This window comes from Bacillus rossius, chromosome 3, assembly GCF_032445375.1.
Source record: "Bacillus rossius redtenbacheri isolate Brsri chromosome 3, Brsri_v3, whole genome shotgun sequence".
Classification (NCBI taxonomy): domain Eukaryota; kingdom Metazoa; phylum Arthropoda; class Insecta; order Phasmatodea; family Bacillidae; genus Bacillus; species Bacillus rossius.
Genome location: NC_086332.1, coordinates 20,899,088 through 20,960,965, shown reverse-complemented (window position 1 = coordinate 20,960,965; position 61,878 = coordinate 20,899,088). Strand labels below are relative to the sequence as shown.

Sequence of the window (61,878 nt, the reverse complement as noted above, 5' to 3'; positions counted from 1 at the left end):
TAATTCATTAATAATAACGCTCCTCGCGATAAACAAAGGAAAATATGTATTAACGAGTGCCTGGTTACCGCGGAAGCGGGCAGATAGCACGATTAGTTCGGTTCGCGTCCGTCACCGTAGATGACAGCACCGTAGGGGAATAATATTATTTCGTTTTTATAATACGATTTTATAACAAATACGCATCCCAAATACACCAAACGTATTTATAATGTATCACAATATTTTTTAAAACATTGTGCAAAATATCCCGGGTTTAGTTTGAATTATTATGTGTAACTGTAAAACACCATTGTTCGTACAAAAGAGGATAGATAGCGCGATTCGTTCTGTTCGCGTCCGTCACCGTAGATGACAGCACCGTAGGGGAATAATTTAATTTCTTTTTTATAATACGATTTTATAACAAATACGCATCCCAAATACACCAAACTTATTTATAATGTGTTACAATATTTTTTAAACCTTGTGCAAAAGATCCCGGGTGTGATTTGAATTATTATGTGTAACTGTAAAACACCATTATTCGTACAAAAACGTATTTGAAAATTCAATATTACTTTTAAATAACCGTACCGATTGTGCTGAAAATCGGTGGACGATCGTTAAATTATATAATAATAATAATTCAAACGACGAAAACATGATTGAAAAGTCAAATCGATGGTTGTTTCAATCGAGTGGAAGAGAGATGCGGCGCAAGCGTACAATGAGCGTAACGGGACACATAGTAGTGGGACAATGTGCGTTACGGGACACTTTTTCGTGCGTGCAACCGGCGTTCATCGATTTATTAGACGTTTTCACGTCAAAAATTAATCTTACACAGGAGTTCTGGAGATTCTGAAGTCGTTTTGCTAATTTATCAGTCAAATCAGGAAACAAAACATCGCAGTAATCAAATTGCGACATAATTAAGAATTGAATAAGGATGGTTTTAATGCTGGGAGGGGGGGGGGGGAGAAAAAATTTATAAGCATCATAAGCAATGCACGGAGATCTCGATTTTCTTGCTAATTTGCATTACCTGATCCTTCCAGGTTAAAGTTGAATTTTTCATAACTCCCAGGTTTCTCACAACCTTAGAGAACTGAATATGTATTCCTCCAAGCGTCAAGTTATTACGTTTAAAAGAAGTTACTTTGGATATCATGAGAGCAGAGTCGATTATTATGGCCTGTGTTTTGTCAATATTCAACATGAGTTTATTGGCACTTACCCATCTCAAAATAGAAGCAATATCATAATATACAAAACTAATCGACTGATTAATATCAGTTGCTTTGGTATGAAGATAAATCTGAACATCTAAACATCATCTGTGTACATGTGATATTGGCAAGTAATGAGGCATTTAGGTAAGTCATTAATAAAAATTGCAAATAAAAGTGGACCAAGAATCGAACCCTGAGGAACTCCCGCTTTTACAAGGAGCCAGCAGGACAATTCACTATCAAGGACGACACATCGGCAACGAACGTTAAGATGGGATTCGAACCAAGCCAAACTCTATGAGAGAAGTTGTAGAGAACTGAAATTTTACTTAGTAATAGGGCATGGTCTGCCGAATCAAAAGCTTTACTGAGGTCAAGCAGCGTTAAAATCGTTAGTACCCGCTTATCAATAACACGACATATATTATCCATAGCATTAATTAGGGCAGTAGTGGTACTGTGACCAGGTCTGAAACCTGACTGGAAAGTATCTAAAAGATTTCCTTTTCATAGGTATGTACATGTTTGCTGATGCACCAGGTGTTCAAGAGCTTTGGAAACAGCAAGTAGGATGCTTATAGGGTGGAAGTCTTTGGATTCTTCTGGAGATTTAATTTTTGGAATTGGTTTTATAAACGAGTACTTACATATAGTCGGATATTGACCTGTAGTAAGTGTTGCATTAAAAATGTGCTCCATAACAGATACAACAAATGGTGACATTATATCCAGCATTTTAATGGATATTTTGTCATTACAAACCGCATCACTTTTAATGCGACGCAGGGCCTTCGCAACATCTAAGCACGACATAACCGCACGTTTTCTGTGTGATGCACAAGGTTTGCAGCAGAAAACTTTTGATATGTTACAAAAAAATGTTGATTCTACCACTGTTGAAAAAGACAGCTTTTATATATATATATATATATTCTTACATTAAAAACCTTAGTTTCCTAAGACCGAAATTTGCCCCAACCCGAGCAACTTTAGGTTCCCGCAGTACAATACACACTACGTCGCTCGGAACCTTTCACTGGTCAGATCAATTGAGTCAGAGCAATATACCATTTTAATGCTTAAGAATCATGCAACAATCTTTTCTAACGTCTTTTAAGTCGGTCCATTCAGGTTTATGTTATCTGTATTTTCATTCATTTGATAATTATATTTCATAATATGAAACATTTTTCAATTATATCACGTTGAATAATATATTTAGATAAATTTTGTTTGGTTCACTACAGTAATAACGTTTACGGAATGCAATATTGTGGAGCACTCAAGAAGCTATTATTCAAAGTTTCACTTTACGTTTTTGGTGTAAAGCACAAGGTTTGCGGAGGTTAATTTAACATGTAACTAGAAAAAGATGATATTACAACGGTACCAAATCTCAGTTTGGGGTGAATATTTCATAGGTTACAAAACCTCGATTTCATGGGAGCGAAAGTCACCCCAGCCTTTGCAGCTGTAGCACTGTCGCAATACGTAGGTACTCAACACTGCTACACTCGGATCGTTCTAGCGATTTAATCAATTACTCAAGCCTCTTCAGATATATGTCACATTTTAGCTTACGAAATATGCACGAACATTTTTCAAGGTAATTATTACATCGGACCCTTTATTTTAATGTGATTCATATTTTTATGTCATTGACTGAGATAAAGAAAAAAACACTTTTTTTATTACTTTATCGATTTCTATCATACCTTTTATACTAATATTTGGCACATGTTTTAACATAAATGTGTGAAATAGTGTTTCTAGATTATTTTGATGCATTTATGGAGAGGCTATGTTAAAAACTGCGTAAATAAGAAACATTTTAATGGACTGTTGTGAGTCGCTGTCATCTAGGACGTAACTGCACGTTTTCGGTGATACTCTAAATGACTACAGCGGTAAACATTCGGTATATATTTAGCATAGTTGACTCTACCACTGTGCAAAAATTCATCTTTGGGCAAAGTTTTCAAAAAATTTTGTTTCCAGGGATATAGCTTTCCTGTAGCCTAGTCTAACTAGCAGTTAACTAGCCCCGGGGGAAGGTCAGTGGTGGCCCTGAGTGAATAGGCGACCGTCGCACGAACAATGAGTGACGCGACTACAATGACGGACTGCCAGGCCCCTTCAGGGCTGAGCACGAGCAAGCAGCCGGTTACCATGGTCGGGAGGTCTCTACGACCGACAGCCCCCCTCCCTCCCTAGTGACGAGGGGCACCAGTACCCACGGGGATTTCATGCGCTCAAAGAAGCACACGTGCCAAAACCGCGGCCGTCACGGCTCCATCGCCGAGTATCACCGCGCGGTCAAGGCGCCCAACACTCGGGCCCCCTTCAGAGGGATTCGTGCTGCACAAACCCCGACCGACTTCCTCCAGGAGGAATTCACAGCCCTACGACTGTCTGTCTATAAATTGTGGTTTCTGGCAAACCGCGGGACCAGGCAGAAGAGCGAGGGCGCCTCAGGCCTGCGATCCTGAGCGCATCCGCACCCCACGCGAGCTCGCAGGCGGCTCATAAGAGTGGACGACTACAGGCGTCCGGTGCCACACGCAGTGCAGCAAGTGCCAGCGCTTCGGCCACTCACAACAGAATGGACTCGAGCTAGTTATTATTTCAACCATGACAATACAAACAATTTAAACATAATTTCCAACATGGCCTGCATTCCCTTTCAGTAGGTGTATTTGGTATGTATGGGGACACCGGTGGGTGGTGGGGGATCCGGGGATCCGCAACGGCCATCTTGGATTACGTCACTTCCGGCGGCCATCTTGGATTACGTCACTTCCGTCCGCCATCTTGGATTACGTCACTTCCGGCGGCCATCTTGGATTACGTCACTTCCGGCCACCATCTTGGGTTACGTCACTTCCGGCCGCCATCTTGGATTTGACTTTAACCTTTGACCCCGACGACCATTTTGTTTTCTAGAACATTCCACCTTATTATGACGTCATGTCCGCCATCTTGAAAATCCTTATTTATTATCCGATTTTAATTAAAAAAAATAAAAATAAATAATTTAATTTTAATTAAATGTTATAATTATCTAGCACCACACTCCTATACATTACGTTTACATCATCGAGCGCCCCACTCTTCTACATTACGATTACATCATCGAACACCCCACTCATCCCTGTCGCAATTTTTCGTAACACCAACATCTTTTAAAATAAATTTATTATAAAAACAATAATCTAAACCATTATCGTCTGCTGGAGGCAGCCATCCTGGATTCCGCCATATTGATTTCATCCGATGATGTCATCACCATCCTAAAGCACCTTAGTGTATGTAAGGCCGACTTTCTATCCCGTACCAATGTTGTTATGATCCTTATAGACCATAAAATACTCAGTCATTTTGTTGTTGTGACAACCATTTATTCTTAAAGGCATAATCATTTACAGGTTTTAACTAACATATATGTTATTATTTCATTGCTGCGGATGCGATAGTTAAAGTAATTATAATTTTAAAAAAATATACATTTATTACTCCATCTTAGCGGACCAGAAAATTTTCAGAGTCCGTGTTTGCGTACTCGTGTTTAAAAAGCTGCATGGAAGCAGATATTTAGGTGTTTATGTATAATTACATGACCATTTTACGATATCAAATTAAGTATAAGTACCTTGAGGAATAAAGGTTCTATATTTAAAATAATAAGCAGTATGTAGGTATTATCATATTTATTTAAATAACCTCGAACGCTACAAAAACAAATTCTGGATTAAAGAAAAATACATACACATCAAACGAATCTATACAACAAAAAATGAAACCATATAGCAAAAATGGAAACTATACAACGAAAATGGAAAATATAAAACAAAAAATGGAAACTATAAAACAAAAAATGGAAACTATAAAACAAAAAATGGAAACTATAAAACAAAAAAACGGAAAATATACAACAGAAATGGAAGCAATACAACAAAAATTGAGACTATACAAAAGATTGAAACTATACAACAAAAAAAACTGAAACTATACAACAAATTGAAACAGCAACACCCAAACTATTTGCAGAAAAAAATTATTCGTCGTCTCCTATATAGCCGTGGGGGATTGTGCGGATACCATCCTCGCAGATACGTCGCTTATCGTCCTCCCACGTGATGGCCAGCTTATTACTGTATTCACTATACAGCACATGCTGCCTCGACCGTATGGCTCTAACGCCTGCCCTCCTTGTGCGGTGGTCTTACAGGGCATCCAGGTAGTCACCGAATGTGATGCGGTTTTTGACCACACAACGCTGGATGCCCTTGGCCTTTTTCTCGACCTTGCCACCGCACTTGTAGGCATAGAGTTTGGCCCGTAGACTGACAAACTCGCTCATTACTTCTCCTCCACACTCGTCCTTGAATTTTCCAACAACCTTTTTGTTGACTGGGGAGAAGCAAGGGTGGTCGGAAGGGTAGCAGCTTGTGTCGAACTTCGCCATTAATGTGAAGTCGGCTTTGAGGTCATGGTAGAAGTCCTGTGTATGGATCTCGTAGACAAAACTGTCGGTGTCCATGTATGCTAGATGAATATTATCATTGTATCGGGGTTTCATAGTATTGTAGTGGAAGTCGTACATGAGTGTTTTGGAAAGGTCGAGTACTGCTAGTCCGGCATAGATCGGTTTGTCAAAAATGATGGTCTCATGGTTCAGGTGGACAAGCGTTAAATTCGGTTCATACATCGTGCGGTCCTTGAAGGATGGGCGACACACCAGTTTCTTAAATCTCTTCTCGGAGCACACCAGCTCCATTTTGAGCCTCCGCCTCTTGTTCTCCATAAGTTTCCCGAACGTGGAGTTCACAGCCAACTTAAAGAACTCCTTCTCGAACTCGTTGGCTGCTGCTTTGCGTTTGTTGGTGTTGAGCTGAATATACGGCTCCAACCATGCCGACTGCTCAAACTGAAGGACTCTGTGTATCTTAGTAACCATCAACCCATGTGATACTGCTTGCTGGAGGTTTCTGTAGTGTACAATGTAATGTTCCTTATTTTCCAGCGTTGTCATGAGTTTCGATTGCTTTGAGCCAGGCGGACATTGATTCACGGGAAGAAACGGCAGGTCTTTGTGACTTTCATGGAGCTCGGGAGGGTACTCCACATCACACTCGATAATGTACCCGATAGGAGAATCATCCGGTACAGACATAACATCAATGGATGTGTCTGACCATTTGAAATGACGAATGGGGAGCGGCAGAGACATTGCCCACCCATACAAATTATTGGCATCAATGTACTCCAGATAGGTGGATGGCTTGGATGCATCATATGTCTCAGGCACGTAGGTGTTATTAGCCACACAATGCCTCTTGATGCTTTGCGCTACACCACCGCGAATACCTGCTTCCACAAACATGTACATGTCATAATCTGTCAGAAGCTCGAGTTTTACACCTGTGGTACGAAGCATCGCGTCGAAAGCGAATCCTGGACAAGAAATGTAGTGCGAGGGGTCTAGACTGTACGTGTCCAAGCAAAGACTGCGAAAATTCTCGAACACATCCGTCAGGATCAGGACATCTGTCTTTAGGTACAAGTCAGCGTACTCCCCCAAAGTAGCACACTGAAACTTGTCCCAGACTTTCCCTGCATGAGCATACTCCATCTCTGAAATCCCTGAATCAGTCAGACTATTGTAGAAATCATCGATAGGTGGAAGACAAGTATCGTCTAGTCGAACAAAAGAATCTACAAAATCGTATGGGAATACTCCTTTGCGGGTAACCAATTCCAGCTCATCAGGAGCGAAAAACTCAGCAGTACTGACAAACTTGTCTGCAGGCAAGAACTCAGCGAGCGAAGCGAGACCACGACTCATGAAGCGGAACGTATCTACAAACTGAATGCTGAACTTATCATGTAACTTCTTAGAAAAAGTTATCAGCTTCTCCTCTGAATTCGGAATTATGAAAATTTCTTTAGTGTCGTACCCTAACTTCCTGATAATGAAGTTCTGGTCGTAGGCCAGGTTGTGGAAGAACACAATCAACTTTTTTGGTCTGCGCCTGAGAAGGTTGCAGTCATTACATGCAGGCCCAATAAATTCGCCGGTGAAGTGATTATGATCACGGACTTTCTTTGAATTTCCCCCGAACTTTCCTCCACAGTAGCAACAACATCTTGCTTGCAGAAAAGCGGTGTTTTGAGCATGCGTGAGCGGAGTCATTGGAACAGATGTGGAAAAGATTTTCTGGACATCATGTCCAATTTCCACAATGCGAGAAATGAACTTATCTTCTGCGTCACAACCCCTATACACTTCAGGCTGTGAAGGAAGTGAAGAAGTGAGGTGTGCAGGGATGATGGTGTTATCCACTTTCATGTAAATGCAGTAGCTATATGCCTTATGCTTTTGATACTGCAGCGTGTATGGCTCATCAGGATTCGGGTGACATGTATGGATTTTCTCTAGAATAGCCTCAAAGTCGCAATATACCACGATAGGCATCTTATCGGCATGGTGGAAGTTTTTGAACTTCAGAACAGGAGGCTGACCATTTTCATCAACTTGAGGCATTTCCATCCTAACAGCAGCATGCTGTTTGCAGAGCTCACTGTGTTTTTCCAAACACCGAAGACCCGTGAGTCCTGTAACCCTATCCCGATCATCGTAATGCTTAAAGCATCTTTTGCAAACATGAATAGCCTCAGTGTGTGTAGTGAGTTGGGAGCGAACCAGGGCAGAAAAATTTTTAATGAATGTGAAATGGGACAAATTGTCATTGACCAAGAGCAGCAGATCGAAATGATGTTCTTTCTCTTCAGGAGCGACTCGTGCAGGAACAACATTCAGGTTCTCGTCGATACTGTAAATGTTGATGGAGACTCCGGGGTTCTGTTTTTCAAACAGCGGTATTTGCTTGATTGGAGTAGGGAAGTCAATGTTGCTGAAGTTGAACTTCCCCTCCAGGTCACGGTAGCGCTGGTTGACACGTTCAGGATGCTCACCTTCCACGTACTTAACAAGAATTGACCACTTGAAGCACATGTGATCTTCGAGGTTTTGCGGATTGATCACAGCGTATTTGTCTTTGATGGAAGTAGGTAATTCTATGTAGGAACTGGCACGGAGTGGATCAAGCTTGTTTATTCGGAGTTGAAGTCGCTTAACGGTCGACAAAGTCCATCCGGATCCCTTTCCCATGTAGTCTTCCTCCTCCTTGCAGATCTTGGAGATGGACTCGGTAACTGCCTCCTCCACCTCATGAACTGCGTAGAGGGGAACATTCATGGTTTTGAAGGCCCTCTTGTCTTCACAGGCATCTACTGGTTTTTCGTAGTCGCACTCAAGAACGACATTAAACTTCAGCGGTCCATTCTCTTCAATCTCCTCCTCAAGTTGGCTTATTATTTTTGCCTTGATGGATTCCAGGTACGTACAAATGTCCTTGGCAGAACTTGACGTATTTACAGCAACGTAAGTCTTCAAGTTGCCCTTGAATCCCACTTCGGCGGTGATGAAGCCATGGGTATTGGCCAAACCCGCGCCGGTCACCACCTTTGTTCGGCTGGTCGATGGTTTAGGCAGTACTGCTGGCTTAACTGCTGCCATCCTCTGCTTCTTTGTTGGAGGCGGAGCAGGCCCCTTGCACACCTTAATGTGGTTGCGAAGAGTGTCAGCCCTGACGAACTCTTTAGCACAGTTCGTGCAGGAATGTGCTATGCGGTTAGGGTTTAGTCCGCAAGCCGACTTCTCATGTAGTCTGGCGACATCAGCACGGGCGAAGGCCTTATAGCAGAAGCTACACCGGGTGCCTGATGTCGTGGCGACAGCACCAGTACATGTTGAAAGGTGCTGCTGCATCTTGTCGCTGCGTGCGACCATCTTCCCACACAGGTGGCACTGCTGGAAGTCACGAAGCTGATTCTCAGCACACTGACGCTCGTGCCGGTAGCGGTTGTTGCCTGCCGTGAAGGTAGCAGGACAGAAACGGCATTTCTGCATGGTTGATGCCATCACAGCTATCTGTAGTCCGGTCTCGACGTACGGAACACGCGAAGGAAGCTCGACGTACGGAGAACTGTAACAAAATAATTAAGAATACAATCTTGCTAGATGTTAACACGAAAACAAACATAACCTCAAAAACTCTAGCCCTCAAGCTTACTAACCTAAACTGATAGCGATGTTACTAAATAAAAAAAGTTTCAAACATAACCTCAAAACTCTAGCCGTCAAGCTTACTAACCTAAACTGATAGCAATGTAACTAAATAAAAAAAGTTGCAAACATACCCTCAAAACTCTAGTCCTCAAGCTTACTAGCCTAAACTGTTAGCAATTTTACTAAATAAAAAAGTTACAAACATAACCTCAAAGCTACTCCTTCATGTACAATCCTAAAAAATGGTAGAATATTTAAAGTACTGATTAAAGTTAAAGCTGAAAAATTATTCAATGTTAACTAAACATGTTCAAAACTAGTCTAATGCACAACCTAACAATGCTAGAATATTTAAAGTGCTGTTAAAAGTTTAAGCTAAACAATTCCTGGTTACCCACACATAAGTTTAAGTCCAAGTCCTGCTGACATACACTAAAGTTCAAGTACAGAGAAGTAGTTAGCTGAAAAATATTACTGATAGCTTATACAAAAGTTCAAGTACAGAGAAGTAGTTAGCTGAAAAATATTCCTGCTAGCTTATACAAAAGTTTAAGTACAGAGAAACAGTTAGTCGAAAATCCAAAGCTGAAAAAAATATTCCTGCTAGCATACATAAAAGTTAAAGTATACAGAAAAAATTAGCTAATAACCTAAAAGAAGTTTAAGCTGATAACCTACAAAAAAGTTTAAGCTGAGAAACATATCGAAACATGTAGCATACCTCAGAAAATGGTGCAGTGGAGCTGTAGAAGGCGATGTAGCGTTGGCGGTAGGAATCGTGGTAGCAGCGAAACTCACACACGAACTAACTCACTCAAACTCCAAACTCACAATGAAGCTCCGACCCTCTAATCCTGTCCTTTTATAGTCGCGGACCTCCCAATACAGCCAATAGGAACAGAGTATTTTTACCGAACCTACCAATAGGAATGTAGTATGTGGAGGGGAAGTACCTTTGTCTTCGGAAAAACCCAGCATGACTCATGCGCAGGTCGTGGCAGGTCTATGAGAGGTGTGGAGCAGATACCCTACCACTGGTGAGTCGGGTAAAACCACTAATGACCTAGGTGATAAGGCGGCGAGGCACTGCATGCATCGTGACTCATCACTCAGGAATGTCGTCTCGCAGTGCTGAGGGGGGCCCGAACAATATACGTGACCGTGCATGTCGTAGCAGGTCCATTAGTCCGCGACTTTGTGGCGCCATGAGGTGCTCAGGAATGTCTGAGCCTGCCACAAACAGCTCGTCAACAGTCCAAGCACTCGAGCTGCAGTCATGACGCACATGCTACAAAAGGTCTGCGACTTTGTGGCGCCAGCTGACACTCGAGCAGCTAAATAGTCATTATAGATATGTAAGGAAATAAATAAATCAGGTAAGTTTAATACATTTATTAAAAGTAAGAACACATTACAAAACTAAAACATTAAAAATTTATTCTACATTTATTATCTCCGACATACTTTTTAAAATCTTTTGCATTTCATTGCGTACAATCCGTTGAACATCCGCAGTATGCAGGGCTGCTGGTTCGAGACCGAAGAAAGTACTTGTAGTTTTCAAATTGTTTTTAGCAGGCTTGCGAGGATTTTTTTCTTTCTGGTACACTTTTCGCACGTTGGAAATTTGTTCTTTCGTGGTTTGAATACCAATTTCACTCGTAGTAATACAGTTTGCTGCAGGATTGTAGAATTGTATAGTAGCACATTCAGGTGAATGAAGAGGTAGTCTTTCTTGATTCTTGGCGAACTCAATTACTTGATCGATAGAACTCGGTAGTACAGTTTTTTCCCTCATGTAAAACACGGGGCACTGTCCGTAAATTTGACAGCTAACAATATTTTGACAATGTTCGTATGAATTCAAGTCATCGGAAACTATAGTATGAAATAGTCCGTCACATGTCTCCGTATAGCTTTTTAAGTCCCCGCCATTCCAGTAAGAGTAGCTTACCTGGGATAAAGCTTGTTTCACACTGACGTACGGATTAGCAGGATGAAACGTCTGCATTCTGAGGCTTCCAAACTCGTACTGACCGGCTTTTTACATATACTACCGATCGGCTTTTACATATAACCGGTTAAAACCTGTCTGTATGACTCATCGCTTAAAAATATATGCAAACAGTCGGCGAATGCATTCACAGAAACCATGATAGTGGTGATGACAGTTACAATCACAATTAATTTCTGTAGAACTTGTTTCTGTATTAGGTACATTATCTAAAGTATTAATATTAAAAACAGGACATTTTGAAGAATCACACGTTTTAGTTTCAAATATTTTTATTACCAATTTCTCTCCATGTAAATAACCAACATGACAACCATCTTTACACTGTTCGGAGAACACAACATATCCGTCCGAACTATAAGTAATGGTTTTATGACCCTTTAATAAAATCAGATAATCCATGTCCTCACTGTAGCGCAACATTTTACGTACTGAGACATTATTATGTAATACACATTATTTTAAATAATTTCATGTAGTTTCTTGCACCATCCACGACTGTGCGGTGTTGAAGGTGTGTCTTGTTCAGGCCTGTCATTGTCGAAACACTCGGTGCACGGCAGGCAATCAACTATGTCCGGATCATTTTTCAAATTTGTAGACAAGTAGTCGAATACCCACTTTATTTGATTGGCTGCATACACCAGCAAAAATTCTTTAGGTAAGTAGGGTAGTTCTTCTGTCTTGTCGAGTTCAGTAAGCATACCACACTTTCCAAATGCTAGAATGGCAGACATTGTTTTTTCGTAGCACATTTTTTGTCGTTGCACAATCAGGTTAGTCTGACACATCCATGGAATTGTCGGAACTGGAATCGTCCTCGTTGTCAGAAACAGCCCAAGTCGGCTTATCGGTCAGCCATTAGTCCAAAGCTTTCGAGTTACACTCTGCACACTGCAACCTCTTTTTACGCCGTTGACATTCATGTAATTTATCGGCATATTTCACAACAAGGTATGCAAGTGGCGGGCAGCAAAACTCGCTTTGTAGGTCGACAATATTAACACTATTTACAGTACCTTGACAAATTTTCTGCAGCCAGAACTTCTGTTGACGGTCAGCCGCGTAGATCGTACCACTTAGTAGATTTCTTACAGTGTTACCGATCTTGCGGAATGGAAGTTCACCTTGACACCAGCGAAGCCCATGTTGAGTGCAGGATAGTCGAATGTTGGTTTTCTTGCATCGCTGATGAAGGTAGTTCCAGTCGTATGGTGGCTTAAATGTTTTTACTGTAGTCACACCATCTTTACCCGTAAATGCAAGTTCTTTAAGAACGAACCCGTTCTGTGAGTTCAGTCCTTGCTCGTTACACGTCATTCTGATACTGACTCATCCGTTTTGAATTCGCTCTCTTATATAACCACGGAACTATTTTTTTTTTGGCACCATTTCCACAGAACCCATGTATTCATCCGCGAGCTTGTTTCAACCTGCCCACAGTATTATTTTCGAAGTTGTGCAAGCGAGGGACAGTCATACTCCTTCTGAATATCTATTATGTTAATTTCCGGTTTACAGTACTTATTTAACAGGCGTTTTTGTTCGATCCCCGCCACATGTACATCACCAAATAAAATCTTATTGAAATAGTTTTTAATTTCTTCATGTGGAATATCGCCATCGTCCCATCTGAGGCCATGAAAATTTTTCGTAAGCCATTGGTTTGTAGACTTTGATTTTTTGTCCAAGTCGTTCCATTAAAATGGAGGTTTGAATACACAGGTAATTGAACTTCCGTTGCTGTAAGTTACACTAAGTTCTTTCACTACAATACCAAACTGGGACTGGAAGGCTTGTATGTTACAGTACATGCTCGCTCGGGTGTTTAGACACGACTGATGTAATCACACTAATATTTTAACCATTTTATCCCTCGAGTTATTTGTGGCTAAACGATCGTGGATTATGAGAGCATAAGCTTTCGTGTCTCTAGGAATATTTTCAGAGGCTGTAATTTCGATCCTACAGTCAATTATATTTGAGTTAATACGATCGTCTTGTGCGGAAACATCAAAAACTAGAAGGGGTGCCATGTTCTTATATTTTTCCGGGTCAAGTGTAGCAGATGCTTGTCTACCAAAATATGCTTGTTGAAATCTTGAATACATTTGATACGCCATTAGGAACAAACCATTATTTAAATGCTAATTTAAATAATGGTTTGTTCCTAATGGCGTATCAAATGTATTCAAGATTTCAACAAGCATATTTTGGTAGACAAGCATCTGCTACACTTGACCCGGAAAAATATAAGAACATGGCACCCCTTCTAGTTTTTGATGTTTCCGCACAAGACGATCGTATTAACTCAAATATAATTGACTGTAGGATCGAAATTACAGCCTCTGAAAATATTCCTAGAGACACGAAAGCTTATGCTCTCATAATCCACGATCGTTTAGCCACAAATAACTCGAGGGATAAAATGGTTAAAATATTAGTGTGATTACATCAGTCGTGTCTAAACACCCGAGCGAGCATGTACTGTAACATACAAGCCTTCCAGTCCAAGTTTGGTATTGTAGTGAAAGAACTTAGTGTAACTTACAGCAACGGAAGTTCAATTACCTGTGTATTCAAACCTCCATTTTAATGGAACGACTTGGACAAAAAATCAAAGTCTACAAACCAATGGCTTACGAAAAATTTTCATGGCCTCAGATGGGACGATGGCGATATTCCACATGAAGAAATTAAAAACTATTTCAATAAGATTTTATTTGGTGATGTACATGTGGCGGGGATCGAACAAAAACGCCTGTTAAATAAGTACTGTAAACCGGAAATTAACATAATAGATATTCAGAAGGAGTATGACTGTCCCTCGCTTGCACAACTTCGAAAATAATACTGTGGGCAGGTTGAAACAAGCTCGCGGATGAATACATGGGTTCTGTGGAAATGGTGCCAAAAAAAAAATAGTTCCGTGGTTATATAAGAGAGCGAATTCAAAACGGATGAGTCAGTATCAGAATGACGTGTAACGAGCAAGGACTGAACTCACAGAACGGGTTCGTTCTTAAAGAACTTGCATTTACGGGTAAAGATGGTGTGACTACAGTAAAAACATTTAAGCCACCATACGACTGGAACTACCTTCATCAGCGATGCAAGAAAACCAACATTCGACCATCCTGCACTCAACATGGGCTTCGCTGGTGTCAAGGTGAACTTCCATTCCGCAAGATCGGTAACACTGTAAGAAATCTACTAAGTGGTACGATCTACGCGGCTGACCGTCAACAGAAGTTCTGGCTGCAGAAAATTTGTCAAGGTACTGTAAATAGTGTTAATATTGTCGACCTACAAAGCGAGTTTTGCTGCCCGCCACTTGCATACCTTGTTGTGAAATATGCCGATAAATTACATGAATGTCAACGGCGTAAAAAGAGGTTGCAGTGTGCAGAGTGTAACTCGAAAGCTTTGGACTAATGGCTGACCGATAAGCCGACTTGGGCTGTTTCTGACAACGAGGACGATTCCAGTTCCGACAATTCCATGGATGTGTCAGACTAACCTGATTGTGCAACGACAAAAAATGTGCTACGAAAAAACAATGTCTGCCATTCTAGCATTTGGAAAGTGTGGTATGCTTACTGAACTCGACAAGACAGAAGAACTACCCTACTTACCTAAAGAATTTTTGCTGGTGTATGCAGCCAATCAAATAAAGTGGGTATTCGACTACTTGTCTACAAATTTGAAAAATGATCCGGACATAGTTGATTGCCTGCCGTGCACCGAGTGTTTCGACAATGACAGGCCTGAACAAGACACACCTTCAACACCGCACAGTCGTGGATGGTGCAAGAAACTACATGAAATTATTTAAAATAATGTGTATTACATAATAATGTCTCAGTACGTAAAATGTTGCGCTACAGTGAGGACATGGATTATCTGATTTTATTAAAGGGTCATAAAACCATTACTTATAGTTCGGACGGATATGTTGTGTTCTCCGAACAGTGTAAAGATGGTTGTCATGTTGGTTATTTACATGGAGAGAAATTGGTAATAAAAATATTTGAAACTAAAACGTGTGATTCTTCAAAATGTCCTGTTTTTAATATTAATACTTTAGATAATGTACCTAATACAGAAACAAGTTCTACAGAAATTAATTGTGATTGTAACTGTCATCACCACTATCATGGTTTCTGTGAATGCATTCGCCGACTGTTTGCATATATTTTTAAGCGATGAGTCATACAGACAGGTTTTAACCGGTTATATGTAAAAGCCGATCGGTAGTATATGTAAAAAGCCGGTCAGTACGAGTTTGGAAGCCTCAGAATGCAGACGTTTCATCCTGCTAATCCGTACGTCAGTGTGAAACAAGCTTTATCCCAGGTAAGCTACTCTTACTGGAATGGCGGGGACTTAAAAAGCTATACGGAGACATGTGACGGACTATTTCATACTATAGTTTCCGATGACTTGAATTCATACGAACATTGTCAAAATATTGTTAGCTGTCAAATTTACGGACAGTGCCCCGTGTTTTACATGAGGGAAAAAACTGTACTACCGAGTTCTATCGATCAAGTAATTGAGTTCGCCAAGAATCAAGAAAGACTACCTCTTCATTCACCTGAATGTGCTACTATACAATTCTACAATCCTGCAGCAAACTGTATTACTACGAGTGAAATTGGTATTCAAACCACGAAAGAACAAATTTCCAACGTGCGAAAAGTGTACCAGAAAGAAAAAAATCCTCGCAAGCCTGCTAAAAACAATTTGAAAACTACAAGTACTTTCTTCGGTCTCGAACCAGCAGCCCTGCATACTGCGGATGTTCAACGGATTGTACGCAATGAAATGCAAAAGATTTTAAAAAGTATGTCGGAGATAATAAATGTAGAATAAATTTTTAATGTTTTAGTTTTGTAATGTGTTCTTACTTTTAATAAATGTATTAAACTTACCTGATTTATTTATTTCCTTACATATCTATAATGACTATTTAGCTGCTCGAGTGTCAGCTGGCGCCACAAAGTCGCAGACCTTTTGTAGCATGTGCGTCATGACTGCAGCTCGAGTGCTTGGACTGTTGACGAGCTGTTTGTGGCAGGCTCAGACATTCCTGAGCACCTCATGGCGCCACAAAGTCGCGGACTAATGGACCTGCTACGACATGCACGGTCACGTATATTGTTCGGGCCCCCCTCAGCACTGCGAGACGACATTCCTGAGTGATGAGTCACGATGCATGCAGTGCCTCGCCGCCTTATCACCTAGGTCATTAGTGGTTTTACCCGACTCACCAGTGGTAGGGTATCTGCTCCACACCTCTCATAGACCTGCCACGACCTGCGCATGAGTCATGCTGGGTTTTTCCGAAGAAAAAGGTACTTCCCCTCCACATACTACATTCCTATTGGTAGGTTCGGTAAAAATACTCTGTTCCTATTGGCTGTATTGGGAGGTCCGCGACTATAAAAGGACAGGATTAGAGGGTCGGAGCTTCATTGAGAGTTTGGAGTTTGAGTGAGTTAGTTCGTGTGTGAGTTTCGCTGCTACCACGATTCCTACCGCCAACGCTACATCGCCTTCTACAGCTCCACTGCACCATTTTCTGAGGTATGCTACATGTTTCGATATGTTTCTCAGCTTAAACTTTTTTGTAGGTTATCAGCTTAAACTTCTTTTAGGTTATTAGCTAATTTTTTCTGTATACTTTAACTTTTATGTATGCTAGCAGGAATATTTTTTTCAGCTTTGGATTTTCGACTAACTGTTTCTCTGTACTTAAACTTTTGTATAAGCTAGCAGGAATATTTTTCAGCTAACTACTTCTCTGTACTTGAACTTTTGTATAAGCTATCAGTAATATTTTTCAGCTAACTACTTCTCTGTACTTGAACTTTAGTGTATGTCAGCAGGACTTGGACTTAAACTTATGTGTGGGTAACCAGGAATTGTTTAGCTTAAACTTTTAACAGCACTTTAAATATTCTAGCATTGTTAGGTTGTGCATTAGACTAGTTTTGAACATGTTTAGTTAACATTGAATAATTTTTCAGCTTTAACTTTAATCAGTACTTTAAATATTCTACCATTTTTTAGGATTGTACATGAAGGAGTAGCTTTGAGGTTATGTTTGTAACTTTTTTATTTAGTAAAATTGCTAACAGTCTAGGCTAGTAAGCTTGAGGACTAGAGTTTTGAGGGTATGTTTGCAACTTTTTTTATTTAGTTACATTGCTATCAGTTTAGGTTAGTAAGCTTGACGGCTAGAGTTTTGAGGTTATGTTTGAAACTTTTTTTATTTAGTAACATCGCTATCAGTTTAGGTTAGTAAGCTTGAGGGCTAGAGTTTTTGAGGTTATGTTTGTTTTCGTGTTAACATCTAGCAAGATTGTATTCTTAATTATTTTGTTACAGTTCTCCGTACGTCGAGCTTCCTTCGCGTGTTCCGTACGTCGAGACCGGACTACAGATAGCTGTGATGGCATCAACCATGCAGAAATGCCGTTTCTGTCCTGCTACCTTCACGGCAGGCAACAACCGCTACCGGCACGAGCGTCAGTGTGCTGAGAATCAGCTTCGTGACTTCCAGCAGTGCCACCTGTGTGGGAAGATGGTCGCACGCAGCGACAAGATGCAGCAGCACCTTTCAACATGTACTGGTGCTGTCGCCACGACATCAGGCACCCGGTGTAGCTTCTGCTATAAGGCCTTCGCCCGTGCTGATGTCGCCAGACTACATGAGAAGTCGGCTTGCGGACTAAACCCTAACCGCATAGCACATTCCTGCACGAACTGTGCTAAAGAGTTCGTCAGGGCTGACACTCTTCGCAACCACATTAAGGTGTGCAAGGGGCCTGCTCCGCCTCCAACAAAGAAGCAGAGGATGGCAGCAGTTAAGCCAGCAGTACTGCCTAAACCATCGACCAGCCGAACAAAGGTGGTGACCGGCGCGGGTTTGGCCAATACCCATGGCTTCATCACCGCCGAAGTGGGATTCAAGGGCAACTTGAAGACTTACGTTGCTGTAAATACGTCAAGTTCTGCCAAGGACATTTGTACGTACCTGGACTCCATCAAGGCAAAAATAATAAGCCAACTTGAGGAGGAGATTGAAGAGAATGGACCGCTGAAGTTTAATGTCGTTCTTGAGTGCGACTACGAAAAACCAGTAGATGCCTGTGAAGACAAGAGGGCCTTCAAAACCATGAATGTTCCCCTCTACGCAGTTCATGAGGTGGAGGAGGCAGTTACCGAGTCCATCTCCAAGATCTGCAAGGAGGAGGAAGACTACATGGGAAAGGGATCCGGATGGACTTTGTCGGCCGTTAAGCGACTTCAACTCCGAATAAACAAGCTTGATCCACTCCGTGCCAGTTCCTACATAGAATTACCTACTTCCATCAAAGACAAATACGCTGTGATCAATCCGCAAAACCTCGAAGATCACATGTGCTTCAAGTGGTCAATTCTTGTTAAGTACGTGGAAGGTGAGCATCCTGAACGTGTCAACCAGCGCTACCGTGACCTGGAGGGGAAGTTCAACTTCAGCAACATTGACTTCCCTACTCCAATCAAGCAAATACCGCTGTTTGAAAAACAGAACCCCGGAGTCTCCATCAACATTTACAGTATCGACGAGAACCTGAATGTTGTTCCTGCACGAGTCGCTCCTGAAGAGAAAGAACATCATTTCGATCTGCTGCTCTTGGTCAATGACAATTTGTCCCATTTCACATTCATTAAAAATTTTTCTGCCCTGGTTCGCTCCCAACTCACTACACACACTGAGGCTATTCATGTTTGCAAAAGATGCTTTAAGCATTACGATGATCGGGATAGGGTTACAGGACTCACGGGTCTTCGGTGTTTGGAAAAACACAGTGAGCTCTGCAAACAGCATGCTGCTGTTAGGATGGAAATGCCTCAAGTTGATGAAAATGGTCAGCCTCCTGTTCTGAAGTTCAAAAACTTCCACCATGCCGATAAGATGCCTATCGTGGTATATTGCGACTTTGAGGCTATTCTAGAGAAAATCCATACATGTCACCCGAATCCTGATGAGCCATACACGCTGTAGTATCAAAAGCATAAGGCATATAGCTACTGCATTTACATGAAAGTGGATAACACCATCATCCCTGCACACCTCACTTCTTCACTTCCTTCACAGCCTGAAGTGTATAGGGGTTGTGACGCAGAAGATAAGTTCATTTCTCGCATTGTGGAAATTGGACATGATGTCCAGAAAATCTTTTCCACATCTGTTCCAATGACTCCGCTCACGCATGCTCAAAACACCGCTTTTCTGCAAGCAAGATGTTGTTGCTACTGTGGAGGAAAGTTCGGGGGAAATTCAAAGAAAGTCCGTGATCATAATCACTTCACCGGCGAATTTATTGGGCCTGCATGTAATGACTGCAACCTTCTCAGGCGCAGACCAAAAAAGTTGATTGTGTTCTTCCACAACCTGGCCTACGACCAGAACTTCATTATCAGGAAGTTAGGGTACGACACTAAAGAAATTTTCATAATTCCGAATTCAGAGGAGAAGCTGATAACTTTTTCTAAGAAGTTACATGATAAGTTCAGCATTCAGTTTGTAGATACGTTCCGCTTCATGAGTCGTGGTCTCGCTTCGCTCGCTGAGTTCTTGCCTGCAGACAAGTTTGTCAGTACTGCTGAGTTTTTCGCTCCTGATGAGCTGGAATTGGTTACCCGCAAAGGAGTATTCCCATACGATTTTGTAGATTCTTTTGTTCGACTAGACGATACTTGTCTTCCACCTATCGATGATTTCTACAATAGTCTGACTGATTCAGGGATTTCAGAGATGGAGTATGCTCATGCAGGGAAAGTCTGGGACAAGTTTCAGTGTGCTACTTTGGGGGAGTACGCTGACTTGTACCTAAAGACAGATGTCCTGATCCTGACGGATGTGTTCGAGAATTTTCGCAGTCTTTGCTTGGACACGTACAGTCTAGACCCCTCGCACTACATTTCTTGTCCAGGATTCGCTTTCGACGCGATGCTTCGTACCACAGGTGTAAAACTCGAGCTTCTGACAGATTATGACATGTACATGTTTGTGGAAGCAGGTATTCGCGGTGGTGTAGCGCAAAGCATCAAGAGGCATTGTGTGGCTAATAACACCTACGTGCCTGAGACATATGATGCATCCAAGCCATCCACCTATCTGGAGTACATTGATGCCAATAATTTGTATGGGTGGGCAATGTCTCTGCCGCTCCCCATTCGTCATTTCAAATGGTCAGACACATCCATTGATGTTATGTCTGTACCGGATGATTCTCCTATCGGGTACATTATCGGGTGTGATGTGGAGTACCCTCCCGAGCTCCATGAAAGTCACAAAGACCTGCCGTTTCTTCCCGTGAATCAATGTCCGCCTGGCTCAAAGCAATCGAAACTCATGACAACGCTGGAAAATAAGGAACATTACATTGTACACTACAGAAACCTCCAGCAAGCAGTATCACACGGGTTGATGGTTACTAAGATACACAGAGTCCTTCAGTTTGAGCAGTCGGCATGGTTGGAGCCGTATATTCAGCTCAACACCAACAAACGCAAAGCAGCAGCCAACGAGTTCGAGAAGGAGTTCTTTAAGTTGGCTGTGAACTCCACGTTCGGGAAACTTATGGAGAACAAGAGGCGGAGGCTCAAAATGGAGCTGGTGTGCTCCGAGAAGAGATTTAAGAAACTGGTGTGTCGCCCATCCTTCAAGGACCGCACGATGTATGAACCGAATTTAACGCTTGTCCACCTGAACCATGAGACCATCATTTTTGACAAACCGATCTATGCCGGACTAGCAGTACTCGACCTTTCCAAAACACTCATGTACGACTTCCACTACAATACTATGAAACCCCGATACAATGATAATATTCATCTAGCATACATGGACACCGACAGTTTTGTCTACGAGATCCATACACAGGACTTCTACCATGACCTCAAAGCCGACTTCACATTAATGGCGAAGTTCGACACAAGCTGCTACCCTTCCGACCACCCTTGCTTCTCCCCAGTCAACAAAAAGGTTGTTGGAAAATTCAAGGACGAGTGTGGAGGAGAAGTAATGAGCGAGTTTGTCAGTCTACGGGCCAAACTCTATGCCTACAAGTGCGGTGGCAAGGTCGAGAAAAAGGCCAAGGGCATCCAGCGTTGTGTGGTCAAAAACCGCATCACATTCGGTGACTACCTGGATGCCCTGCAAGACCACCGCACAAGGAGGGCAGGCGTTAGAGCCATACGGTCGAGGCAGCATGTGCTGTATAGTGAATACAGTAATAAGCTGGCCATCACGTGGGAGGACGATAAGCGACGTATCTGCGAGGATGGTATCCGCACAATCCCCCACGGCTATATAGGAGACGACGAATAATTTTTTTCTGCAAATAGTTTGGGTGTTGCTGTTTCAATTTGTTGTATAGTTTCAGTTTTTTTTGTTGTATAGTTTCAATCTTTTGTATAGTCTCAATTTTTGTTGTATTGCTTCCATTTCTGTTGTATATTTTCCGTTTTTTTGTTTTATAGTTTCCATTTTTTGTTTTATAGTTTCCATTTTTTGTTTTATAGTTTCCATTTTTTGTTTTATATTTTCCATTTTCGTTGTATAGTTTCCATTTTTGCTATATGGTTTCATTTTTTGTTGTATAGATTCGTTTGATGTGTATGTATTTTTCTTTAATCCAGAATTTGTTTTTGTAGCGTTCGAGGTTATTTAAATAAATATGATAATACCTACATACTGCTTATTATTTTAAATATAGAACCTTTATTCCTCAAGGTACTTATACTTAATTTGATATCGTAAAATGGTCATGTAATTATACATAAACACCTAAATATCTGCTTCCATGCAGCTTTTTAAACACGAGTACGCAAACACGGACTCTGAAAAATTTCTGGTCCGCTAAGATGGAGTAATAAATGTATATTTTTTTAAAATTATAATTACTTTAACTATCGCATCCGCAGCAATGAAATAATAACATATATGTTAGTTAAAACCTGTAAATGATTATGCCTTTAAGAATAAATGGTTGTCACAACAACAAAATGACTGAGTATTTTATGGTCTATAAGGATCATAACAACATTGGTACGGGATAGAAAGTCGGCCTTACATACACTAAGGTGCTTTAGGATGGTGATGACATCATCGGATGAAATCAATATGGCGGAATCCAGGATGGCTGCCTCCAGCAGACGATAATGGTTTAGATTATTGTTTTTATAATAAATTTATTTTAAAAGATGTTGGTGTTACGAAAAATTGCGACAGGGATGAGTGGGGTGTTCGATGATGTAATCGTAATGTAGAAGAGTGGGGCGCTCGATGATGTAAACGTAATGTATAGGAGTGTGGTGCTAGATAATTATAACATTTAATTAAAATTAAATTATTTATTTTTATTTTTTTTAATTAAAATCGGATAATAAATAAGGATTTTCAAGATGGCGGACATGACGTCATAATAAGGTGGAATGTTCTAGAAAACAAAATGGTCGTCGGGGTCAAAGGTTAAAGTCAAATCCAAGATGGCGGCCGGAAGTGACGTAACCCAAGATGGTGGCCGGAAGTGACGTAATCCAAGATGGCCGCCGGAAGTGACGTAATCCAAGATGGCGGACGGAAGTGACGTAATCCAAGATGGCCGCCGGAAGTGACGTAATCCAAGATGGCCGTTGCGGATCCCCGGATCCCCCACCACCCACCGGTGTCCCCATACATACCAAATACACCTACTCCTTTCTCTCGTGTTTGCTGGTGACTCGTTGGCCACTACTCTGGTAACAAAATAAACTCAGTTCAGGCACGAGTAGGCAAAAACCATACACTGCTCCCAGTCCACGACAAATCTCTCTCATAACTTGGCCATAAGATAAACACAACAGGTCTTAAAGAGCAATCATCCTTGATGAGCTATTAATTAAACCTAATGTGTAGCTAGTATTAAAATACATAAACCACATAAAAATTACATTTATAACTAATATATTATTACGACAGGCTGCCCTCTGAACACTAACAGTCCTAATAATACAGGCAGCCTCAGTCCTTTTTAAGTTCGCTAGTTCACGAAGAGACCAGTCAGTCGACGCCAATATAGGTACTCGGGCGGGCAATGGGTATTTTGCACGTCTCAGTACTACTGCCTCTCGGTTCGCGGCTCAGCGATATGGCCGCATCTCCAGGCGATTGTTCATCTCGTCCAGGAATGCCTGAGCTTGTGCCTGGTCCTCTCTCCTCATCTGGGTCCTGGGCGCAACCCCAGGATCAGCCACAACCAGCGGCCTGGACTGCGACTCGCTCGCGGCTCTGCTACTCGCTGGTGACCCGGTACCAATTCCAAACCTCTCCCTGGACTCCGGGTGTAGGGTACCCACTGCTGATCAGCAAACGACGCTTTAAGTTGTGGTACTCGCCTTGGTCCTCAGGCGAGTAAGGACTCACTAGGCAGGTGGATAGTTGGCAGACCTGGTTCCAATCTCCAATACTCGCTCAGTCTTCTCAGTCGCTATAACACGGCCGTTAGGTGTAACATGAAACCAAGCCTCACGTAGCCAGACCCACCGACGCTCGTGCAATGTAACTTAGCCTCACACTAGAAACTGAGTGAATCACTCCGACGGCAAGTAACTGTCCATGGTAATGATGTGACCGTAGTTCACATCTTACAGGTCTGAAAGAAGACGTAAGTTATAAAAAAAAATATTTAATAGCACAATAATTGGTTAAATTCACTGTTTATTTTACAGTTTATTTTCAGTGGTTGTGCACAATAGTTTACTCTCAAAACCACTCGCTTAAAAAGAGACTTATTATGAAAGCAATTATTTATTTAGAATCATTAACTTGCATTAATGACTTCGGTTGTTTCCTAAAAATAGTTACATATTAGTCCAACACTATAATGATTTTCAATATTACACTTTGTGTCTTACAAATGTCGTTGCTTATAATGTGACGAAATATACTAAAGAACAGCTGTAGGTATTTATTCAGAAGATCTCACGGCCCAGATTAAAAATGTGGATGGTACAAATTGTAAAGAAAACATTGGGCTAATGCTGGAATAAGAAGTTATGTGTGGCCAATCCTTAGTTTGATCCCTGTAAATTAAAATGTATAATAAAAATCTGGCTGCAGTGGTCCATGTTTAGTTAGCGTTTTTTTAAGTACTTATTTTTCAAACTTAAATAGTTTCTGGTTAATTGCTGAGTAGAACCTTCAATATTGTATACTTATTGTAAAACATTTCTTTCTCGATTGAGAATGAAGAAAAAAATTATTTTATTCAAGCCCATTTCGCGCAGGCTACTTCAGTCATTCGGCGCACTTTTTTGTTGGTAAAAGTATATACAAAAGAACTCACGGCCCAGCTTAAAATTGTGGATGGTACAAATTGTAAAGGATACCTTTAGCTAACATTGGAATCATGTGTTATGTTCGGACAATCCTTAGTTTGATCCCTATGAATTAAAATTTATAATAAAAATTTGGAATGCAATGGTCCATGTTTAGCTAGAGTTTTTTTAAGTACTTATTTTTAAAACTAAAATATTATCTTGTTTATTGTTGAGTAGAACTTTCAAATTGGTAAACGTATTGTAAAACATTTCTTTCTCGGTTGAGAATGAAGAAAAAAAATATTTTTTTCGAACACATTTCGCGCAGGCTACTTCAGTCATTCGACGCACTTTTTTGTTGGTAAAAGTATATACAGAAGATCTCACGGCCCAGCTTAAAATTGTGGATGGTACAAATTGTAAAGGATACCTTTAGCTAACATTGGAATCATGTGTTATGTTCGGACAATCCTTAGTTTGATCCCTATGAATTAAAATTTATAATAAAAATCTCGCTGCAGTGGTCCATGTTCAAAAAGCGTTTTTTTTTAAAGTAGTTATTCTTAAAACTAAAATATTATCTTGTTTATTGTTGAGTAGAACTTTCAAATTGGTAAACGTATTGTAAAACATTTCTTTCTCGGTTGAGAATGAAGAAAAAAAAATATTTTTTTGGAACACATTTCGCGCAGGCTACTTCAGTCATTCGGCGCACTTTTTTGTTGGTAAAAGTATATACAGAAGATCTCACGGCCCAGCTTAAAATTGTGGATGGTAAAAATTGTAAAGGATACCTTTAGCTTACATTAGAATTTTGTGTTTTGTTCGGACAATCCTTAGTTTGATCCCTATGAATTGAAATTTATCATAAAAATTTGGAATGCAATGGTCCATGTTTAGCTAGAGTTTTTTTAAGTACTTATTTTTAAAACTAAAATATTATCTTGTTTATTGTTGAGTAGAACTTTCAAATTGGTAAACGTATTGTAAAACATTTCTTTCTCGGTTGAGAATGAAGAAAAAAAATATTTTTTTCGAACACATTTCGCGCAGGCTCCTTCAGTCATTCGGCGCACTTTTTTGTTGGTAAAAGTATATACAGAAGATCTCACGACCCAGCTTAAAATTGTGGATGGTACAAATTGTAAAGGATACCTTTAGCTAACATTGGAATCAAATGTTATGTTCGGACAATCCTTAGTTTGATCCCTATGAATTAAAATTTATAATAAAAATCTCGCTGCAGTGGTCCATGTTCAAAAAGTGTTTTTTTTAAGTAGCTATTCTTAAAACTAAAATATTATCTTGTTTATTGTTGAGTAGAACTTTCAAATTGGTAAACGTATTGTAAAACATTTCTTTCTCGGTTGAGAATGAAGAAAAAAAAAAATATTTTTTTGGAACACATTTCGCGCAGGCTACTTCAGTCATTCGGCGCACTTTTTTGTTGGTAAAAGTATATACAGAATATCTCACGGCCCAGCTTAAAATTGTGGATGGTACAAATTGTAAAGGATACATTTAGCTAACATTTGAATCATGTGTTATGTTCGGACAATCCTTAGTTTGATCCCTATGAATTAAAATTTATCATAAATATTTGGCTGTCGTGGTCCATGTTTAGCTAGTGTTTTTTTAAGAACTTATTTTTCAAACATAAATATTTTCTGGTTTATTGCTGAGTAGAACCTTCACTTTCGTATGCTTATTTGAAATTTTTTTTAGATTGAAAATGAAGGAAAAAAATATTTAATTCGAGCACATTTCGCGCAGGCTACTTCTACATTCGGCGCACTTTTTTGTTGGTAAAAGTATATACAGAAGATCTCACGGCCCAGCTTAAAATTGTGGATGGTACAAATTGTAAAGGATACCTTTAGCTAACATTGGAATTATGTGTTATGTTCGGACAATCCTTAGTTTGATCTCTATGAATTAAAATTTATCCTAAAAATCTTGCTGCAGTGGTCCATGTTCAAAAAGTGTTTTTTTTTAAGTAGTTATACTTAAAACTAAAATATTATCTTGTTTATTGTTGAGTAGAACTTTCAAATTGGTAAACGTATTGTAAAACATTTCTTTCTCGGTTGAGAATGAAGAAAAAAAAATATTTTTTTGGAAGACATTTCGCGCAGGCTACTTCAGTCATTCGGCGCACTTTTTTGTTGGTAAAAGTATATACAGAAGATCTCACGGCCCTGCTTAAAATTGTGGATGGTACAAATTGTAAAGGATACCTTTAGCTTACATTGGAATATTGTGTTATGTTCGGACAATCCTTAGTTTGATCCCTATGAATTAAAATTTATCATAAAAATTTGGAATGCAATGGTCCATGTTTAGCTAGAGTTTTTTTAAGTACTTATTTTTAAAACTAAAATATTATCTTGTTTATTGTTGAGTAGAACTTTCAAATTGGTAAACGTATTGTAAAACATTTCTTTCTCGGTTGAGAATGAAGAAAAAAAATATTTTTTTCGAACACATTTCGCGCAGGCTACTTCAGTCATTCGGCACACTTTTTTGTTGGTAAAAGTATATACAGAAGATCTCACGGCCCAGCTTAAAATTGTGGATGGTACAAATTGTAAAGGATACCTTTAGCTAACATTGGAATCATGTGTTATGTTCGGACAATCCTTAGTTTGATCCCTATGAATTAAAATTTATAATAAAAATCTCGCTGCAGTGGTCCATGTTCAAAAAGTGTTTTTTTTTAAGTAGTTATTCTTAAAACTAAAATATTATCTTGTTTATTGTTGAGTAGAACTTTCAAATTGGTAAACGTATTGTAAAACATTTCTTTCTCGGTTAAGAATGAAGAAAAAAAAATATTATTTTGGAACACATTTCGCGCAGGCTACTTCAGTCATTCGGCGCACTTTTTTGTTGGTAAAAGTATATACAGAAGATCTCACGGCCCAGCTTAAAATTGTGGATGGTACAAATTGTAAAGGATACCTTTAGCTTACATTGGAATCATGTGTTATGTTCGGACAATCCTTAGTTTGATCCCTATGAATTAAAATTTATAATAAAAATTTGGAATGCAATGGTCCATGTTTAGCTAGAGTTTTTTAAGTACTTATTTTTCAAACTTAAATATTTTCTGGTTTATTGCTGGGTAGAACCTTCACTTTCATATGCTTATTTGAAACTTTATTTTTTAGATTGAGAATTAAGGAAAAAAGTCTTTAATTCGAGCACATTTCGCGCAGGTTAGTTCAGTCATTCGGCGCACTTTTTTGTTGGTAAAAGTATATACAGAAGATCTCACGGCCCAGCTTAAAATTGTGGATGGTACAAATTGTAAAGGATACCTTTAGCTAACATTGGAATCATGTGTTATGTTCGGACAATCCTTAGGTAATTTTATTCCCATGAATTAATATATTTATAAGATTTCATTTGCAATATTTTTTATTTAGGTTGACCATTATCTCTTAATTATTTTAATAAAAAATGGTTTCGGGTTTTAGTAATAATACTACGTGTTTATTAAATGATTTGCTATTGTTTTTTTTATTTTTTTTTTTATCATTTTGCTTTGATGTTTTTGGTTGCGGTAGTATTTTTCTCTGCCCATCACCTTGCGCCATCTTGTTTCCGGTGTTGGTGTTGGTATATACAATATAGAACTTTACCGAGCTATTTTTCAACATAGATATCATTTCTCCAATTTCTGTTTTACTACAACTTTTTTTATTTTTTATTGTGGCCTACAGCTTTCGCCAACAGCCAAAGGGTCATTATATTCAGTGTGAATCTCAATTTCAAGTCGTTATAAAATATCAGAATATATATATATATATATATATTACACCCATGCCTTACCCGGGACTCGAACCCAGGACCCCTCGCACCGGTTTTACTACAACGATTCTGTTTTTACAAGCTTTATGTTAGCTTCACCATTCCTTTTTTTTATTTATTTTTATTAGTTATGTAGCCTACAGCTTTTCGCCAACAGCCAAAGGGTCATCAATTTCAGCGTGAAACTCAATTTCTAGTCGTTTTCAAATATCAGAATATATATATGGTACACCCATGCCTTACCCGGGACTCGAACCCAGGACCCCTCGCACTGTAAGCTGGTGTGCATCCGACTACGCTACGGAGGTCGGCTCACCATTCCTTGTATGTTTGTTTGTTTGTATGTTTGTAACCGACTCCTTTAGGTGCGATTTTGACCCACTTTAAACGGCCATATTTCATTCAAACTTTTTAGATTTATCGAGGACCGATGACAATACACTAATTTGATTAGATTATTCCATTATTCAATTTGCAAAATAAGATTTTTGTCAATTTATATATTTCACAATATTTAGTAGGCTTTGCTTAATATATCGCGCCAAAGAAAAAACTGAAAGCAAAGAGTTTTCACATAGTAAAGAAAACCATTTCGCTCATGTGTTAACTCTTTTCTTTCAGTTTGTCTTTGGCAAGATAAAAACAAAGCCTACTAAATATTATGACATTTAATTAAATGAAAACTGAGAGTGGGTTATGTGATTATTGTAAACAATATACTTCCTGAAGAGAATATTATATACATTTGCAAAAATACGAAGGAAAAAAAAAAAACCTGAAATAAGGGCTTTAAATGTTGTTTCTTTGGTTAAATAGAAAAACACAATTACATATATTTTTTCATTTTACCAATTAACCAAGAGTGAAACATTATTATAAATCAACATTTCCTGCAAATATTTCACGAAACATGGAAAAATTGAGGTTTGATTTTGCTGTGAAACCAACAACAGACGGGAAATTAAGCACCATATGCATATAACCTCAATAGCTATACCTGAGGAGCAGATTTTTTAAATTCCACTCGAACACCAACCTGCAAATCTACACCAAGCAGTTACAAATATTCCAAACTATGCCAAGGTCAGTAAATCATTAAATAAAAGACATCAAACACGCATGGGCGTCGCAACCGGGGGTACGGGAGGGACATGCCCCCCCCCCCCCCCCAAATAATAAAAGTCTTCAATTTCGTATATAATCACTTTATTACTTATGTTTGTGTACATGTGCGAAATATTCTTAATACTGCTGCGGCATGTAAGTGTAACATTCAAGTTTCTCCTGATGTTTAAATTAATGATTTTTTGTGGATATAGCACCAGCAGATAGGTATGTTAACTGTGTTTTTACAAATTTGTTCTCTGAAAATATTTTTTATAAAAAATAAATTATAAAAATTGCAACCAACTTAAATTAGAATATTTAGGAAAGAAAAATGCCTAAAAACCACCTTTTTACACGTTCAAACCCCACATTTTCCCGGGGGAAACCCCCCCCCCCCTTCCGCTACTTCTTTTCCCCAGGGGATGGATATTCCCCAACAACTAAATCAATTGTTGAAGTCCCCCCCAAAAATATATATCCTTTCGACGCCCATGAAACACAGATAATATGGATAAGTTTGATAGATGATATATCAAAAACATATTTGGATAGAGAGCAAAACTTACAGTTTAAGGATTTTTACCTGGAAGAAATTGAGGGGAAAATAAAAAATGCTGAATCTATACCTAGTGGATGAAATAAAAAATTGGAAAAACTGTTAGATAAATTTCTTGAAGGAAAAAAAAAAAACTATATCTGAAACTCAAAATTTAGGGAAAATTGCAAAAGATTTCATGATTGAGAAATTCACGGGCAGAAACTCAAATGCTTACCAGTAGATTAAAGATTTCAACAAAGAATGTGAACGTTTCCTAATCAAAGAAGACAAAATGAAAATAGAAATTGTCATGTCCACCAGTTTGGCCTCGGCTGGTATGATAGCACAAGCCCCCAAGTGCGCCACCCATCCTACATAATCTATGGGGAGGAAAGTTAGTTCGCCACCCACCCCTAGATGGCAGACAAAGGGGAATGTAAATTAAGGAAACTTTGTCTACCTGCCCAGCCTAATTCAGGACAAATATGTAAATACCCAGTGTTGTAACAAGATGCCTTTAAAGTATACAAGTGAATGTAAATAGTATTGTAATTCGAATATGTATGCACAGGAAGGGTACAGATGTGCCCTCCCTGATGAATATGTACATACATTATATATTTACTCTGGCTGAACTAAGCCAGGTAGGAGGTAGGAGGTAGGAGGTCGGTGGTCGGTGGTCGGTGGTCGGTGGTCGGTGGTCGGTGGTCGGTGGTCGGTCGGTGGTCGGTGGTCGGTGGTCGGTGGTCGGTGGTCGGTGGTCGGTGGTCGGTGGTCGGTGGTCGGTGGTCGGTGGTCGGTGGTCGGTGGTCGGTGGTCGGTGGTCGGTGGTCGGTGGTCGGTGGTCGGTGGTCGGTGGTCGGTGGTCGGTGGTCGGTGGTCGGTGGTCGGTGGTCGGTGGTCGGTGGTCGTCTCTCAGGGCGTGCGCATCTCTCTCGCGGGCTGTTGGCTGGGAGTTCCCTGCAACCTAATGGGTAACCGAAGGCTGGCAGTGCGTGTGGGTTTTTGAGTGCGTGCTGGGGGCGGCCTAGCAGCGCCAACTGCTACCTACCGCGTCCCACGGGTGGCGGATACGGGAGCCCAGCTCGAGAGTTGCAATCTCGCTGGGGTGGCTGTGAATAACCAATAGCAGTCCGCGGACCAATGGCTGGCCTGTGGAGTCGTTATCACGGCTGTCGGGGTGAAAGGTAGCCTGAATGTAGCTCGGCGCATGGCAGGAAGCAGCTTCGTCGGCGAAGGCACCGCAGGGGAGCTCGATGTGCCCTGGATGCGAAGTGTAGACGAACTGCGGGCTGGAACTTGCGGAGCTGTGAACTGCCGCGCGCGCAACGGAACTGAACAGCATCGGAATTCTGAAGGAAGAGATGGCGGCGCCTTCAAGTTGGGGCCCTGTTGGAGCCAGTGGTAGCCTGGGCGGCGCGACCTTCAACCGACCCGGGAATTTGGGGGGCAAGAGGGTCCGACTCGCAAGATACTTCATTCGCCTGAACGACTTACCCCCACCCTGGCTTGAAAGGTCGTTGGCTGTTGACTGGAAGAAGGAAGATGAAGATGGCGCAATGTCAGGCTGCCTTTCGCTCCGAGAGCCAGCAGTTCGAGCCGGTTTACTGGCTCGTCTGCCCACTTCTGTTTTAGCTGTGGCTGCCTGGGCAGCTGTGGCTGGGCCGACGAGTGAAGTCGCCCGCCCCTGGGGGCGCATGCGCCCCTGGTTAATAATAACCCAGGAGTTCCCAACCTTTAAATGCGGGCCGCAAGGCCCAAGCACCCAACTCCAGCATGGTTGATTTTTCAGCCCCTCCAACTCTTCTTACCTGGACCCTTCTTCCTCTTGTCCAGTAGTTACCTGCTTGCTTAATGCATGTTATTTGATTCCCGCATGAACCGGCCCAGGGTTTTCCCTGTGTCTATGCAGGTTTTACCTGGGTCACATTAGCTAGCTTTTAAGCTAGGCGACCAATGGGGCGTCAGTCATGGCGCCAATTGCAGCCATGGCTGGCCAGTAAACCCCAATAGCACACGATGCACGCGCCCTTGTCCTGCATGGTTAAAAACCCGCATGGTAGAGTGTATAGGCTTCGGCCTGAGACACACTTAGGTCCTCCCCTAACCTGGACCCTCCCCTACACACTTAGAATTAACTTAGGCTAGGAAAAAAAAAAATTGCCAGGTAGGAAAGCTCTTCCCAGTAATTTCTGGGTTAATAAAAGTGACAGAATACTTGAGCAGTATTATTTAGGCAGCGACCTCTCTGGAGGACCGCTCCTCCTTCCTACCTCTCCCTGCTCTTGAGCAGCGACCCCTGATCGGGGACCGCTCCTGCTCTTCTCCCACCCCCCCCTCTCCCTCTCCCTGCTCTTGGGCAGCGACCCCTGCTCGGGGACCACTCCCGCTCTTCCCCCCCCCCTCTGCCTCTCCCTGTTCTTGGGCAGCGACATCTGCTTGGGGACCGCTCCCACTCCTCCCCTCTGCCCGTCCTTCCTCTGCTCGTGGGCAGCGACCCCTGTTCGGGGACCGCTCCCGCTCCTCCCCCCTGCCTGGGACAAGTAAAAATTTTAAAACTTTTCTTAGAATACTCCAGTGTAGTTTGGTACAACTGCATGCAAATGAAACTTACAGTGGAATCGGACTGGAACAAATGGGAGAAAATGTTTTGTAAGACATTTGCAAACAAAGGATGGTCAACCATCAGATATGCTGACTTAGAATAAACATCAATGACTTTCCGAATATATTGATTTTCATAGCAGGATATTGAAATTATTGAGTTCTGTAGTTCTTCAATACGCTATATAGTATATATATTTTAGAAGCAGCCAATATCTACTGCCATCACCGGCGGTCTCGTGATCGAGACCCGGGGCGGTCCTAGTGGTTTTCAGTGGCTCTTAATTAAATCTCCGGCGGGCGCCAGGTTAATTCGAGGATTAACCGAGGTGGTCGTGGGTTTTTGCCCCTGCGTGTTCCACTAGGATCGGCGGCTGTTGATGGTGGGAGGGAGTCCCTGCTTTTAATAAGCACTGGCCCTAAACAGTGTAGAGAACTGTTTCCTACTTGTTCGGGAGGCGTCTACGAAATAAAGAAAACGGTATTTAGTTGTTGGTTTTAATTCCGCATCTAACAGAGTGTGGATGGGCACAAGTTACACAATTACACTTGACAAAATGATGTCGTCCGACCGAAGGCCACCCTAAAGCCCGACCTGCAAGGCAGTATTCGGCCCCGCTAACGGAACGCGCCCCTAGCCATGGCCCACCCGAGTCAGGCGAGCCACCAACAGACAAGGTAGAATCGGGCCACATAATAAACAGACCGACATTACAGCCAACCACGTTGATAAAACACACACAGAATATAAACAATATTACGTATAAATTAAACAATCGCTTAACGAAAGTGCGACGTAGGAGTGCCCGGGCACTCACGTGTGTAAATGTGTCGATACGTGTGTGAGTGTCCCCCTGGCGGCCTTCTGCCTAGATTAGTAAAATAACCCATGTGACATAATTATTAACCCCTTGTGTTTCGTTATTAACCCCGCCGGAGCAGTACGGCAAGAGACGAACAGTCTCTGGTATGACATATAATTTAAAGGACATAATTCGTAAACATACTAACTCTAAATTGTAGAAGGGATGAGTAATGTTAATTTAGCCTTAATAATTAATGCAGGAATTTAGCGCCTTTAAAATCTCTTATTAACATGTTACATTAGAAAATAACGTAATGAGGTCAACCCTGGCGCGAGGGGCACCGAGCCTCGGCCGGACGCCATGACATCACACCAGTACAGCGCGACTCGTGGACCGGGGCGGATGCACGTACCACGGAGAGACATCATCCATTATCTGCATTAAACTCACTTCTGGTAATTATAGTCACTTTCTCGAAACTTCTTTTTACTAATCTCTCCGTGCGTACCCGGTCCAATTTTCGGTCCAGGACTTAATCCGGCCGCATAACTTTTAAAAACCCCTGCACCACACTTGGTCTGCGGGTTAGTTTTAGTATACGGCACGGGCCGCCTCCCGAACCACAGAACTTGAACTAAAACCAGTCGCCCCGGCGCTGACACCACCCCGTAAGGGAACTTGGACGAATTTAGCTGCGGTCCGCGCTCCACTACAGTGGACGCGAACACCGCCTCGAGACATTGATATATGGGATTGGCCGCCTCCAATCGCTCTCACCCCTCTTTTGGGTAACCAGGCTCAGAACCGCCTAGTGCCACGCTAACACGTAACATTTAGTAAATTTGTGCGACGCCTTGAACCTGGAACGTTTTTTTTTGTAAACTTGTGCGACGCGCCACCACTTAACATTCAGTAAACTTGTGCAACGCACCATCACGTAACATTTTTGTAAACTTGTGCCACGCCTTATTACGTAACTTTTCAGACTAACTTTGTGTAATTGTGTAACTTCTGTATTGTGTGACATCACCCTCTGTACGACGTGGTGTGTAATCAACGGTATTACACCAAACCCACAGTCGCGTGAATAAACGACGCACGTCATTTTTTGCATTACTTCAGCGCCTAATCAATTAACCATATGACTCCCAACCAACACCAAGTAGGGAATTCCTCATATAAAACGCAACAATGCCGACGGTCCTAGTGGGCCACGCAGGGCAATCGACCCCACGACCCACCTATCGACTAGAAACAGAGCTAGTCTGGTGCCCACCCGTAAACACTACATCGACAATAGCCATTCCCGCTAGGAGCCGCACCGGGACTCGAGCCCGAGACCCCGGACGACGGCATTTGGCGCCCAATGTGGGGCGAAGATAGGAAAAATCAAGATTCTCTTCACACAAAATTACAAAGAACTCTCACGAAAACACGAAAAATTTTAGCGATTATCAAGGCAGATTTTTTTTTTCGGCCACACCAAGCCACAGCACGGACACGGGACGGCCATTTTGCACAGGCAAAAGTAATTAGGGCCAGACAGGCCGGCGCGACGAAGCAAGCGGACAAAGGGGTTCCAACATCTCCCCCTCCGCTCGACACTCCAGCGCCACACGCGTCGCAGAAGCCTACGTCACAGCCCAACCCCCTCGTTCTCAGCGGCCATCCTCGGCCTCCGCTTTGTGCGAGTGTCCGGGCGCCCTCGCCCGTTGCCTCGCACGCCCATCCTCACCCCCTCCTCCGCCGCGGACAGTTTCGACCTCCGCTTTGTGTGGCTGTCCGGGCGCTCTCCGCCGTCGCTGCGCGCGGCTATCCGCACTCCCCCCCTGCAGTTCACCTGTTTCCACCCTGCGCTTTGTGCGGCCGTCCGGGCGCTCTGGCCCGTCGCCTCGCACGTCCATCCGCTCCCCCGCCCACGGCGCGGCCATTCTCGGCCTCCGTTTTGTGCGGCTGTCCGGGCACCTGCCCAGCCGACGACGAGCGCGACCTCGCGCGCAGACTTGCCCCGCGCGCACAGAGCCAGAGCCACGAGTGAGAAACAAATCAACACCGCGGAACTCGCACCATAACAGGAGCACCATGCAAACCCGGAACACCGACGTTGTGTGCGCCCAGTGCTTATTGCCTAGGGGAACGGATCTGCTGACAGGGTCGAGACCATGGTACATGACATGTCAATGCACCCCCCACAGTAACGACCCACACGACCACTCATGGGTACAGCCGTGGGACGGACAGTTCCCGGGAAAGAACCACGCACAACCCGTAAAAACGGAAACTAGCACCACCGTGGTGAGCACTCGCCCGACCACCTGCACGACGTGCACAAACGCCACACAAGGGGAACGCCACGTGCAACAGCTAACACCACTTGCTGACCCGAATCTCGTTACGTACAACCGCCCCCAGGGTTACCAGGGCAAGTTCACACTACCTGAATTCGGTGGCCTCACACATGAGGACCCACGGAGTTTCGTGGAGAATTGTGAAGTGCGATTAACCCGGGCAGGTATACCCGTAGACGAGTTTAACTTTAATTAATATATGAAGAATTGCTTTAAGTATCTTGCTATGAAATGCTGAAGCAGTTGATGCACGTAATTGTGCTTGATATGTAGGTACCTACTTATTATTAGCCTACATGTGTTTTAATTTTTAATGACGATAAAGACGAAATCAACTTGTTTTAATGGCGAAATACACATTTTTATAACACCATAAAATCATGGCTCTACCTAAATACGATCTCTCCCAGCATTTACCTACAGTGATTTTGGAGAAAATCATAGCAAATTTAAGTAAGATGTATGGACTGAAATTATAACCAGGATCCTCTTAAATGTTAGTTAAACGCTACAGGATCAATCTCAAACAATATGCTGGTTATTTCATTTTTATTGAGAGCCTTTCCTACAAATTTTAGACCCTAGTGCTCTTGCATTTTATGTTTCACTAGCTCCAGTACCCAGCGTTGCCCGGGCTGAACACAGGGTGAAGGGGAACTGTTTAGAGATCAGATGTAGTTAGTAATTGTCTTCTTAATTTGAATGTCAAGTGTGCAAAATAATTTATTTCACTTTCAGATCCCGACAGACGTTGTTCTGCCAGTTTATAGTTATTTACCTGGTCTGTATGTAATTTAGACTCTATAAAGCAATATAGAAAAAAAACTTAAAAATAAGGGATTACTAATATTGAAAAGATTCCATTATCTAGTTAATGCTCGGCATGCATTGCAATGCCTCATTCAGTTTTGTTTTGTAATATGTTTGAAGTAGTTACACATATACAAATAATCTATCCATGTCTCTAAATATATATTTATATCTACATCTATAGTCCTATATATCTTTGTATCTCTCTATCTGTATTTATCTCTTTATATCTGCATATATACCTCACACTATCTCTATGTATTTTATATGAGGGTACTGATAGCTTCGTTGTTAATATCACACGGGTGTTTTTTACTTATATGAGAAAATTAAGAACGATAAGGCATCTAGTGCGTGGCAACAATGTAAATAGGCAATAGGAAATAAACTTCTAGCGCCTGCAGAATTGTCAACACACACTTGGTACATGTACTGCATGTTGTATCTAACCCCCTCCAACGCATTTGATTCTAAATTGGACTTTTAGTAAGTATCCCTAATGTTATTGATAATATAATAAAGCCTATAGCCTTCCTCGATACATGTACTATCCAACACTGAAAGAATTTTTCAAATCGGACCAGTGGTTCCTGAGATTAGCGCGTTCAAACAAACAAACAAACAAACAAACTCTTCAGTTTTATATTATTAGTATAGATTTCAATTTTTCTTAGGAGAATTTACATAATATTATGTAATAGCTAGGGACAAGTGAATTGCGATAAAACCAAAACACAGTGACACGTACCTAACACAGAAGTGCATGTAAACATACAATTTATCACTGAAATGTAACTAAAAACCTGAAATAAATAAGCAAATTTGACATAACGTAACTCAATTTACAAAAATGTTATCTTTTAACATGGCAAATTCATCTAATGTTATTTATTTATGTTATTTATTAATTTTGCCGCCCTTGCTTCTACAATTTTCATGTCCTAGATTATTTTTTAAATTAAAAAATTTCATTGAAATTGCACGTAAAATACTTTTTGGGTTTATTTTTGAGTTATACAAAGCTCAATCATGTACGATTAATAAACCGGGGTAATGCATGCTACTTACACAATAATGTACATATGGTAAACGTGAATAAATAATCTTTATTGCGATTATAAACAGTTAAAAATAATCAACTCAGTCAAGTTATAAAAGTTCGTTACAATACCTTTTTGCGCAATTTTTTGTTGGCAAAATCATTGATGATATCGTCGTAAGTAATCTTGTTCATTATATACAAACCATCCAGTTCGCAGACTCCTACCAGTAGTAGGACTGGCATGTATGGGTTCATAATGGGAAGAGAGAAATACATTTTCTATAATTTCGCTCTTTTCACTCATTCAAAGTGTGGGCAGAGGGCGCAGAGGCCGATTACTGGTTGGGGGGCGGCGAACTAGCTTTTTACTGTATAATAGGGAAGTTTGCTACACGGATTCACGGAACGTACAATGACAAGGGAGAGGGGAAAGTCATCGACAAACTTTGTACAGACTTCTATCTGTAAAACATCAGAAAACAGAAAACCGTCATGTAGAATTTTTTTTTTGATTTCTATGAGGTAGCAAAAAAAAAAAATAATAATTCGGTCCCCAAATTTGCCACCCCAAAAATCTGCCGCCCTAAGCTCAAGCCTACTTATCCTGCTGGTAAATCCGCCACTGAATTAATGTGTCCGTCTCGTCGTTGTTAGACCACTGTGTTTGTCTGTGATGTTATATATTTTTTTTCATGACTAAGTTCCTTCAACGGATTTCTTAGCTGTCTGATATTTAGAGGTTGAACATTTTATGTCCGTGCTGTCATCGCTGTGTTGTCTATAATACTTGTGAGTTTTATCGTTGGTTCCGTTTGTCCGACATCAGCTGATTCAGTCTTATTTTCTGTAAATTTTTAATCTTCATATTTTTTTTATTTTAAATTTTTTTTAAAATTTGGTTTTTGGAATTTTTCCATAACAAACTGTGCAAAACTCCAATGGTGTATGTACAAAAACTGCATTAAATCAAAATTCCCCATTGCACGAATCATTTAAAGAACACCACAATCTCTCAGTCCTGCGAGGAAGAATTATTTTAGTGCAGCAAGTGAAGCTAGTACTTCGACTTCCCCCAAGTCCATTAATAGTCATATGCAGGCTGGGAGTGAAGGAACCCTGTTGGAAGCATTAGCAGACATTAATATTTTTTTTATTAAACTATAGACTAATGTGGAAAAAAAAAATTCTAAGCTTTAAAAGTATTTTTTTATAAATGAACACTAGACTTTGAGAAATGAAGTTATTGATATTTAATTACGTCATCAATTTTTTTAGGAAAGAACACACAATAAATAAACATTAAATAAATTATTTAGTTATAATTATAATGTTTACTTACTGCGTAGGGCTATATTTCTGTTTTTTTGTTGGAAACATTATAAACATGTATTATATATTATTATATAAAATATATAATATATGATGTATAAAATACAATATGTAATTTATATATAAATAACGATCAACACATCACTTCTCTCTCCTCCATTGGATCTTTTTTATCCTATAGTTCTTGATAATATACTTTTATCTTATATTAAGATATCAGTTCAAAAAAATAAATAATAAAACAAAGACATATAAGACTACAGTTTGAAGTCTTTATCACTTAATTTTCTTCTTAAGACTTACAGTCTTAATCCTTTTACTACCAAACAGTTTTCTGCATGAAAATATAACAATAGAAATAAATGTGAAAATGACAAGAAAAATGACAGCTATGGCATCCAGAAGCAGGTACTGGTACCACGCGAGGTCTAAGGCAGCCGAACGCAGGTGTGGTGCCCCTTTGTGCCTAATAACATATTCTGTCCAAAATACAGCTTTGTCCTTCGAAGTCTGAGGTTGATCCTGGAATATTCTTGAAACCATTTTCGCGCTGTCGACATAGCTGGAATGCAAAAAAAAAACTGTATTAAAAACACAAGCATGCTTCAATATTAAAACTGAGACTGGAAGAATCTCGTGATTAACTACAAGCTGGACAGTGGGTAACTTTCCAGCAGAGACATCATTACATAAAATATTCACACATTTAAAAGACATTTAAATTTGATGCTGTGCAAGATCTTTAATAAGGAGTTGAATTGCAATTCCAGTTTAAATTTCAAATAAATGTGATGTGGGTAATTTTGCCCCTTACCACTCTTTTTTAAAAGCTATACTGGCAATACTATCTATTCATATATTATTGTGTAACTACTGACGTCAACCGAGCCTGTGTCCTAGGAGCCTGGTCAGCGTCCGTCCCTTTTAGTGTGCGCTCAGCCAGTTCTCCGCCGCCAATAACCGAGGCAAGACAGCCATCCGCACCCCGGGGACTTCACCCTTTGTACTCTGATCCGTAGTGTGCCGCCAACTAGTATTTTTGGCACAATTTTAAATTGGAATGTTTTTAAAAAATTAAATGATGTCACCAGTCATTCTTTGCTGCAAGAACTTAAACTTGTTCCTCCTCCTGTACACTCCCATTCAACCTTTGTCAGACTTGTCTCCCCAAGTTTTCCCAGCCCTAGATCCGATTTTTGCCGAGTCTTTGCTAGTCAGACTCAGTATCGTTTTATCTCCGCCTTGGTGCACGTACGTCGCCTGTAATTCCCCTCCGATCTGTGACGAGAACTGCTAGGCCCTGCAAGCTTTCAGGACAGGCCAGTTCCAAGACCTCGCCTGATGCGAGCACTTCTTGACATGATCGCGAATCATCTTCGCCAACTTTCAGTCACGCCTCCGAGCTCAGAAGAGCTACTTTCCCACTGTTATCAGCAGTCCCCACACCCCCCACCTCTCCAAGTTTTCCGGGGAACACTGGCCCAGAGCGATGACCGGCCACTAACCCCGGCCAGGGTCAGCCTGTCCCCAAGGCCACGACACTAGCCCCAAATGTACATGCTTGTGCCACCTGGCGGTAGTTTTTCGAATCACTTCCCTTGGGTGTTTGAACGTCCGCTAAACGCCTGCCTTCTGGCATCTCCCGCAGTAACCAGTACCCCGCAGTTCCATCCCAGGCCACCAGAGCGCTGGCTCAGTCCTCTCCATAAGCCCAATGCTGCTAGCTACATCCTCGTGCGGGTCGACCTCTACTCGGTTCAGCCACACCTCAGTAGGTCGCGCTGACATCGGGCAGTACCACCAACTTCGAGATATCGAAGTCTGCTTTTCTCGACAAGCACCTCGGTAATCTTCGGAACCTTTCGGTTCGAAAGCCGAAGCCTCCCCCCTTTCTTTCTTTAACGTCGCCCTTTAATTACGAGTCTCTGCAGCCCCAAACTTAGAGCACGCCGCAATCCGGGACTGACTGCGTCACATCTACATCATTGGGACGCCTCTCCGTTTTTCTTTTAAGATGTGATCAACTAGACTAGGGATGAACACAACGGTAGTGTTTAAGCGTTAGTCAGTCCGTGTAGATCTAGCTCGTAGAAGTAGTCATGTATAAGTCATCGTAAACAATTAATTCTTTTAATATCATGAAACATCTGCGGCGGTTTCGTGTGCTCAACAACCGGGCAGATCCTGGAAGACATCACCCTGTTTGGTGAGTTTCTACTACCATTACTGCCCGACCATCATCGTGACTAGAAGGCATTTTTTCTGCCTATTTTGCCAACTGTCTGTGAAATAGTCCTGAACATGTGTGTTTCGGATCTGTTCACAGACAGGGACCAAGTACCAAGGATCAAGTACCAGAGTACAAGTACCGGGCACTTTCCAAGGACCAGATCAGTCTCCACAGGCCGGATGACAAAGCCCCTCTGACGTCCCGTCAGTTGTTCCACTTCGTCCAGCAATCTTCAAACCGCCAGCCCTTCAGTTTTTAAAACCATTTCGGACTAGCATCCAACCACGACGTTTCTCAGATCAGACAGCCAGAAGTTTCCTACGACTCTTTAACATGTTTATTGTCACGAACGTTATTTAAATTATGTTAATTATCTATACAATTATCTAATAAGGGCCGGCCCATTCTTTTAATAATGTGATCTTAAATCCAGGTTGTATGTTTTTTGTTAATCAATTTATATTATATACTTATATAATGGAAAATAATCAAAAGTGAAATAAAAACGGAGGAACTAATGTCTGGACGAAATCATTATTTTGCCTTCTGAAACCAAAAGCTCCACTTGTTCCACCCCAGCCACCAGGACAGTGAATTGTAAGAAAGTTTTAACATAACTTGGGTTTACTCTGTTGTGACTGACGAGTTGTAACATAAATGATAGCAGAGCCTGTGGTTTCAGTTATAGGTAGTGTGTGATTTCGTCTATAAGCAATCCCAGTAATATTACAAAACAAAAAACAAAAAATATTTTTCCAAAATTTTTAATTGATGATATATATAATTTTTGATACGAATTTTAAGCTGGCACTATTCGTAGTTAATTGCGAGACTATTCGTAATGTTTTAAGCGTAATATCAATGCGATATTCATTTTAATTTTCTCGCGAGATGTCTTTCTCTCCAGCGCGGGCCGTAGCCGGCCGTCGGCGCGTCACCTGCGCGCTGCCACGCGCGAAACGTTATCTATCAGCTAGAGACCTGCAAAATTCGCGGATTCATTGACCTCTAGGATGGACTCCACAGTATTTTAAATACTCGCAAAAATGACACCTGTTCATTGGCTACTGACGCGTGAGACGTCTCAAATAGGCTGTCCGTAATTCGGCACTTTCTTGGTTTAGTGTTTCCCATTGGCTCACAGTTCCCTGGATAAAATGTGGGCCAATCGCAGAAGCGGTACGAAGGTATACCTAGTTGTTTTGATGCTAGCCTATCGGGAAATGAATCCACGAATGTTGCATGTCTCTATCTATCACGTAAATTCCCCCCTCCCTCCTTCCCCCCAGGCCCGAGAACCGCAGGCCGCCTGCGCACGTGATAATATGCGACAACATCCTCCCTCTCCCCTCCTCCAGTAAGTCCAGAGGCCATCAACCTTCGGCCTTCGTAACTCTCTCCAAACAGACGTACAAAGTTATACGTCTCCCGATCGTCAGTCTGAAATACAGTGCACGGCCGCTCGTCTGACTAGTCTATGGTCCAATTATTTCCACACGAGATAATATATGTATTCTAGTCCTTTCGGTCGTTCGTTTGTTTTATCTCTCGGCGCCTGCGCGCGCCGCCATGTTATCTCTTCACCTCATGACAGGGCCGCCAACTGCACGGAACCCTCTCTCCACTCCTGTGTGCTCCTCCCACGTGCCATGTATTTTGTAAACAAACCACCCATGATTTGTATGTCCTAATAATATTATTTTTTTAAGTCACCGAAACAGGCATTATAAATAATATATACTGCATTAAATTTAGCAGCAGAGTATTTTCCTAATTTAAGGGAACTTAAAATATAACATAATATACAGGCTATAACTTATAACAACAAAAATAATACTAATAATATAATAATAAAAATATTTTGCTTTATTTTATGTTAATATACTGCCATTATTTACATTTTCTAAGCATCTTAAAGTTAACTATTAATTTTTTTAATAATACATAAAATAAATATAAAAAGGGCCCATTCATTAATTATTGCAAATAAAGAATATACAATTAAGTAAAATACTCAAGTGCTCTAATTCAATTGCATCGTTCGCACGCAACGTGAATATCCTTCGTCATATTATTTCATTGTGTTACCATACACATCCATGTGCCTAGTTTTTGTTTAAATTGATTTCGTGATCACCCAACGAAAGGTTCAGTCACTTGCCTTCAACGAAAGGTTTATTAAATTATATTGTCTGTGTGTCGGTCGAATTTTCCCCACACGTTTTTTTTCCTCTATGCTAGCACTGCGATGATGAATTTTTTTTAAGATAGAGTACTTTATTCTACGACGACGTACATGTAAACAACTAAGTGATAAAGTTTAAGCTATCAAAGGAAGTGAATAATAATTTTTGTAATTACGATTTTTTAGTAAACAATTCATTACTTTATTTTTTTTAATATTAAGTTTTTTTTTATTATCAGGTGATGTACAGCTACGTACCGAAAACTGAGCACTGCAGCTCGTACATCTGTGTGTGCAAAATTTCAAAGTTTACATTTTATTATTGCACTCTTCCCAAAGCTAGTAGTACATTTTGCATCATTATGATGATATGATTTTACATTGTTTTGCATTTGTGACATCCAAGGTGGCATCATGGTTTAATCTTTTGTGTGTATTCCTGAAAGTCAAGCAAGGTCAAGCTAGCCACCGAGCAGCGCTAAAGTAAGGGCCCTCTGAGCCAACGAGGCCCGACCCGGTCCTCTAGGTGAAACATCCTATGACCACCGAGTGTCACTGGGTTAGATCCCCAGAACTCACCCTTTGGACGACCTATGTTCAAACCCCCTCTCAGACAGTGTGAACTTTTATGCCCGCCATGGAAGATCCGACGGCGGAAATTAATTTAAACTTAGTTGTGATTAAGAGGACTATATCAGGTGTTACGATTATATACATTTTTATTTATTATATTTGAGTGCAATGATATCATATTTTTTTTTTTTTACTAAAGTTTAGTTTTTTTACATTATCCATTTTTTTATCTGCATTCGTTGATATTTCGGGTTTCAACCCCGAATTAATAAATGTAAGGATCCGGGACCGAGGTGTACTTCGCTTTTGAGCAAGTACTAAATTCATCTCTTACGAGGTGTAACAGTAGTTCTGCTTTATCTGTAATCAATTAATTATCAATCACTTTCGCGCTATCCCCGGGTCTTTCCTCGGTCGAGGGACTGTTTTATTAAATCTTTCTCAGCTCTTAACGTGACTCCTTTTAAACACATACTACGTAATTGCTTTGTGCGGATACGAGCGTGGGTCTCACTACCCTTATTCGTTTAAGTGTCCTGGGCCTTTGAAATGTATCATATTGAAGCCGTGTATGGGTGCGCGTGTGTACATTAAATACCTTAAGTATGAAACAGCTTTTCTTCTTTTCTTTTACCGACCACGTGTTGACCTATGTACTGAGTGCAGGCGTGTGGGACGCCTTGAGAGCTCTGGATTAATTAAAATACTATAAGCGTGCCCGACGCTGAGAGCGGGCCAGGTCTGAGCGAATTACGTGTAGCAACTGAGGGTCGAATCTTGCCTCACACGGGTGACGTCACGCTCTGAGGCGGGTCTCAGCCGGGTCCACGTGTCCTCCCACTATCTCTTATCACCTTAAAGACCCTCTGAAAACCCTAATCACGACACTTCAAATAGAACAAAATTATTTATGAAAAAATATAATATATATCCACTATATTTTGGTATTCAGTAATATAAGTAAGGAGGCTTTAATGAAACTAAACAGCAGTGAAAACATGATTTGAAGTTATTATTTTATTTTAATTTACTGTACTCACCGTGGATTATTCAGAGCTTCATTTAAAGCCCATTCCACGGATGTATCCGTAATGTTGGACATCTCCAGAATGAGACCATAACCCAGCCTTTCAGTGTTCCTCATATTGAGTCTCTGGTCTCCAAGAATGGGAATTCCCAACAGAGGCACTCCATGATACACAGCTTCCTGATTGCTCAGGAGACCACCGTGAGTGATGAAGAGCTTCGTGTTAGGGTGAGCTGAAACAACATGTGTTTGCAGATGAGCATTGCATTATGCAGTAAAACAAAAACATAGTGTCGAAGCACAGGGTAAAATAGAAGCAGTGCCATCATACAATGACTTAGAAGGCAAACCCGTTGACATATCACAGAGGATGAGAAGGAGAATGAAGGAAGAAGCAGCAATTAAGAGTGTTGTCTCCACGGGCGCAGAGCTTCTGTAAAAACAAAGTGATTTAAAAACTACTCAAGTTATCCAAGTGAGGCCTATTTACAAAAAATGGATTTCAGAATTCGCTGAGGGCCGAAAAGTACTTTTGATTTCGGATGAAGTTATTAAATTGTGTTTTTACGGTCATCACAAAATTTCACAGTTTTCCTGTAACGATGAGAAGACTACGCGCCATTTCAGAGCCTTGCGCTTAAAGGCTATATCGCGCTAGAAATACCAGTGAGCGTCACACTTATCATTCCGTCTCACTAACACACATACATCCCGATCAGATAGCACCCATAAAATAGCTGAAGTCACTATGCTGAAGTACAATTAATTGTTGCCTCGGTGGTATTCAGGGGTCAGCATTTCCGGTTATAGCCCTGGTGTTGTGGGTTTGTGACCTTCCTTGGGCATTAGTTTTTTTTTAAATTATGTAGTTCACAAGCCATCCTCTATGAAGCCCTCAGGTAAAGGCAGAGAAACGGTTAAGATTTTGATAGCTAAGTATAATGAAAAGATTGTTTTTTTGTTCTGTCATTTATTTAATTATTTTTCATTGGTACTGCACCAAAAAGTAAAACATGCCGTTAATTATGCAAAATACATAAATATATAATTTTTTTTTCATATTGTGAAAGCTTATCCACTCAAAAAGTCTGCAAGTTAAACAGTGTTTAATGTAAGTATAAAATATGACATGGAATGAAAGAAAAAACCTAAGGAATGTATGCAGAATTTCATATCATTGTAGGAAGGAGGGCGGGGAGGGGGTTGGAACCTCCTTGCCTACTGCTTGCTTACAAATTACAAATTATTTCCTTCTGTTGGTGAGAATGATATATAATAAGAGACTTATTTTTTTTTAATGATTTCAGAGGGGCTTTAAATACTCCCTATTAGTTCTTGTGTATACCCCTGCGTAAGGCATAGGAAGAGAATAACCTACTTTTTCTTATTTGCTATATTATTAATTTGTAACGTATTAAATGTTACACAAGTGTTGTGGCATTAGATAGAAAGTAAAATAGTATTTGGAGACAAAACAAACAGCTTTTCTATTGTGAATACACAGTGTGTGCACGTGGAAATTAAAAAATTCACGTAGAAATAACAGAGCAGTATTTCGTTATATGACTTTACTTCTTCAAACCAAGCACTAAGTTATTCGTGGTGTTATTTCAAAACCTTGCAACGAACAGTGTTACGTTGAAGGCTGAGATATTTGGGAAGTATAAAATGTACTTTTTTCTAATTGTTAGTTTGAAAATATTAAAAATAAGTCTTCATTATTTTTGTGATTTCAGTACTAAGCCATTATTCAATTATATTATATATAATTAATTTTATTACATAGAATTATAGCCAAAGGGAAACTAATTAAACATATAAACTTTATTCCAGGCTGTAAAAACGTATTAAGAGAGTTTAAATTTAATACCAGAACAAAGTTTATAATCAAATAGCATAAACCAGAAAATAATTTCAAATTAATTACATAAAAAAAACCTATATTGGAACAAAATTACTTACCTAAAATATCATTTTGTGGAAACCAATTTTTAATGACAACATTACTTGGCTGCCCTGGCAAATTGCTGACCTCAAATTTCCATAGAACTTTCTGCTTTAGATTACCAAATGCTTTTAAGAAGGATTCTTGTATGTGCTTAGGAAACTCTGCACTCTTAAGAAGAGATCCCATGCTGAAGTATATCACACCTTCGCTGGCATTGTCCAGAAATGCTTGTAGGTCCTGAAATTATACAGCAGTCAAGAGGTGTCTACAGCAAAACAAACCTACAATCAATTTTAAAACCCAGGCTTAAAATTAAAAAAATAAAAACAAAAGTTACAAACTTAGTTGGATTAAATATATGTGCCTTGAGGGGTAGTTAATGGGCAGTGTATTTTGAAATACGCCATGGCAAATACCTTCCCCAGTTTTGTCCGATTGTAATGACATTTCTGCCGACAGTATAAAAAACCCAAAAAAGTTAAGAAAAGTCGTAAGTAAGTCGCTACACCGGCCGTCCTACTGATGTTTCCCTATGGTGACAGCTGTTTCCACCACGGCGCACCGCAGGTAACAATTCCTTGTTACGCCATTAGAAGTCATCAACAACAGAAATGCAACCATCTAATTTTCCCTAATGATGATCTGTGTCTAATTCTCATGTTGTAAACAAACTATTGTTCGTAAACACTGTGAATATCAGTCTAGTATGGCCCAGTGGTCAATTGAATATATTTCGTACCTACTACTAGGTTACTGAATACAGGCAAAATTTATATCAAAAACTATAACCCGGAGAAACTATTGTTACATTAAGACTAGTTTTGTGATGATATTGTTTTTGTGAGAGTGTCTGACTTAACTTCCAGTTTATAATATGCACTCGTCTGACACAAACTACTTATCCTTGTTTTATTGAAGGACTGTACTATAGTGTTTTGTTTACAGCCTGAACAACCTTGTTTACACTGTTAGCTGTTCACTATCCATTGTTATTGTTTCGTCAGTCATATGTTTTGCAAGCCACACTGATATATTATGTATTAGTTTACGTTGGAAAAGTATAATTCTGTAGCCATATAAAAATCTATTTAAAAATTCAGTATTGTGTTCATTATAGATAAGCATCCCTGTCTCACTCTTCAGGTTTCACCACAAGCAATGCTATAAGCAAGTGTGTAATATTTTTGTTGATTATTATTGCTGTAACAGTACTTGTGTTTTATGTGGCTAAAGTGGATTCACTGCAGGATCAGAAAACAGTACGCTGCCAATACCACAACACAAACAGCAGTTTACACAATACTACCACGCCTGTATTGTGAAACACAGCACCCACACTACAGCGGAATATATCACGGATTGGCAGGCTGCACACGCAACTATATATAACATAATAATACACTACTACCTCAACACGAGCACTACACACATGACGACGTTGCTGCCGACAATATAAAAAATAAAACTAAAAATGTTAAGAAATTAGGTTATTTATATGGACACAATAAACACAATTTTAACAGACGTCAGTCAACAAGAAATTACGCTGCCGTATAAAAAAATTTATTCAGATACAATTTTTTGGTGCTCAAGTGTTATTTGTCTGGTATGATTTGTCTCATACAAAGCTATTTATTTTAAAACAAGTTAGCATACTTTACTTATATGCTAGGCTTATTGAGACTATTAAAATAGTACTATTAAATTAATCTAAAATCATCTATTCTCAAAGAAATTTAATCCACCATCTCCCAGAGTTATAAGTAAGGTATGCCGACCGGTAGACCAGCTGCTATGTAGCTAGCAAAACGATTGTGTATACATACCTGTGGCAGCGGTTTTGGAGGCGATATATGTATTCCTCCAACTTGAATGAGATTTGGTAACACAGGCTGTGGGTAATTTATGCCTGGCAATGCATTCGTAAGGACGAGAGATGTTTTTGCATTTATTTCAGATAGGTGTGGCAGGTCAACAATTTCTTGCAAATATTTTCTCATCAAAGAATCTTGTTTAGGAATAAAAATTAAATGATAATGCAGTTCTGAGAACAGATATTGGAGAGTGTTGTGTACTCTCTCCGTGAATGTCATGTGATCACTATAGCTCGAGAATACATTTGGAATGTATGTGTAGCAGCTGGGATTCCCAATAAAGTCATTCGTCCAAACAAAACCAACAGCAGAATTGATGTAAATTAGTGGTGCATTAAATACATGGGCTATTCCAGCTAATGCTTCATTGCCGAAATCTTCCAATATGACAACATCAAACTGGTACTTCTTTGATTTTATTATTTCTTGTACTTTCTCATTTTCAAACGTATGTTTGGAAATTACCTCTCCAATACCAAGAACATGTACCATAAGTGAAAAAGAGTTGCTCTTGCCCATATCAAACGTATTTGTATTTCCGTCTGAAAAAAAAAATAGTTTCATGAGTGCAAAATTTATCTCACAAAGTGTACAAACAACATTAGCACTTTTCAACATTGCATCTGAATATCTGAAATAAATTAAATATGTACCGTTTACACTTTATAACACAAATTTTTGCTTTCTAGGCAGCCTGTTACATTATATTATTTTATTCCATTTGGGATGATGTCATCGTAAGGCTGGTTTGACTGTCAACCCAAACAAGGCAGTGTTGTGAAAAACTTCCGTAAAGTATAGGCCATATTATATCCAGGGACGAGCAATACATGGACTCGGATAGTACCATAAATTTTCTGCATCCAAGTAACATCAATGGCGTATAGTGTTTTCTGGGTTTAATAGGCTATTATGCCAAGTTTTTTCCCATTGGTTCACCATCTACCACTTTCAGTGATACAAACATGCAGGGTTGGGAAAAAAAACAGTTAAAAAAAAAAAAACATGTTTTTATTATTTTAAACTGTTTTTTTGTTTTAAACAGTTTTTTTTAAGTTTAACTTTTTTTGTTTTTAATATTAATTTTAATCAAAACCACCAGAATATGTTTTGCACATATGGTTTCAGCAGAAGTCCCATCAGCTGTAAGGTGTATTGCTACACATTTTTGAATATGGGATTCCCTGACATTGCCCGGTTTTCCCTGACTGTAGCCATTCCGGATATTATTAAGTACAAGGCAAAAATTTCACCTTTCAAGGAGTACTTATTCAGTCCTGTAACACTAAAAGAGATTAAACCTCTAGTATGGTGGATGGCTTTGGAGAAAAGTACTCATCATCAAACTTTGAACCTGGCACATCAGTTACACAGTGCAGTTGCTTTGTCAGATGGTATTGAACGTCTTTTCTCCACATTCGGGTTTGTGCATAGTACTGTAAGGAACCGGCTAGGAACAGAGAAGGCTGCCAAACTTGTAACTGTTTTCCGTGCACTTAACTAACAAAAACAGATTTTAATTAGGTTAGATGAACTTAGTGGAACTGGCACCCTAAAAGGTATGACTGGTTTGACCCCAAGCAGTGCTGGTATTTTATGTTTATGTAAGGAATGTGTTTCACTTCAAAACTTCTCATCCTAGTCTGGATATTTATCACAATTGGTGACTTACAATGAGATAGTGATGCTTGTGATGAAAATGTCAATATGCAGTTTTCGTTTTCGTAAGAAATAAAACTTTTTTTAAAATACATATAGAAAACATGTTTAGAACAAAATGTTTTAAACATTGTGTTTTAAACTTGTTTTATTCAGAGTGTATTGTTTAAAACAATTTTAAACATATTGTTTTAAACATTTTGTTTTAAACGTGCCAACCCTGCAAACATGGAATTCCGTTGAGCAGAAGAACAATAAAGGGCATTTGTGACTTTAAAACAATGGGTTGCATCAAAGTTTGTTTTAAGTTTGCAAGATTTCATGCGGTGGTGTGCACTGCTGGTAGATTCATCTTCTGTAGCTGAAGGGCAGTCCTAGGTCATTGGAAGGCGAACATCTTAAGACCTATTGCCTTAGCCATTCACGTCCTGACACAGTCAGAAAAGCGACAAGGGACATACGAGATGAAAGAGGACTCGACTACTCTTTTTGGAGTTGAAAGATTTCACTCCAATCTGGATAAAAGTCACCCTTTCATCCCGCCCCGCATTCGTGTTGCGTGGTTATTATGCAAACTCAGTATCTACACGTTCCCTTAATTATAATCATATGTTGAATTTGTAATTTCAATTTACTGCTCCAAGTGTAGAGATTTCCTTTTTCAGCACGTAAAACAATAAAATAAGGACGGAGCCGTGCTATGTTCTTGGGATTTCGGAATGCACCCTGTTCCAAAATCTCTTATACCATCTTTTAAATTGAAGTTACTTAATAACTAAAATTTTTTATTGTAAATGGGTCTATATTATATTTTAACAATATTATTGAAGGGTTTATTTACTTTGGCCTATAGCATGGTCTGCAGTAACTCACCTATCATTTAGTTCCGTGGCCTGACACCTTACTGTGGCCATTGTGGGCAGTGCTCCACCCAGTCTCTTGACATCACGACCCAAGGTAGGATGCTTATTGTGCCCCAATGACAAATTATTTCATTACTAATCCATTTGCATCTGCTGTCTTTTGTAGAACCTTTGAGTTTGGTTTTCCTGGAAATTCTGGGTTCTAAATTTCGTAGTACTTGCTCTATTAGACCTGAACTCCCATGCAAGAGACTTACGATTTATTCATCCATGTTGCATGGGATGTGTTGCTGCAGGCTCTTAACCCTTTCGAGAACTGAACATGAAATCTCCATGTGCACACACCCGTAGCTCATGGCTCTACCCTGCCCCTGGTGTTAGGATACAAGTCTCTGTGGCGAACTAACCGTGATTGCCTCTAGCCAGTGGCAGTGTGAGCACGCAGAACGCGAGAGGTCACATTCCAGCAGATGCAGCGAGTGGGTAGCATGCAGAGGCAGGATGATTCCGGCAAACTGCAGCCATGGTCTTGGCTATACCTTCGTACATCTTCACACTGGTTCTATAGAATGTCCACTGTTATTTCCCTTACATTACCAAAGCATTCTATAAATATTTTTGTCCCTCCTCTAGGCCTACTTCATGTTGTAGTCTAATTTACCTAAACAATTCTTTTCCCGTTTACTGAATTTTGATTTAATCGATGATCTCTGAACTTAGTGCAGGTTGCGTGGTGTCCTGGACTTCAATGGGTTTGAATTCCGTGACGTACCTATTCAAACAGTTTTAATTTCATAGTTAATTATCTTATTAATGAACGAGAGAGTTGCACCCAACAAAACCAAATCTTAAAGTTAACATGGTCTATCTTTTAGGCGACCATGTGTTTTATGACGCAGAGGCTGAGACATGTGGGATGCTTAAAGATACATTATATTACACATCTTTTGTAAATAGTAAGTAGTGTGCTTGACACTGAGAGCAGGAGAGGAGACGACAAAGGTCACGTGACGGCCCGGTTAACTAGAGTCTCAGCTGGGTCCACAATTTTTTCTACATGGTGGCACCAAAGAGGATTGACCAAAGGCATTATTAGTAATATCTAGAAACTCCGATATTATATTAAACCCTGAACGTGAGGTTTCACAATAATATTATCTTTGAAAGATTTGTGCAATGGGAGTGCATGACTTGATGTAGGCTTTTGGACATACGCCATTGCTTAGCACATGTATGTCTGCAGAAGAAAACTACAAAAAACACTAATGACAAAAAACACAAATTAAGCAAAAATTGCTGTTGTCAGGATTTAACGCCACACACACACACTATTCCACAACAGGAATATGGTCAACAAACAAGGCAAAAACAAAGAAAAATGGACTAACAGAACGAAAAAACCCCCACAAATGATGACAGCACAAAAATTCCGAACCCAAAAAAAAAAAACATTCAACACAACAGTTGAAACGAGACAAAAAAACACAGCAAAACGAAAAGACAAAACAAACACAATAGTTTTCAAAAAAAAAATAAAAAAGAGAGAAACGAAAAAACCCCCATAAATGATGACAGCACAAAAAATATTGAACCCAAAAAATTCAGCACAACAGTAAAAACGAAACAAAAAACACGACCAAACGAAAAGACGAAACAAACACAACAGTTTTCTAAAACAGAAACAAGCGACGTTTCGGGAACTGCTATCTGCTCCCGTCCTCAGGCAGAGATGCACATGGTACGGAAACACAGGTGCGACTGAGCAGGGGCTGGCCGCCGTTTCCTCATATGCTCGGCCGGGAGCGTGTGACAGCGATACCAGGAACTCTTACGTTCCCATAACTCGCTATGTGGTTGCCAATATAAATATTGCGACCCCGTCACTTTGTTCGAATCATTGGAAACGATGGCGGGGCGCGAAGTGTGCGATTTTAAGATTAAAGGTGGCTCACGGTCCAGAAAGAAGTAAAATAGCTGTCGCATGTTAAAATGAGGGTATTTATCAAAAAATGGACTACATCTTGCTCAGCCAATGGCAGACAAGCTGACTCCTCATTGGCTGTGCACCATGGAGTTAAAGCTGATTGGTTATTGTAGGCTGAGTATTGGCTATTGTTTTGTGCTGCAGGTATGTTTCTCTCTTAATCAAAGGGATCCACATATTTTTTAATTCAATGCTCTGCTGGCTGAAAATATTTTTATTGCTAATAATGAAAGCTGATTCTTTTATTTTCCTTTTTATTTTATCGGGTTCCTGTATGAGTGGTGTGGAGTCTTCCCAGAGAATTTTGTGGCTATTTTCTCATGTATGTTCAGCAAGTCTGGATTTTAGGGTTTCACCCTTCTTGCAGTTGTTTTTGTGTTCTTTGATTCGGGTGGATAGAGCTCTGCCAGTTTCACCTATGTACACGTGGCCACATTCACAGGGGATCTGATACACACAGTTGTGGGTTTGTAATTTTTCTGTGGCTGGTTTCACCTTTGTAACAATGCTTTTGATAGTAGATTTAGAACGGAAAGCTGTTTTGAGTCCATATTTGTTTCCCAGGCGTCTTATTTTTTCTGAAAGCCCTTGAACATACGGAATGACTAGAGTTCCTGCCGGTTTATAGGTTTCTGTGGGTTTGAGTGTTTTGTTGGATTTCATATGCTGATTGATGGTGTTAGCAGGGTAACCATTGGCTATGAGTTCCTTTTTTATATGATTGTGTTCAACCGCAATAGATTTCTCATCAGAACAAATAATCTCAGTGTGTGAATTATGCCAGTTTTTGTTGTTTTGGGATGGTTGGATGCAAAGTTAAGATATTGGCCTGTGTGCGTAGGTTTCCTGTATATTTTGGTTTCCAGACTGATGTTTTTTCTGCTGACTAGTACGTCCAGGAAAGGAATGCTACCATTGGTTTCTTTTTCATAGGTGAACTTTATTGATGGCCTCAGAGAGTTAAGGCGGTTCACAAATTCCTCCAAAGTTTCAAGTCCATGTTGCCAGACAGTGAAGGTGTCGTCTACATAACGGAGCCAGATTTTAGGAGGGCTATTACTTTTGCTAAGTGCTTCTTGCTCAAAGTTTTCCATAAATATATTGGCCATAAATGGTGAAAGAGAAGAGCCCATTGCATGCCATCGGTCTGTTTGTAGAAAATATCCTTGAACTGGAAATATGTCGTGGTGACACAGAGGGTAATCATTTCCATGATGGATGGGATTGGTATTACAGTTCTGTCCTTTAAAGTTGGATCAGCCTCCAATTTGGCTTTGACAATGCTGAGTGTTTCGGCTACTGGTACATTGGTGAAGAGGCTTTGGACATCAAAACTCACCAGGGTATCGTTGTTTTATATTTTCAGTGTTTGGACTATAGAAATAAAATGATTGGAATCTTTGACAAAAGTATCTGTCTGTCCTGCTAGTGGCTCAACAATTTTCAGGAGGTATTTTGATAGTTTCTGGCATGGGGCATTACAACAACTGATGATCAGGCGCAGAGGCATGTCCGGTTTATGAATTTTTGGAAGACCGTAAATGTGGGGTGCTTTACTGCTGCGTGCCGTCAGTTCTGATCTAGTTTTGTCTGGGATGTGATTCTGATGTTATTTTAGAGTTTGGTACACTTTTCTTTCAATGCTGGCTGTGGGGTCTTTTGCCAGTTTTGTATATTGATCTGTGGTGATCAAATCAGTAATTTTTTGGTCATAGTCTGTTTTGACAAGTATGACTGTAGCACGACCCTTATCAGCTGGGAGGATTACAATGGTATGGTCGGATTTCAGAGATTTTATGGCCTTGAGTTCATCAGGTGGCAGATTTGGTTTAGGTGGACCAGCTGAGGTGATTGCTGTACGCACATTCCAACGAAATTCATCTTGTTTGGCGGCAGGAATTTGTATATTGCGCTCTCAACTGATGAAACTATGTCAAGTGCAGGAATGTGTCGTGGAGCAATGCTGAAATTGAGGCCTTTTTGTAGAACATTTTCCTCGCTATTGGACAGCTTTCTTGAAGATAAATTAACGACAGTGTTAATTTTCTGTGTTGTGGGATGTGTTTTTGTATTCACCATGTTCGTCAGTTTGGCTAATTTATCTTTTTGTTTCTCTTTGCACTGTAAAGACTTCTTTTGGACAAGGTTCGTGATGGACTGATAAATGCAATTGAAATCTTTAGTATTAAGGATGGACTGAATTTCAAGCTGTAGTGCCGAAATTTCATTGTTCAAACGTGATTTTTGACAGTGATATGCGGCAATTCTTTCACTCAGTAGCTTTTGGCTGGCTTTCCGGGTTATTTGTTGAGCCTGTTTGCTGTTGACCGGGAATTTGATTGTGAGTCCTCTAGGAATGACTCCCTTACTGCGACATTTACAGAGAAAAGTCAAGTTATTGGAAAACTATTGTGTTTGTTTCGTCTTTTCGTTTTGCTGTGTTTTTTGTCTCGTTTCAACTGTTGTGTTGAATTTTTTTTTGGGTTCGGAATTTTTGTGCTGTCATCATTTGTGGGTTTTTTTTCGTTCTGTTAGTCCATTTTTCTTTGTTTTTTCCTTGTTTGTTGACCATATTCCTGTTGTGGAATAATGTGTGGCGTTAAATCCTGACAACAGCAATTTTTGCTTAATTTGTGTTTTTTGTCTTTAGTGTTTTTTGTAGTTTTCTTCTGCAGACATACATGTGCTAAGCAATGGCGTATGTCCAAAAGCCTACATCAGTTCACAATAATGTATGACCCCTTAAAAATAGGGCTTAACACACGATGAGACATATCAAAGCTACTAAAAAGAAATTGGCAATATCTTGTTCTAAGTTATAGCAGAGTAAAAGAAACTAGTAATATTGAATCAATAAAAGCAACATATTTATAAAAAAATATATATATGTATATTTATTCACATGATTTTTAATTCTTATTATGTTAGTTAATAACAAAATAGAATGATGTAATATATAATATTAAATTCATATTATAATAAATAAATATTGATTAAATATTCTAGTCAAGTAAGTACTAACTTAATTTTCTCACTTGTATTTTTAAAAATTTAATAATGGCTATTAAGTAAGGTCAGGTCATAAGAAATTAAATGAGGTTCCAGTATTGTATCATGGTTCGTAACCTCATGTACAATCAAAAATTAATAGTTTTTAAGAACCCCTTTACTTTATTGACTTAACCATTACGTTCATACAAGCAATGACAACTCCTTTTATACGTCCGGTTACGTGCCTCTATACTGCCAAAAAAAATTGCACTCAATTGTTGTGTCTTGACTTTGGATGCACAGTAGGAACTGATTTACATGGTTTTCAGTGGCGTGTATTCAATAGACGCTAGGTAAGCAGTGCTTACCCTGTTGTTATGTTGCTTGGCATAATGTAATAATTTTTGCTATCTGGTAATTAAATCTCGTGTGCCAATGCGATGCGATCACCGTAGCGGGCGCGTCGGTTAGCGTGTCACCCGGTTGTCATGGTAACGTGAAAGCGGGGCCGTCGTGGAGGCTAGACAGGAGGGGGGGGGTAAAGGATTCGTGTATCTTCGTGAGACTACTTCGGTAATGTTCGCTCAAGGCCCGCTGTAACCAGAGCAGCTGACCTTAGCTGTGTGTGCGCGCGTCTGCAGGCAGAAGTTGTGTTGTGTCGTGCAACAAACAAATACCGGTACAAATTTTATTTTTACAACTTATAAGGCAAGTTTTCATTGTGCAACAGTGTCCTTTTAAGAACATTTTATTCTGTTTTGGTGTTTACTGTTTTCGTTTTAAGTGCTAGCCAGTGAGAATGTAAACTTCATCTACGACTGCCGTCCATGTGCCAACAAGGTAAGCTGTGAGTTAATGCAGTGTATGCTGTCCAGGATGGAGCAGGACTCTCAACCCGGCTCCAGCTGAGAACACAGCCACTGCGTTGTTTGCAATTTTTTGAGAACTGATTTTAATTCTTTTTCTTTTGAAGATAAAAAAAGTGTTGGCAGTGGGTAGACCGAATCCTGATTTAGACATAAAAACAACAGGAAAATCTTTTGTTAGACATTTTAATTGTAATTTATATTCGAAAAATTAGTGTTTAACAGGCTGCCCATTACATGGAAAACGTTTTTGCTGGCCAAGTGCATTTTATACTTCTATCAGGAAAACTGCAAAAATATCCCCATTTTGCACCGAGAAATCCAAATTTTTCCGGGGGAGGACAACCCCACCCCCCGCCTTAAGGTCGGGGATGGGTGAGAAAGCTAGCCCACGTCGACTCTACTCACGCAACTTCTTCATGTCGAAGTCAACGTCGACGTGCGTGTAGTTGGCGAGTGGCTTCTCCGGAGGGAAGCTGGATATGACGGTGACCTCATGGCCCCTCGCAGCCAACTCCTTGAGCAGTGAGTTCATTACTGCATGGTGGCTTCTGCTGGGCATGGGATACACGCCCAGGATCCTGGCGGTGTGCGCCCAGCCCAGCGCTTGTGCGACAAGGGCGAGCAGCAGCCATCCCGACCAACCGGCCATCTGTTGTCCAAGCACAAATGTTGCATCCAGATATTAACTTAGCAGATGCAATCCGCAGAACGTAGCAGATACAAATCCCAGCAAAACGTCATGAAAGTGTCAGTGATGTGTGATCATTTTACAGCATTTTACAGCAAGCAAATACCATTTGGTGTCAAAATTTGCGGCCAAAAAGAAATGCAAGAGATACATGAGTATCCCTCAAGGGGTAGCCTCAAGCTCAACGACAAGGAAATGAAATAACCAACGTGTCGTTAGCAATAATTATTTTTTGTTTCAAATTTTTAGATTTTTCATCACAAAGGTACGTTGCTTGAAGACGATGCTAGTTTATTTTACTGGAAAAACAGTGCAAGAAACGCACACTGTAGACAACTAGTTTTTTCTTTAAGTTGATTTCCTTGTTCAAAAATAATACTATAAAAATTAAGATTGATTGAACCAATTTTGTGTACTTTACTTCTACAAAAAGTAGTGGGCAAAGACAATTACACTTTTTTCTGATATTTGTTGACAAAACGAAATCACCGAACATTAATTTTCCAAAGTAGGTGCTTTTCTGAAAATAATTCAAATAAAATTCTGAATATAGTAAATTGGGTACCTGTTATTCTGTTTAATGATTCTGTTCAAACTAGTTGCAATATATACAGTAGTTAACTAGTTTAGAAATATTGGATAGGTTAGGTAAACTACATTTAAAATGCTGTAAATATGTGCTAACGGTTAGTTTGGTATGTGACGTTGATAACAGTTAAGGATTTTTTCGATAGTAATATTATTAAAAAAATATTTTTTAATATTTATATTTTCAGAAAAGTACCCACTAAATACTTATTTTTTAACTTTTATTTTCATAACGTTTGTCGGAAAACAGGCTGTCCTTTATAACAGGTAAATTAACAGAAAACACAAATAGCTGACTATATGAACACTTTTGATAGAACAGTTACCCGTACTTTTAATTACGAGACGCGGTTCTTCGCGAGACACTTCGTGTCGCGACTGCAGACGGACCATTTTGCGATCATTGGCGAGTCGTCGAGACACTGCAAGACTTCCATCTGGCCGCAACCGACTATGTAGTCGCCTAAATAAGGGATGCTATCCCTATAATCTTTTTCAAGTAGTTTAGTCCGTCTGCGTAGTACAAAGTGTAAAAGTTATTTTTCTTTTAAATTATTTCTTTTGAAATGATGAAAACGACCGCGCCCAGCCGCGTATTCGCGGGATCCAGTTCCTGGCGGGCGACGCATCGGTAAATAGAAGCCAACTTCCCTGTCTGGTGAGTGACGATCCGCGACTTTCCCCAACCCCTCCCCCCTTAACTTTTCCGGGCATTTTCTGCCCCGTATACTGTCTGTGTACAAGTTCTGATTAGTTTTTATTCGGACTGTTCCAGACAGGGTCCGAGAGCCGGACGCCGAATTGGCACTTTCATCTCCCTTCCACAACAGGACACAAGCGCCCTGGCATCATGTACCCGCGCGAGCTGCGGGAAACGAAGCCCCAACCTCCGGTGCTACTGTGCCTTTCAACCTTTTTTTGAACTTACCTAAATTACGCCGTCAAACAAAGTTAATCATACAAACATAATTTCTGGACTTTAAGTACATACCTCAACTGGGATAGTTTAAATATACTTGTATTTTTTTATTATTTTATGTATTTTTAGTAAATGAAACTTTTGATAATTTCATGTACGGCCGGCCTATAATTTTTTTCTCTTTCTTTCTGAATATACCTGAGAGCTGTTTAAGAATGTAATTAATATTGTACGTTAATATTCTCTTGTATCTGCTATAAGTTTACTCAGTATGGAGTAATTATATTTCAGACGGAATCACACCTTGTTTCTGTTCATTACTAAAACCTAAAGATCCATCCAGCAAAACAAAAATGGTAATCGGGCCGTGGTTTGCTGCGTCGAAACGGTAATTACCAACCTACAAAGCAGATAAAATCCATACCTACAGAGTACATTTACAATTATTTGTAAACAGCAATGTTTTCTTCGTATTCGTGCTACATGATCACAAACTTGACAAACTAAATAAATACCTACTAATACGGATCGTAAATCAATGAATGCATTTTATTAATAAATAATAGGTACGTCTAAAAGCGATACAGCTTAATTTCGTAAATTTTTACATTATCAATATAGGTGTATCACCAAGATTCTGTTTTTTGAACCAATACTTAATTTACAATATTTGTGTATGCTCTCTAGTAGATATCATAAATTGTGATAAAAAAAATGTAAAGAAGAAATTGTTGTTCGTACACACTACTTTTAAATCTGAAAATAGCAAGTATTATTTGTTCTCATTTTTATATTATGACTAGCTGAGGTAGCCATACCTCGCTACGGAATTCTACATTGAACACGGAATTGAAATCAAAGAAGGTATTCCAAAATATGCAAGATTTTATTAAATTACATGGTCACAACTTTTTCTTACCCCGATATGAATAACCGATGTCATTTAATAAAACAACAAACATTTTATTGATAACAATTCAAAAAAATAAAACATTCCATACTTTAGCATTACATAATACTGTAACAAAAATGATATTCTACCTTAGCAAGCTATTATCCTAATATTGCTATATTTTCTAATTTTCTACGTAAGAATAACTTTTATTTACATTATTAATATTCAAAGGTATCCGATTTAAAAGTTTTTGCATGTTTAAGTGTCAGGTGTTTATCGAGATTGAATGTTTCCTTCACGTTTCGCCATATTGTTAAAGACGAGGAACATAATTAAGTTATTTCACATAACTGTAATTTATAAATATTACTAACCTTACAGCTAAGTTGATGGGTTGATCAGCCATAATTTTCGTTGAGAACCGTAATCGCCTTGCGCTGTTTGGAGGTGTAGGGACAACACTACATCCGGCCGGCATTCGAACCAGGCACCTACAGCTCACTTGCCAGAAGATCTAACCGTTCAGCCAACAGGCATTTAACTAAATTAAGGACCATATACACAAAAAGGTTTAAGTTTCCGTACCTGAGCATTCACCAGCCAAGATGTATTCACCAGCCACAGTGTGCGAACGCGCCGACGGATCAAGATACCCAGTGCAAGGTTGAAAATAGACTATATTCAATTTTCATGTTGCGTTATCTTACTTCAATATTATTATCTTATCCAAAAATTTCCTGAGTATTGATATGACGTAAGTTATATTATAATGAATGATTGCGCTCTCAGACACTGAATGCGAGTTGCAAAAAGATAAAACTAGAATTTTTTTGAAATCACAGAATGATCGAATTTCTTTATATTCTGCTAGTTCACGTGAATTCCGATGGAGGGATTCCTTCGTTGAAGATATCATCCCGATGACGAACGAGCTATTAAGGGGCCCACCTATTCAGGGGTGTGTTTGTGTTGGTGAGGTGGAATGATAGTGCGATGCTCGCTGGTGCTTCTAGCGCGGTATCGCCACTAAACGTAAGGCTGTGGACTGGCGCGCAGTCTTCTCGTTGTGCATAAGGAAACAATGCGATTTTAGTGGTAACCGTAACATATAATGGCAGAGAAATGAAGATAATGGTGTAATGAAAGGCCCTTGAGTGGTTTCAAGAAAAGGTACAGGCTGTTTCATGCCCTAAAAATTGATTCTGAGAACACACATTTCAGCCATTTTTCCAAACTTAAAAATAAACATGCAAACGATTTTTTTAGTACTCGCCAGCAACATCATCTAACCTCGGTAACGATATCGTGTGCAAATGGACTTATAATACGAAACTCAGACATAAAATTTAAGGTAGAATTCTAAAAAATAATGCCAAGAGTGGTAAATATACATAAAATATGTTTCCAACTACATCTCTAGACGCCAACCACACGTTGTTTACATATCCGCCGCTAGAATTCGCTGCCGGA

The 61,878-nt window shown here is 40.0% G+C and overlaps 1 protein-coding gene across 2 annotated transcripts; it reads right to left on the bottom strand.

Annotated features, from left to right (window-relative positions):
- Window positions 1–39,367: 39,367 nt before the first annotated feature.
- On the bottom strand, window positions 39,368–61,081 carry LOC134531412 (UDP-glycosyltransferase UGT5-like). Of its 2 annotated transcripts, XM_063367113.1 has the most exons (6): window positions 60,994–61,081; window positions 57,724–57,967; window positions 48,905–49,494; window positions 47,093–47,315; window positions 45,144–45,363; window positions 39,368–39,677 (listed from the first exon to the last, which is right to left on the bottom strand). In XM_063367113.1, exons 2-6 carry the CDS (start codon window positions 57,965–57,967, stop codon window positions 39,392–39,394), a joined length of 1,563 nt encoding a protein of 520 aa, XP_063223183.1. In that variant the 5' UTR covers window positions 60,994–61,081; the 3' UTR covers window positions 39,368–39,391. The 2 variants fall into 2 exon arrangements, with proteins under 2 accessions (XP_063223183.1, XP_063223184.1); XM_063367114.1 differs by lacking the exon at window positions 39,368–39,677 and having other exon boundaries at window positions 44,283–45,363; window positions 60,994–61,052.
- Between the last annotated feature and the right edge of the window lie 797 nt (window positions 61,082–61,878).

Coding starts and splice junctions, on each gene's coding strand:
- LOC134531412 (XM_063367113.1), bottom strand. CDS start 57,967: ATGGCCGGTTGGTCGGGATGGCTGCTGCTCGCCCTTGTCGCACAAGCG. Junction 49,495..57,723: donor CTTCGACATGAAGAAGTTGC/GTGAGTAGAGTC, acceptor TTTTTTTTTCAG/ACGGAAATACAAATACGTTT. Junction 45,364..47,092: donor TCCACAAAATGATATTTTAG/GTAAGTAATTTT, acceptor ATGTTGTTTCAG/CTCACCCTAACACGAAGCTC.